Source organism: Gossypium raimondii, chromosome 5 (genome assembly GCF_025698545.1).
Source record: "Gossypium raimondii isolate GPD5lz chromosome 5, ASM2569854v1, whole genome shotgun sequence".
Taxonomy (NCBI): domain Eukaryota; kingdom Viridiplantae; phylum Streptophyta; class Magnoliopsida; order Malvales; family Malvaceae; genus Gossypium; species Gossypium raimondii.
Window position 1 is genome coordinate 45,499,215 of NC_068569.1, and position 72,089 is coordinate 45,571,303.

General features: G+C 31.9%; 3 protein-coding genes across 5 annotated transcripts; all 3 read left to right on the forward strand.

Annotated features, from left to right (window-relative positions):
* The first annotated feature begins 11,610 nt into the window (after nucleotides 1-11,610).
* LOC105766205 (stearoyl-[acyl-carrier-protein] 9-desaturase, chloroplastic) lies at nucleotides 11,611-13,785 on the forward strand. Its single transcript, XM_012585577.2, has 3 exons — nucleotides 11,611-11,819; nucleotides 12,191-12,695; nucleotides 12,874-13,785. Exons 1-3 carry the CDS (start codon nucleotides 11,695-11,697, stop codon nucleotides 13,432-13,434), a joined length of 1,191 nt encoding a protein of 396 aa, XP_012441031.1. The 5' UTR covers nucleotides 11,611-11,694; the 3' UTR covers nucleotides 13,435-13,785.
* A 19,363-nt stretch (nucleotides 13,786-33,148) lies between these two features.
* LOC105766206 (uncharacterized) lies at nucleotides 33,149-36,048 on the forward strand. Of its 2 annotated transcripts, XR_001125099.2 has the most exons (5): nucleotides 33,149-33,466; nucleotides 33,560-33,591; nucleotides 35,080-35,172; nucleotides 35,247-35,348; nucleotides 35,502-36,048. XR_001125099.2 is itself a non-coding variant. In XM_052631829.1 (4 exons), exons 1-4 carry the CDS (start codon nucleotides 34,688-34,690, stop codon nucleotides 35,941-35,943), a joined length of 498 nt encoding a protein of 165 aa, XP_052487789.1. In that variant the 5' UTR covers nucleotides 33,763-34,687; the 3' UTR covers nucleotides 35,944-36,048. The 2 variants fall into 2 exon arrangements, 1 of the variants encoding a protein (XP_052487789.1); XM_052631829.1 differs by lacking the exons at nucleotides 33,149-33,466; nucleotides 33,560-33,591 and adding an exon at nucleotides 33,763-34,729 and having other exon boundaries at nucleotides 35,683-36,048.
* A 236-nt stretch (nucleotides 36,049-36,284) lies between these two features.
* LOC105766207 (BTB/POZ and TAZ domain-containing protein 3) lies at nucleotides 36,285-40,898 on the forward strand. Of its 2 annotated transcripts, XM_012585581.2 has the most exons (7): nucleotides 36,285-36,448; nucleotides 36,684-36,802; nucleotides 37,491-37,848; nucleotides 38,213-38,343; nucleotides 39,064-39,370; nucleotides 40,005-40,318; nucleotides 40,536-40,898. In XM_012585581.2, the coding sequence occupies exons 3-7, from the start codon at nucleotides 37,513-37,515 to the stop codon at nucleotides 40,663-40,665; spliced, it is 1,218 nt and encodes a 405-aa protein (XP_012441035.2). In that variant the 5' UTR covers nucleotides 36,285-36,448; nucleotides 36,684-36,802; nucleotides 37,491-37,512; the 3' UTR covers nucleotides 40,666-40,898. The 2 variants fall into 2 exon arrangements, with proteins under 2 accessions (XP_012441035.2, XP_012441037.1); XM_012585583.2 differs by lacking the exon at nucleotides 36,684-36,802 and having other exon boundaries at nucleotides 36,288-36,448.
* Nucleotides 40,899-72,089: the final 31,191 nt, after the last annotated feature.

Here is a 72,089-nt window from a genome sequence, read left to right on the forward strand (position 1 = left end):
CTGGAAGTGGAGATGGAGTCAGCTCTGTATACATAATACGCCAGACATAGCTTAGTCCTTTAAGTAAATTAAAGTAGGTAATGACGAATACGTTGATATTTCTTTAATATTGTAGAAAGTAAATGTAGTTCAAAAGATAATTCCATTGATAGGAAAGGAGAAACTAGTACTAGCTAGACATGGAGGAATTAATAAAAGAAAAATAAAAATGGGCTTCATTTCTTCTCCACAAGTTGGCTAGGGGCCTTCATTGGGCATTTCTTTGAAAGTATCAGATTCTTCTAAAATTGCATCCTCTAATTCTGACTCTCTGGGTTACGAGGAAGTCGGTTGATTACCTCTATTCTTCTTGAAATTCTTCCAGTCTTCGCCTATAGGTCTGTAAATTTGAAAGTTTATATATTCTGCGTTAACCTTCTGAAGGCAGTTAAACTTCACCTGGCTTAAATCAAGAGGCCCCGTAGCAACTTAAGCTTGAATAACCAGGTTGGAACTCAGAGTGGGTACGGTTGTTGTCAAATTTTTCCTAGTGTCCTCCTGGAATTTCTTTAGAGCTTCCTCATTGGTTTGGCACAGACTCTCTAACATTAATGAATGATGTTAGTCTTAGGATTTAAATATTTCCTCCCAAGAAGACACCTGGGCTTTCAACTGACTATTTTCTTCCTATAATTATTTAGCTCGGCCTTCTGAATCTCCATATTTGGCTTTCCAAGAAGAGACAGTGGAGTCTATCTCTTTAATTTGCTTGAGAGCCACCTTATGTGATTGGATCATTTAAGCTAAAGATTGCTTGCTAGAATGCGCAGCCTCTTCTAAGCCTGCCAATTTGGCTTTGTTTCAATTACAGATTTCTTGAAGAGTCCAACTTATTAGCCCGTACTCAGCTAATAAGACTTAGAAGGACCCTGTCAACATAGAGAACGAGGATGGTCGAGGATACAATGATAAGGAAGAGAGGAAAGTATCTTTCATTTGCTGAGGCAAGTTGTTGATCAGCTCTCACTAGACGGCGCTGAGAAAGAAGGGGTATTGCCCCTACTTGAAAATATCCAGCCACAAGAAAAGCTCACCAGTCTTGCCATATAGAGTAGTGTTAAGTAGGAACCAAAAGAGGTCTCTGGTTGATTTGGGTGAACTTGCTTTGGAGTAGTTTCGACCACATGAGGATTCGTGACATGTAATAAGGAGTCTGCAGAATTGGCAGACCCAACTGATACCGTAGAAGTGAGGGGAAGAACATGTAACACCCCAAAATAGGGCCTAAGAGTTTTAGGGTATTTTAGGAATTTTAGCCTTAGAGTGTTCGAAATTTCGTGACATAGTACATCGATAATGTTCTCGATTATAGTTTTTAAAAAATCAACTCAATTTTCGAAAATGTGCTTTGGATACCTTTAATTTTAGAAAAAGGATTGATTTCTAATAGAGTCAAAGTGATCATTTATGTTGCAGTTTCGCTAATTTTTAAAATTAAACCTATTTCCTCCCCCACCAACATGTTTTCACATCAGTTTTTCCCCATTCATTGTGCTTGTCGTCCTTTGATTTCCCTAGCTCTCCCCACTCATTTTTTACTCCCAAACTATGATTCTTTGATTTCTACTATTATCTAAGCCTTAAACCTCCATAAAATCTCTTCAAAACATCCCAAAACTCCATTGATTCCTTACGAGTTTGCATCAAAAGTTTGATTTTCGTCAATCAAAGGTAATGTTTTGATTCCTTATGAGTTTTTCATGATATCTAGTCCTGAAAACTTAATTATTAACCCTCAAATCGCATGTTTCAAACAAAAATTAAAAATTGAGTCGTTAATGGTGGATTTTGGGATTTTGAGTAGAAACATGGTTTCAAAGGATTTTTCAATTAGTTTTGATATAATTAGAAGGTTACTAAACTTATTTTGAAGTTTCATTAAGAATTTCTAACGTTTTAATAAATTTTTGAAAAATAGCTATAAAACATGTCAAAAAATTCAATACAATGAATTGAATATTTTATTATAGTTTAAAGGTTGGAACTAGACGTAGGTTAATTATATGATGAACGAAACTGGATTTAGGTGAAAAGACTAAGTATATACCAAGATATTCGAATTCAAAATTTGTTATGTTAAAGGTTTTGGTTACATGATAACTTAGCTTAGGCTTGTGTTTTGGTTGGTTTTGGTGAGACCTTGGTTGCTATTTGACTATGTTTATTTTATGATTATTGTGTGTGAAGCCGTGGATTCATTAGAGCCTACTACGAGTTAAGGAAAAGTCAGTTGAGCTTTTGACTTTCCAACAAAAGCATAAAGTGGTGAGTGTTCGAGATCGCTACTCGTAGACACAAGTCATGTGTTATTTGGGAATTTAGTAGTAGCCTAAACCCCTACTCTAAACTATGAGTGTAAGTTTTCTTACATTTATATTCATTTTATGGTTTGGTAGTTATATAATTATGAAATTGTGCAAGGTGATGAGATGCTCAAATATGTGATATGTGGATATGGTAACTGTTGTGAAAAGTGCAAATGTATACATGATATATATGTTATATGGCAATGATAGTGTTTTGCAAAAGATGCTAACATGCAGTGATAGTGCACGGATAATCGGTAAGTGATATGTATTTGTTTTTAGATATTTTGACTTTATGATCTTGAAACCGTTGGATATAGTTGGCATGCCAGAGGATTGTGAGTACACACCGATATGTACAGTGATTTTGGGTGTTGAGGCTTTAGGACATGTTAAAGGGATAAAAGAATGTGACCTTAGCTCTATTTAACGGGACATGTGAAGGGAAATAAAGAGAGTGTTAGCTATATGCTTCATTTTTGGGACATGTTTGACTCTATGAGTCATTGGGTGTGATTGGAGATCTGTGTATCCAATGTGTGATGATAGAGCTCACTATATGTTTTATAACTCAAGTACCAATCTATCTTATTATATGTGACTGTGTGAATCATGTTTTATGCTTAAATGAATATGTGATACGATATTTGTGCTTGAATGAGTATGCAATTGCTATGTAAATAGACTACTAGATAATACATGAATAAGTAAGGTATGACACCAGTTATAAGAACAATCTGTCTGTCCTATATGGATGTTTGTGGATGCATGATGGCATGTTTGCGTTTTGGTTATTCTACTCATTCGCTGAGCTTGTTAAAGCTCAACCACTCTTTTCAATATATGCAGATTAGTGACGTTTCGGTGTGGGCGGTCTGGTTTTCTAAGGGAGTGATCCAAGGAAGACTTGTTAATTCTCATAGGTGTTCATTTATTTATTTGTGTATTGGGGAATAAGGCAATATGGTAGACTTGTTTAATGCCATGATGTGTTAGGACTATTTGCCGATTTTGCTTTTGTTTTTTTAAAGGTTTATGAGTTTATATATTTGCTTAGGTTTATAAATATTGATGATAGCATGATGATACTTGATCGGACACATTTTTGGTATTTTGAACTATTGATTAAGTCGTTTGGATGGTTGTTTGTCTTAGTAGTTGATGCATGATGATTAAAAACATATTTGGAATGGATATATACACTTGTATGTTGTGTTTCTATGTTTAGAGGCAGATGTATCGATATTTGGGTTTTTAAAAATAATACCTCTATGCCTTAAAATGTGCAAGAAGTCAGAATAGAGATTTGGTATCGATACCTTGGCTCGGGTATCAATACTAGGGGTAGATTTATCGATACTTTAAGAAAGTTACCAATAATTTTTGACGTTTTGAATTTTGGTGAGAAACAAAATGCTAGTTTGATATCGATTTTCCATGTGGTATAGATACCATGTTGGGAAAATATCGATACCCTAAGGTTAGTATCAATACCTGCATGATTAAATTTGAAACGTTGCTATGAAAACCTAAAACGCTCGGGTTTGTGCAAGTGTACACAGTCATTATCAAGTAATAAGTAAGTGTTGAGTTATCGTCTCTACAGGGATTATGCTTGTGCTAAGCCACTTAACTTGTAAATTTATATTAACAATTTGAAAAAAAATAAAAACACAATATAGTTGAGAAGTGGTGTCTAAATTAAATTAAATGCAATGATCCCTAATGCAAGTTTTCCTAAGTATGTAGACTATATGAATGAAGTAGATTTTAGCAAAATTAAATACGATTTGCAAAAATTATAACATAAATAAACTAGGACAATTACTTTAATTAAACTCAATTTATTATCATCATGCTTAATAATATTCGAAAAAATATTCCATGACAACTCGATCTTTCATGAGTTTGGAAACCAAATTAGGTCATTTCGGAATCCTTTACTTAGTAAATACGCATTTTACCGATCCTTATTTACTAAGGGTTTCTTAGCATTCGTATAAGGTAACAGGGACGTGTTAGGTTTGAAACAATTTAATCACACAAATCTAAAAACTATGCAGATAACAGAACTGGTTAGGGTTGTTATGCAACCTACAATTTAATTAGGTTAGGATCTAAATTAAGCATGCACATTTCAATTATGCGTCCATTATCCGTCGTCTGGTTAGGATCGCTCAGCTAATTCAGGTGCATTTCAATCATGTATGAAAGAAATACAGACTTGATTTTAATTGAAAACATGATCGATTGAGGCATAAACATTATAAGCATGAATCAAATAAATATTATTTAATTAAAACAATCATTCTAGCTTAAATAAAATTAAGCTATCATTGTTGTAAACAAGAACAAAGAACTCATAGCAAACATCTAAGTTAAATTAAAGAAGAGAAAGATTAAACCTAATTTAGAGTGGCTGTCACCCAAGACTTTGACTGGCGAGGCTCTTTCGCTCATTTGCTTTGCTCTTTTGCTAATGGCTCTCCAAGGTGGCCAACCAAGGGCTCTTTAAGAGGCTAATTTGCTGAAATCCTTTATGCAAGGATGGTGATAGGCGTGAGAGCTAAGAGATTTGAGAGATTTTAGAGAGGAGAGAATGATGAGAAGTGAGGGATAATGGATGAATGAATGAGAGGGTCTTATTTATAGGTGAGGAGAGGGGGATAGTTTACTAAAAATAGGGGTGTTCATCCTTTGAAAAATCTCCCATGGTTGGCCGGCCATAAATCAAGAAAATCAAGCTGATTTTTCCTTGATTTTTTGTCAGTTTGGATGCCACAACAATTCAAGACTAAGACTCGGTCAAGTGCAAATCTTCAGGTAAATCTCTAACTTCTTCAACTCTTCGAGGACCTTGTATATTTAAACCAAAAGTTTGTTTTATAATCAGCCATGTGCAGCCAAAAATTAGGTTGACTTAGTCCCCACTTGGACAATTTTGCAATTAGAAGAAAATCCTTAGACCTGTCAAAAATAGCAGATAGTTTAGAGGACTAATAAATTAATTTAACAACTTTAATTAATCAATTCACTTAATTAACTAAACCCAATTTTTATTAATGAAATATTTAAAATGAGTTATTAAAATATAACATTATATTTTATTATTTAATTTAATCATGCATGGCCCACTTCATAGCTTAAAAATATAATATGCTTAAATTAATATAAAATAAGTCATTTTATGCATGAAAACTATATAATAAAACATAAAATCAAATTTTAATAATTTCTATGCCTTAATTTCATATTTTCACATATTTCATTAATTTAATAAACAATTACTTGGTTTTAACAACAATTTTAAGTAAAAATGTGATAAATTATATAGGAAAAATCCTATATATTTTTCCGTTTACAAAACCCAACGCATGTCTTACTCGTGTTAAGAGATCGAATGTAGTTTGTTTAACATGTTTTAATGACAATTAGTAAATGTATACCTAAAACTTGTGCAAACGCTAATTTCGACACGTTTGATATAATAATGTGACAATTTATACTGTACAAGTAGTGAGACGGTGGTGTGGCATCTTTATACTCGGGCTTGACGACCAGGCCGAGTATAGGGTGCTACAGGACAAGAGTAGGAGGTGTTTTGTTTTTGGAAGGAACATACCCTTTTTTTAAGCCTGCGATGAGTGTTCTTTCAATATTTGTTTCCACTCTTAGCCTTTTTCGAGCTCGGCCAGTCAGTGTTCAATTTGGGGCAGTTGTATTCCCTTCGTTCTTACAGACTTCATCCAGTAAGGCCAAAAGCATCCATGTTGTCTTCTGGATTAGGTGTACTAGATGATTGAGAAAAAGAAGTAGACCCTAAAGTAGCAACACTAGGAAGGTTAGCTTTTTCAAGGGAATGAGCAGATGACGTACCGTGACGAATAATGTTTCAATTGCGTGGACCTATTCCACAAGTGACATAGAAAATGAATGGAGTTTCCTTCCCCCTTCCCACTAAGATTTGTGACATGTCCCCATTGGTATTGTGACACCAAGTAGTTTTAGCTGAAGGAACTCTATGAGAATCCGCCCATTGAAGAAGGACATGTGTCCAACGACCATTAGGACTCAACCCTTGTAGAAAATATTAGAAAAAATTTTGAACATAGACTGACAGTACACCAAATAGGACCTGTAGAATAGATCTCAAATCCGTTTATGGATTTATTTACTTGTAACATTCATAGTGTGTCATACGTTAATCCTAAGTGGATAATGGACTAAGTATACGTGACTCGTGTACTTTGATGAAAGTAAAAGCCTAAGTTCAAATAGATAAGGAATCGAAAGTTGGTGCATTGGGTATACGACTTCTTCAAAATGTAGCATCACTGACAATAGTGGAATTCATAACCCAAGACATGGGTAAATGATATCCTCTCATTGGCATTACATGTTAGATAAAAAATTACGTGTGATGAATATCTAATTGACTTTTCAAGAAGGAATATCTAATGGTTACCACGAGATAAAATATGATCATATTGTGAGAACGAATTTATCCCAAAGAGATTAAGGATATCCTATGAGGGTAACACACTTATAAAAAGGTCATTGGACGAGCACTAATTGAGTAGCTTTTGTAATTGTATGTTATTAGGGAGAGTTTAGTCATTATACTATAGTGGAATGACTTCGTGACTAAATGAGTTTATAATTAATAGGCGAAAAGCTGAAACTTAATTATAAATAATTAAATCCCTAATTACATATGTCCAATTGGTCCCTCCGCTAGCTTATTGAAATAAAAAATGAATTGCATGATGAATCAAATGAACAAAAATGGATACAAATGATAATATTAGATAAATGGATTATATTCAGAAACAAATTACATTCATAAATGAATGTGGTTTCTCACTTAGCATGGAAATGACACGAGAACTAATTTAAGTTTTTGAATTATTATTTAATTAATTGAAGTTCAAAATGGAATTAAATTAATTAATCATTGTGAAGCCGTTGAAGGTAGAAATTAAATATATTTTTTATAGATTCTTTTACGATAAAATTAACATGATTTTAACGTAATTAGAATTCGTTGAGAAAATTATTTAATGGAAAAATTAATTTATTTAAATTAATAAATAATGTCTATTCTGGGTTGGATTAAATTATAAAGTGTTAGGTTAAAAGTCCAAAAAGAACTTATAATTGGACCCGATACAAGAGAGCCTCAAAACCCTTCATAGTAATCACTAGGGATGACAACCTTAGTAAAATAACTAGGGTCAGCCACCCCTGTCTCCTAGTTCAACTAAGAGATTGTTTTTCAATTAAATAGGCATTAAATGCATTCTACTAATTCAACTAGAGTTTCACTTCCTCTCCCTATAAATAGATGACACCGATAGGGCTAAAAATACAATAATTTATATACAACTTTGAGATCTTATTATCTACCCGAAAATAGTGAGAATTTATTTTTAAGTATAAATTTTATTTTCCGATAATAACAATTCTACTGGTTTCTATAAGAGAGATATTTTTACTTTCCAACTGAAAGTAAAGGAACTATTATTGGTTTTGTGTTTGATTCAAAATTATTTGAGCCCATGCTCGAAGTAGTTCATGGTACGAGAATAGCAGAGAAGGTCATTCGGTTGAAAGCTAGGAATGTCTAGGATCCGCTTAGCCCAAAACACAGGTACTATTTTGGGAAAAGAGTTTATTGTTATAAATATCACAAACCGGTTTGGTTTTCAAAATTTTGTTTTTTTGTTGTACAAACCACTTTCGAACCAAATTTTTTCCAATATGAGTAGCATAAGGAGTTGAGCTATAGGTCGGTCAGTGGAAAGGTAAGGAAGACTTTGAGGTTACGACTATGTTCTTGGCTTGAATATCCTTGGCAAGATGAATGCTCTATTGGTTCCTTTTGCTGGTGTCATATGTATCTTGGACACTTGTTAACGACAATGTGTTGTGCTGGTGGGTCATGATGAGAAATGAGGAGCCAAGGTATTGTCGACAATTCAACTAGCTAAATATGTTTATTGTGGATAAAAACATTGACTTGGTAGATCGAAGTGCTACAAAGACCCCCTTAGAAATGCTAGAGGTGAAAAAAACCAATATAAAGCTTGTTGAGTTATCAATGAGGTTACCACCTATGAGAGAGGTGGGTTGTGTATTGGGCTTCGTGGGAAAAGTAGTGATGCAAGTTGGACAGTTAAATCAAGTAAATGTTACAAGCAAGGTACATCTCAAACACTTTCTTAATGTTCTACATTATGACTTACTGTTGTCTTGGAAAAAACACATGAACCCTTTTTTAGTTCTGAAGTGGGTAAACTGAAGGGCTTACAAACCAAAGTTGGCATTAATACTCAAGGTTAACTCAGTGTTCAATATGGGCATGCCTAAGCCTATTTGTGTAAATCAAGGGGATCCGACAAGGTAAGTCACAATTGGGGCAAGTAAGAGCGGTGAGCTCTTTCAATCGAGATGTTCGAAAGAGAGAAATGGTTTGACTTAGATGACGGTAAAGACATAAGCTGAGGCAAAGGTTCCGAAGGAAGGGACTACCTAACATAGACAATAGTAAGGAATAGACCGAGGCATTGAGGTCGTTTCAAGATGAGTCAAACTAGTGTCATTCCGAGACACAACGAGGATTTGTGAGAATGGGTGAAAAAGAATGTCACGTGCTGTGGATCGAAGCCCATGACAAATGCACATAGAACGTCCCATGGAGGTCAATTGATTAAATGAGGCTTATTTAATCCACATGAACTGGTATGGTTTGTGAAATACATGAATAAGCTCATCTACTTGAAACCTTAGTAGCCCTATGGAACACTCCAGTAAAACTAAAGTTACCATGGTTAGTATTTGTAATCTTAAAAGATAAGATTGTATAGAGTTTAAATCCTTCAGAACTTTCATCTTGTAGATTGACTTTAATCTCGACTATCGATGTGATTTAAATTGTACCGTTAGATTTGGGGGTGCTCAACTATAAATAAAGGTCTTCCCCCTCATTTGTAATCACTTAGTTATTTTTCTTCAAAGTAATATAACACTTTTGAGAGCATTTACTCAAACACTTAGTGTGTTTAGTTTTCTTGTGGCTTTTCTGTTCATTTTTTACTTCTTTGCTTGAAAGCTTGTTTCAATTTTATTTCAATGCCTTAGAAAATTTCTATTGTTAATTTTCATCTTTCGAGAGTTAAGCTGACTTAGGCAAATTTAAAGCTAAGTTTCGTGATTTCAAGTTGTTTCTTAAAAAGAAGCTTTCGAATCTACAATGGATAGCTATTACTCTATTGTTTAGGAACTTCTCATTTTTCAATTTCTTTTGATTTTCCTTTCGATTCATGTTCTACTCTAAGTTCCTTACAACATTTCATATGTTTAAAGAGATTTATTTTAGAAAGAATGATTTAGAAATTCTATCATTAGTTTTCGTTTTCCTTTATAGTATGAAACTGAAAGCAAATTAGTAGAAAATAATAAAATTGAAAAAGAAAACTTGATTTTTTGGGAAAATGTAAAATAATTTTTAGAATAAAATATATTAAACCATTTTATATTTTTAAATATTTTATATAATTTTTTATTTTGAAGAAAATTTTAATTTTAGTGAATAATTTTAATTTTTAGTGAATTTATATAAATTTCAAATTTAAAAAATAATTTTGATAAGAGATTATTTCCATGAAAAGTAAAATAAAATGGAAGAATTGCTCATAAGGGATTGAGCTAGCAATCAAAGGTCAATAAATAGACACATGGCATCCCTTGATTGGTCTGTGTGCCATGTCATCAATTTTTTAACGGATTAAGATTAAGTATCTTTACTATTAACAAGATTAAATATCTGAAATTTTATTTATATATTACATACATAAATAATTATTTTATCTAATATAAAAATAAATTGATGTATTTATTTCTTTAAATGTGTATGACTAAATTAAAATTAAAGTTTCAAGTATATATTTGAACCACAATTAGAGTTTCATGTATATAATTACACTAAATTAAAGTTCATATAATTGAACATTAAATCAAAATTCATATGTAATTTTAAAATTCACCTTTCTTTAAATATTACATTTTATTTTTATATTCAAACTTGTCATTATATTCATAATCATCAACCGTACATTTAATTTAAGAGAAAGGATTGTATGAAATAGGGATATTATCACATTCCAATAGTTTTGTGCCATATTAACATTTTCATCCTGAATTTCAAGATTTTCATTTGGATTTAATTTTTTTCAGGACGAAATTGTTGAAATTCAGAATAAAAATAATGATATAATATACAACTATTAAAAAAAAGAATACAGATGACGTCAGTGGTGGATCTAGGGGACTCGCAGGACCCCGACCCCCCTAAAATAGAAAATTATTCATTTAAGGCTTTTAAAAATTTTAAAATTTTAAATTAATAAAAATAAAATTACACTTTAACCTCTTAAAAATAATAAAAATTTAATTTAATACTTTAAAAATTATAAAAATATTAACTATTAAAATTTAAAATTTAATTTTAGCTCCCAACATAAATTTTTGACTTCACCCCTAATCATACGGCAATTCTTTCTTTTATTCAAAAGAAAGGATGGTCCACGTAATTAAACTGCCATTGCATGTTTTCTTGCCACCACTAGTCTAGTCTACTGCATAGTGTGTGTTTAAGCTAGAGGTGATCATGGGTTGGGCTACCCAGGCCGGCCCGACGGTCCGCCCAAAAAATAAGAGGGTTCGGGTAAAAATATATGCTCGAAATATGAGTTTGAGCAAAAAATGAGGCCCATTTAGAAAACAGGCTGGGCCTCGAGTAAAAATTTTTTCTGGGGCCCGGCCCGAATTATGTATTAAATATATATTTTTTATTTTTAATCAAATATACTTTTTTAATTAAATATATATTAAATATATATTTTTTTAGTGTTGTAAATTTTAATATGGGTCAGCCCGGACTGGGCTTGGGCTTAGCAATTTTTTTCGGGTCGGGCTTGGACAAATTTTTAGGCCCATATTTCGGGCCGGGTCGAATCCGACTTAGAAAATAGGCCTAAAATTTTATCTGGATCTGGCCCGAATCTAGCCCGAATCTAGCCCGGCCCATGATCACCTCTAATTTAAGCGATGTCAGCTTCTTCTTTTCTTTTCTTTCTTTTTTTTTTTTTTTTTGAACATTAAAAATATGTAGAGAAAATCAGCAATTAAAACAAAAGTTAGGGCTAATGTGTTAAAGTAGCACCAATAAAGTATCCCTCTCAAGTGAAGTCTTTCACACTTGCAAACAAAAATAATTAAAAGACAGAGGAGTCTATAAAGTTAAAAGCCGTCCAAAACCCAAACCAGGAAAGGCAAACGAAAAGAAAAAATGGCTTTGAATTTTAATGCCATCGCCTCGAAATCTCAGAAGCTCCCTTGCTTTGCTCTTCCACCAAAGGCCACCCTTAGATCTCCCAAGTTTTCCATGATCTCCACCATTCCTTCTGGCTCCAAGTTAGTGTCTTTCTTTCTTTTCTTTTTGGCTGGCGTTTTATTCATTATTGTAATAACTTGATCATTCTCGCCTATAATCATGGATCATAACCTTTTCTTCTTCTTCTTCTTCTTCTTCTTTTACTTAAAGCTGATTTTGAATCTGGGTTTTTGTTGTTTTGTCTAACTGACATGGCTTTCAGGACTTCTCTTTTATGATATGTCACAATCTTAACGTTCTTGTTGTTTCATGGCCTCTAATCATTGTTATGATGAGATTTGAACTTTTACAAATTATGATATTGTTGTCTTTGAATCCTTGGTAATAATGATGATGTATGAGTATGAGAATGAAAGTAATCCCAAAGTTGGTTTATTTTTACTGAACACAGAGAGGTTGGGAATCTGAAAAAGCCTTTCACGCCTCCAAAGGAGGTGCCTGTTCAGATCACCCACTCCATGCCGCCTCACAAGATTGAGATCTTTAAATCTTTGGAGGGCTGGGCTGAGAACAACATTCTGACTCACCTCAAACCAGTTGAGAAATGTTGGCAACCCGCTGACTTTCTTCCAGATCCTAATTCTGATGGATTTCATGAGCAAGTCAAAGAGCTTAGGGAAAGGGCAAAGGAGATCCCAGATGATTACTTTGTAGTTTTGGTTGGTGATATGATCACCGAGGAAGCCCTTTCAACTTATCAAACAATGCTTAATACCTTGGATGGAACTCGTGATGAGACAGGTGCTAGCCTTACCCCTTGGGCCATTTGGACCAGGGCTTGGACTGCTGAAGAAAACAGGCATGGTGATCTGCTTAATAAGTATCTCTACTTGTCTGGGAGAGTGGACATGAGGCAAATTGAGAGGACAATCCAGTACTTGATTGGATCGGGAATGGTAAGAATAACATACTTGCTACACAGTTTAGGAGGATGATTGAGTGATTGACATTTAATTACTCTTTTCAATTTCTAAGAAAGGAAAACAGACAAGCATGCAAGATGTCATTATTTTCTTTTTATACAGTTCCAATCTGTCATTGTTAAACTAAACTCTTTCTTCTGTATAACGATAGGATCCTCATACAGAGAATAGTCCTTACCGAGGATTCATATATACTTCGTTCCAAGAAAGGGCAACTTTTATTTCCCATGGGAATACAGGCAGGTTGGCTAAGGAGTATGGGGATATTAACTTGGCTCAAATTTGTGGTAGCATTGCCTCAGATGAGAAGCGCCACGAGACAGCCTATACCAAAATCGTTGAAAAGCTGTTTGAGATTGATCCTGATGAAACAGTCCTGGCATTTGCTGACATGATGAAGAAGAAAATCGCCATGCCGGCTGAGTTCATCTATGATGGCAGAGATTATAACTTATTTGACCACTACTCAGCTGTTGCCCAAAGAATCGGGGTTTACACTGCTAAGGACTATGTTGATATAGTAGAGCACCTGGTGGATCGATGGAAGGTGAAGGAGCTAGCTGGGCTTTCAGCCGAGGGGCGTAAAGCTCAGGACTACTTGTGTTCACTTCCTTCGAGAATTAGAAGGTTAGAGGAGAGAGCGCAAGAAAAGGCCAAGGAAGCACCCAGTGTCCCATTCAGTTGGATATTTGATAGAGAAGTGAAACTTTAGGTCATGAAATACAGTTAAGACTCCTGCAATGCATTTGAGGAAACAAACACGAAGAAGCTGAATGCCAACTTCTCTTTATATATCCGATGTAATAGTGGTTGTATATGTAACAGGAGGAATTGCGTGGCTTTGGTTAGGGTAGCACATGTTTTCTGGATGTGTTGTGTCCTTAAAAAATAATGCCGATAGCGGCAGCTGTGATAGTTTTAGATGTTTGTTTTCATAATGTCTGTTATATCGTTGTACGAGTAGTATGTGTTGTTTTTGTTGAAACAATCTTCATATCTTAGTGATAAATGATAATGCTGTGTAGTCATAGTTTTTAGTTTGCAATAAAAAATTCCTTCTCGATATTGGGTTAGTTTTGTTTTGAATGGCAAAACCTACTTTATATACCTTCTACATCTAACGTTGTCACTGTAGAAAACGCAAGTGGTAAATTTCAAGCTGTAGATCGTACTTTCTCTTACACGAGTAACATAGTTCAGCTAATAATATACCCACTGATACTATACCATGATTACAGTTTTTATTTTTTTTATACAATATTAGGGTCGCACTGTTTGAACCCGTATCAAACACGTATTTGACAAAAATTTTAATTATGCCTCTATACACATCAAGATACTTTTTTATTTAGTTCATTCATATTATTATTTTAAGTTGAACCATTTATTTGGATTATGGAAATTTTTACTATTGTCCGAATTAAGTTTCTAGAAATGTTAGTTTTAGAAATATGTTTTTTTTTACTACAGATGTCAAGTTTAGTATAAAAGGGAATAAGGAAAGAGAATGTCACCTGATAAGTTAGACTTAAAACTCACTGTTCATGTGTTTAGAGTTTACTTTATTTATTTAAACATACTTCGACATCCAGTGATGTCGACGAGTTTCATTTTATTATTTAAATAGACCTCCACTTCTATTGATGTCGAGTTTAACTTAAAATTTGGAAAATGTTTTTACTTTTTTATTTATTATCTTTCTTTTCCTTATTATATATATCGCACAAAATTTTAATTATAAGTTCTCTTATGATTTTTAGTGAAAGATTCTTCTAAATAAAAACACGAGCATAAATACAACTAAAATGATATGGGATATTATTAGAAATTTTCAAGTTTCATCAACCCAAAACAAAATTAAATTTTCTTCTCCCTCTATTTTGTTTTGGATTGGCAAAATTTAAAAATTTCCAACAATGCAACATAACATTTTAACTGTTCTTTATGTTCATGCTTTCATTTATAAACTGAACCAAGCTCTAAACAATTTTCTCAAGCTTTTAGAGGTTTCTTCCATTGAAGAAACACCACAAGAGAGCCTATAGTAAAGTTTTGTTACAAATATATGGTACATAGCCAAGAAAAATTTTAATACATTGTCCGTGGAGTTTAAAAAAGTCACAAGGAGTGTCGGAATGATGATAAGTGTATATAAGGTAGAATAAAAACAATTAAGCCTTTAAAGAAAAAGTGCACGCAATTGAGCTAAAAAAATCAATGAAGCCCTTCCGCTAATAGAAATTGTTATTAATCGGCTTGACTATTAATGGATGTTGATGTGATTAACAAAAGCAACAAAAAAGTGATACATGACATGCCATGTAGATAATGTTTCATAACATGCCACGTCAGTATACATCTAAGAAAATAAAATCTTAAAATTGTTAAAAAATTAAAAATGCACGCATGAACAAATGTACATTCAAGAGCATTTAATAATGCACATCAACTAGTCCAGATTTATTATGTACGTATTTTAGAATATTATAAAATAATTATTAAAAGTTGTAAAAAATATAAAAGTTATTAAAATAGTAAAAAATTAAAAAGAAGATAATAGTTATTTTAAATATTTTAAGAAATCCTAAAAATAATATATAAATTATAAAATATTAAAAAACTATAAAAATTATAAAAAATTATTAAAATAGTCTATTACAAATATAATAGAATCAAAATATCACATGTATTAGGGACTAAAATGAAATTTAATATATATATCACATACATATACAATACTCTAAACTACCCCACTTCACCTGCGGACAACCCAATCCAATGTATTTAATTGCTCCATGCAAGGCACTTTCAAATCATTTAAAGCAATTTAAAGCACGTTGTGTGTAATACCCTTAAGCACCCATACTTTTAAGCAATTTAAAGCACCCACTTTCAGATATATGATACTAAGGAACCCAGAAACAAATTAAAGCATGGGTCGTAGTCTGGGCCCTGAGGTAATAAAATATCTTTGAAAATATGGGTGGTTTCAGAAGTCTAAACTTAAAGCTATTGATGCTTCACTACACTAGAGCCATGCACAAGCTAAGTCAGAAAATTTTTAAGGGGCTCGAAATTAAATTGTATATTTTTATTATAATTTTTATTTTAATAGTTTATATTTTTATGACTTTTAAAGAATTAAATCAAATTTTTATAATTTTTGGAGGGATCAAAGTATAATTTTACCATTACAAATTTAAAATTCTAAATAGAAAATTTTTATTTTAGGGGGGCTGGGGCCCCTGTCAGCCCCCTTGGATTCGCCACTGGAGCCATGATTAGAAGAAAATTTTTAACAGAATAATGCAGGATAATTAGTCAAAGAGATTAGTCCACTGCCAAATACATTGAAATCATTTTGTATTCTTTTCTAGTGTTATTTTATTTGGTGAATGTAGTGTATTGAAGAAAAGCATATAATGTATGTGCACATTTATTCTTTTTATATGTTTTATACTTGTTTTAACAAAAAACAAAACAAAAACATAAAAATTTCAGTTAATTCAGTTAATCGACCGAATTAACTGAAATAGTTCGGTTCGGTTAATTTTTTTTAAAAAAATTTTGATTCGTTTAACGGTTAAGGGTTTAAAAATTTTGGTTAATGCTAGTTCGGTTCGATTAACCGATTGAACACCCCTAATAAGTAGTATTATTTTCAGAATATGCATATTAGATTTTCTTTTTTGGGTAAATGAAATGTGGTTTCTCAATGATAGTAGAAATTGTATGTAACATCCCAAAAAATTTTATTTGACACGTGACACCATTCCAGTAATGAATATAGTGAATCGGTGAGAAAATATGAAAAATGAACCAGATAAATGAATCGTATGGGAAAAAAGTTGTTAATTGAGAAGGAAATTATGAAGAGAATTTTAGAAGCGAAAAAATGACAAAAGGGCTAAATTGTAAAATTTAAAAATTTTAGGGCCTAAAGTGAAAATACGACCAAATTGAGACAAGTGACTGATTAGTGATGAATTGACTTGAGGTTAAATTTAAATAGGTATTAGTATGGTGAAAATCACTTTTGGGGATTAAAGATTAGAAAGCACAAGGACTAAATTATAAATTTCTTGATTTTATCGAGAGAAAGGGAAAAGATATAATTTTCACAATATATGGGTTGATATTAAATATTATAAGTGAATTATGAGATTTGAGTATGATAATTGCTTATTATTTAGAAGAAATTATATAATGAGTCAAAAGGGGTAAAAAGGTAAGTTTACGCTGAAAGGCTAATGTGGTCATTGCTCAAGGATTAAGAGATGAACATATTATTTAGATGATATATTTGATAATTAATTTTTTTATGAACCATTTGGATTATAAGGAAAATATTATTTATATTATATATTTAGATGTTAACCACCTCAGTGGAAAAACGATTCATGGTACGAGAATAGTGGAGAAGGATCATATTTTCAATAAGTCTTTAGAATGTGGAGATTTCATCGAAATACTCATTGTTAATAGTGAAATTACTCATTGAGCTAGGCCCCATAGATGTAAGGAAACTGAACAAGCTCCTACATGAGCTATCCCTACTTAAAGGCTAGAATGAAATCCTACATAAAGTCTGTTAATAAAAAGGCATGAAGATCTAGTTTCACCGGCTGACAAGCTCCTACTATTGATTCAAATTCTAGAAAGGATCCTAAGCTTGAGGTTGAATGGACTACTAAAGGAGAAAGAGTTGTCAATGCTAACTCTAAGGCATTGTTTGCCATATTTTGTGGTATCGATATGTGAAAGTTTAAATGGATTTCCAGTGCATTGTGGAAAAGGATGTTTGGGAAATTCTCCAAACTGCTTATGAGGGAACTAATATTGTCAACCAGTCCAAGATGCAAATACTAACCACCAAATTCAAGACCTTGAGAATGCAAGATTCTGAAACAATTGGTGAGTTTTATGCTAAATTGTGTGGCATGTCTTGTAACACCTGACCGCCTCCAGACGTACTAATGTCTAGAGTGTGAATACTACAATAAAATATAGAAAGACAAGGCGGTATCTCCAAGTATACGGGTCGAGTTGTAAAATAGTTTTACAATGAAATAGGTGAGTAATCTGAGGATCGTACCCAAAGGAGGTGAGTGTCAGATCAATTCTAACCTAAACCCTAAAAGATCTAATTAATTCTTTTAAATCAGTTATAGTACGAAAAATATGAAATAAAATATTTCTGGGGTTTTATAATAATAGTAATAAAAACAAAATAACATAAAAAGATAAAATTAAAGAGATTAAAAAAGGAGAATAAATCAAATCTGATTATGGGTGATTAGCTCACTTCGGTAATCTCCATCAACTGATATTTCGGATTCCTCATCAATCAACTAGTCGCTACCCTAGCAGGATCTTTCGATCTTCCACTAACATAACGATTCAACAAGAACTACTTATCTTTTGACCTTACAGTTCAGACTGATTTGAGGTTAAGGTTTTCATGGATGGACAATACCAATTTTGGGTTAATTCCCACCTTGATGACTTCCTGGAGTTGTCAGACCTAGGGTTTGTTTCACGTTCTTCCTTTCCCAAATAGCTGATTCGTTGAGTAACCCTACAAAACAGTTAACAAATTATACCTCCACTCGCTAATCCCCCATAGAGGGATTAGTTCCTCATGGCTTCCATAGACAATATATAATCGATGTAAAGAAAAAGTGTCACACCCCTTGTAACAGCACGGTTTTAGCTAAATCGGAACAATGGTTTTAGAACCACAAATCTAAAGTCGTAAAATTATTTTAATATTATTTTATGTGTTTACAGCATGATAGCATGTATGCGTGAAAATTTCGTGATTTAATTTTACCGATTGGTTAGTTAATATGATGAAAGGACTTAATCGCGTAAAATACAAACATTGCATTCTAATTGTTTAAAGTGCTTAATTGCTATGATTAATTAAATTAAAAACCTTATGATGATATTAGACCATTGGTAGTGTTAGTGGACATTAATGGCCTTATACTTGATGATTTAAATGGTTTAATAACTAAGGGTAAAATGGTAAACCATGTATTAATGTATAATAAATAAAACAAAAACAAATTTTAAGGTTATTTTATCATCTTTCTCACCGAAAATAAAAATAAGAAAGACCATTTGAAACATTTTAGGGTTCAGCCCTTTTCATTCTTAATTTAGGTATGTTTTGAGCTCGGTTTTTGATAATTTTTATGTTTTTTAGATCGTTGCTTCGAATTCTAGCTAGCCCATGCTTTAATTTTTGGATTGGTTGATGAATTTGTGAGTTGCCATTGATGATAGTTTGATGTTTTTATTGTTTGATGATGAAAAATAAATATTTAATGTTAGATTATTATGTTTTATAAAGTGATTTTTAATGAAAATGCAAATTAGGGATTAAATTGTGAAATGTGTAAATTTAGTCGTTGTAATGTGAAATAAATTTAATAATTGGGCTGCTAGGGACCCTTAATGAATTCAGGTAAACATGGGTGTGTTGAAATTTTGTATAATTTATGATTTTGTGAAATAGGGACTAAATTGAATAAATGTGAAACTTAAGGGGCTAAAGTGTAAAATGCCCATTTATGTGTTTTTGGATGAAATTGAATGAATATATTTTTAAATAAGTTAAATTTGAATTGATTTAGATCAAGAAAGAAAGAAATTGGAGTTAGATCGGGGAAAGTCGAAAGTTATCGAGTAATCAATCTGATTCACCAATTCCGAATACGAGGTAAGTTCGTAAGTAAATAAATGTTTTTGAAATTAAATATAAATGTTTTATACATTGGAGAATTTGATTAATTATAGAAATATATTACTGAATTTGAATGTTTTATATTTTGCTGAATTCGAATTGTTTATAGTTATATATTGTCGAAGTTGAATTGTATATGGATATATTGATTCGTGTATGGTTATACATAGTTACTGAATTGATTCATATATGGTTGTACATTGCTGGAATTAATTTGTACATGGTTATATATTGACGAAATTGAATTGTTTATGAATATAGGAAGCCGAGTTTGATTTGTATATGATTATACATTGCTGAACTTGATTCGTGTATGGTTATGCATTGCCGAATTGTTTGGTATATGAATATAAGTTGCTTAATTGATTCGTATATGGTTGTACATTGTTGGAATTAATTTGTACATGGTTATATATTGTCAAAGTTGAATTGTTTATGAATATAGGAAGCCGAATTTGATTTGTATATGATTATACATTGCCGAACTTGATTTGTGTATGGTTATACATTGACGAATTGTTTGGTATATTGATATTCATTGCTGAATTGGATTCGTTTATGAATATATATATATATTGTTGAATTGAATTGAGCATTGGATGATTGGTTTTGTGTATGAAATGATTTAATTATGAAGTCGATAGCTCTGAATGAACCTTAGAAAATGTATTTGATATTGATGACATGATAATAGGACTTCTGAGATGTGATTTCGTGTAAGACCACGTTTGGGACATTGACATCGAAGTAAAGAAATGTGTAAGACCATGTTTGGAACATTGGATCGTATATGATTCGTATAAGACCCTGTCTGGGACAGTGGCATCGATATGCGTTAACATGTAAGACCATATCCGGGATATGGCATTGTACGAGCTTTATACGATTTTTGTGTGTACATAACAAATTAGAATGTGAATTTTGGGCTAAATGACTTAGGTACATAAGAAGTTTACATGTTCATTTGAAAATAAGGTAAGTGAAGTGATTTAATATGGTAAGTTGGAATATAGGAGATAAATGATTTTATATTTGAATGTTATTAGCCAAATTTTGGCCTATCTGAATTAAATTAAATGTGTTCTCGTGTTGAAATAATTACTTATGGCTTACTAAGCTTTAAAAAGCTTACTTTGTGTGTCTTTTTATTATTTTATAGATTTTGAAAGCTAGCTCAAGATCAGGGATCATCCAGGAACATCTCACACTATCGATTACTATTTCGGTGCTTTAAAAGTTTGTATTTTCAACTTATGACATGTATAGGCTATTCGCGATAAGGTTCATTTTGACTTGTATATATATGTAGCCATGCGAAAATGGCTTGATAATAATGTAAATGATTGAGTATGTTCGGCCATTGTAACACCCCAAACCCGGCCCAAACGTTATGGCCGAATCTGGCAGTGTCACATGGAAGTGTTTTTCGTAAAGTGAGTTGTCGTTAAAAACCTCCTTTCTTTATCATTTCTTTACACTCTCTTTTGCTTAATACCAAGATGTGTCGATCAATTTCAAACGTGATTCATATTCATAAGTTATTTTCTTTCGAAACGTTATAAATTTTCAAAATGTTATTTATCGCGGAAGCTTTTTAAAATAGTTTGCCAATTTGTGCATATTTTGTTAAAACGTTTGTTTCGTTTTGAAAACTCGATTATCCCTACTACTAGCAGTTGTAAGTCAAAACAATAGAAACCCAAAATTAAACATAAAAATCCAGAGAGGCCATTATTTCAATAAAATACCCCAAAAATAAAACTAAAATTATAATTAAGTACTAAATCAAATTAAATAGGTCGTGTGGCCACCGCTGAGTCCTCCATCGTACTGATCCGCCTATGTCTAGGGATTACCTGTACAGTCAAATTAGAAGGGTGAGTTTACGAAAACTCAGTGTGTAATCTCATATAAAACAAACAGACAGAAAGCAATCACGGTCTGGGCCTAGGCCCTTTTCAGTGTCAGAGACAATATCAGTTTGGGCTTTAGCCCATCTCAGCATAGAAGCAATCAAGTGTTTGAGTCTTGGCCTATTATAGTAACAATAATCAGTATAGTAACAGATTATATAGTATACAGGTCCTACCCAACCAGCCTCTACATTCCACCTCCGTCCAACCCTACACTTCATGTGGGGATATAATCAACCCACCCATCCCTACACTCCAAAAAGTACCGAATGCGGCACTAAACAGTAGTTGCATCTGAGCTACCAGTAAGTTAGGCTCGAGGCCTTTCAATACACTTCCTCCAATCAATATCAATCCCCAACCTAATGCAATGCATCATACAGTCATGTCATGGTATCATGTATAATCAGTACAGTACGAATAACATGCTCAACATACAGACATACATATCTATCTTATATAGGCATATAGCAATCTTACAGTCATTTCAGTCAATAAGGGGTCCAGGTAAACTTACCGACTCTATAGTAGGTCCACAGTCGACTCGGGCAACCCGTGCAACCTTAATAGTCAAACAGTGAAAATGGGCCCACAAGCCCATGTTGTATGCCCATGTAGGCCCACACGCCAATGTGGCCTACACAACCCAAAATGGCCTTGGCCATGTGGATCACACGGCCTAGCCCAATATTCTCACACGCTTGTGTGGTCCACTTGTGTGGGGCCCACGCATTCATGTGGCCCACACGGTCTAATTTGGCCTGGCCCATGTATCGTACATGGCCGGCCTCGTCGATCACATGCCCATGTTCAGTCAAACGGCCTACCACATGGGCGACTGCACTTCAGTGTGGCGTCGACAATCACATTTTTGACTTTTCGTCGATTCCAGTTTTTAAAGTTATTTTTACACACCTGGGTTGTTCTCGATGCTTAAGCACTTCCTAACCTTCTGCAACCTGCAAGCAACGTACCCAATCTCAAATTTAACAACTAAAAGACAATTTAATCAATACCAAAATGAGCTAAATGCACTCACTTACTGCAATCACCCCCGACTACTCGTATTAATCAATTCGTTGGGAAGAAAAACCACTTCACGATCGCCCCTATACACAAACAATAGAATCAAAATCTTTCAAAATCAAAACTAAAAGAACACAACAACACTACTTACCATTATCGCACGAAAATAAAAGCCAAGGAGCCAGATAGACCGAAACAAAAGATAATAGGAAACACTTGAAATTTTGGCAATAAAACAAAACAAAAAAAGAAAGAGAATTGAACGGGGAAAACGACAGCAATTGGGGATTTCAGCTGAAAACAAAAGAAAAAGAAAAGGTTAAAAGGGAAAAATTTGGTAGGTAGAGGGAAAACACTCGAAATCTCGGTAGCAACACAGGAAGATTGAAGTCAAAAGAAAACGAAAAGGGAGTGGGGAAGATAGGGACAAAATTCGACGTAAAGGAGAGTTCTGCAGAGTTTTTCAAAATCAAAGGTTAACTCCCCAAACTCCTTGATTTACTCCACTAAACCACATCCATTCCAACCACTTAGCATCCCAGTCCAACTCAAACGCCTCCACTCTTTACTTTTCTCCCCAAATTCCTCAAGCGACTCCCCAAAAATCATCCATCCCTCCCTCAACCACCTAATTCAAATTCCACTCCAACTCTTCAGTAGTTCGGTTAGACTAAAACACCCACACGACACTAGCAACAAAATAAAACACTCACTGGCGCACACCAGTACTCAAACTCAAGACCACCAGCACTTTGCCACTTTACTTATCCACCAGACCAACAGGCCCATTCTGACATATTTCACTAACATTTATTTATAAGCCTACTGGCTAAAGATAGGGGTTTATTCAATTAAAAACAAAATTGTGCCCAAGCTAAGGCTAGAACTTGAGACCTCTCAAACACTTCCCAGAACACTTAACCACTGAAGCAGACATGTATTTCTGTCACAAACATATGAAAATAGATATATAAGGGATTTTTGGGGCGTTACAGCCATGGTATTTAAATGTATGGTGTTTCGGTTATATGTTTAGGTTAAGCAACGAATTAGTTTATGGATGTGTTATTACTATAATATATAAGATTCCGTAAGTTAAGTTATGAATATGAAATTATTTTGCATATTGGTTGTTTAGGTACAGTTGGTGATAGTAAAAGATGACTATGTTTCATAAAAGTTTAATCAGTCACTTGAGCAAGTAAAAATGTGTTGGGTTTAAAATTGTTGTTAGTTATGAAATTGTACCTAGTTGAGCTTTTGTTCGAAATTGGTATGACCTATAAATGATTAATTGTTTATTTGAATGTTTTGGTTGTTGATCATATGATTCTGCTATTTATATATATTTGTATAAAGCATATATAATATGTTCCAATAGATGTTGGTTGTCTCGAAATTTGAGTAATTTAAATAGTTACGACTTGGTTAGATTTCAGAGCATGAATTGTAATGAAGAACTGTGTTAGATTGTGTGGTGTTAGGTAATACCTCGTAACCCTTTTCAACAACGGATACAGGTTAGGGGTGTTACACCCTTAACCTATCTCCATCACCGATTTAGGGTTATAGAGTATTAAAGTTCAATTTGGAACATTTACTTTCAACTAGAAACAATTATACAAATCATTCCATATCATCCAATAATTCATTTAAATTCAAAGTATAAATATGTTTATGGACCTTAAACCGAGCCTACGGACCCTAAAAATAACTTGAAAACAATCAAGGTTCATTTTAACATGAAACAAAAAAATCTAGGAAAAATTAGAAAATAGGGGTCACACAGCCGTGTGACAGAGCCTAGACCGTGTGGCTAAAAAATATGGCCGTGTGGCTACTACACACGCCCATGTGACTACTTTACAAGCTCGTGTACGCTGACTGTGTAACTAAATATGCTTGTGTAATATACGGTCACATGGCCGTGTGGCCAGACTGTGTAACTCACTGTGACCATGTAATTCAGGGTCACACGACTGTGTCGCCAAGCATGTAACTCTTTGTGCCCATGTGGACCAACCTGCATTGAAATAATTAAGACACATGGTCGCGTGTGGCACACGACCGTGTGACAGCGCGTGTCCTAGGCTGTGTGCTCTAAAATTTACCTTAAAAATCAAATTTACCAAAACATGATTACTTAGACATCAAGCAACCCCATAACCATCAATTAAACTCACTCAAAACACGATTAAACGAGCTCAAAACATGTCAAAACATCCATTCTAAGTGCCTAACCAATGTGCCCTCATTGACACCACAATTCAATAGCTAAATCAATATCACATTTCAAACCAAAATGTGTACACAAAATACTCAAACATCATTAACTTTTCATGCTAAAACACTACTTATTTCAACTCATCAAACACTTAGAAATATTTACACACTTTATAAGGCTTAAACTACATATATAAAAAAAAGTTCCATACACATATACATACCAAACCAAACCATACTCACAAGTACTTAAAAACTATCTAAGGTAAGTACCATCCAAGAAATACAACTTCACATATATTCAACATAATATCAATTCATCTATTACATGTCATATCACCCAATATAAACATTCAAAAACTACCGAAGATTTTTGGATAGTGTGATTCTTTGAGTCGATCCGATCGTCCGTATCTTCAAGAACGTATCTACAAGAAAACAACATAAAAGACACAAGTAAACTTACTTAAGCTTAGTAATTTCCAATGATTAAAAATGGTTAACTTACCTAATAAAATTATCTAATACAGAATACAAAAAAGTCATAAATCATAATCCTGTCATCCATAATCAAATCACGGGTGAGTTTTAAACTTAATTGCAAATGGAACAATCCAAACAATTACATTATACCAAACTTACATATTTATAACCCTATTTACATGCCACTCATAACCGAGCCAAAATAAACAGATAGCTACCAAATAAGTTGTTAAATAGTGTGATCTTCCATGAGGTTCCAGTCAATAGCAAAATTTCGATGATCTGCAAAGAAGGAAACCAAAGAAAGTAAGCTTTAATAAGCTTAGTGAGTTTGTAACCAAAACAATTCATACCTGTTAACTTAATTATAAAACATACAAAACATGAAATTAACAATCCTTGCCATAAATCATCATTCAACTTCTCAAAATACTTAAACTTGGATGATTTATATCATCAAAACATAATGTGTCAAATAACCATAGACTAATATACAAATTATCATAACGTCTCATACCATTTTCCTTTAATAGATAATTGTTTCGCTCAGAGAACCATAGTAAATAAAATTTGAAAAAATGGGAAGAAAATGCTCCTACGAGCTAACATAAGGACATTAACCGATACACGATGTTGCTTACACAAACTTCAGAGAATCCGCAACACATGTATGACCTCAAGTCATTGGTACGGTACCCATCACCGGTACAAAGTACCTACTAAACACACCGGCACATAGCTGCTAAATACATTGGCATGAGGCCTGCTATGCCCTAAATGACATGTCATTTGTATCCTAGCTATGCACTAAATTCACACGGGCTTATCCTGTTTTTCCCTGACATTTCAACTTAACTTTATACTTCAATTTCATAAAACAACCAATTAATCATAACAACTTTCAATTTCATTTAATTAAACATGTAACAAGTATAATAATTATGAACACAGTAAATGCAATACAAACTTACCAACAAACAATAGCTAACGACACGCGACGACGATTACTCGACAGCTTTTCCTTTCCCTAGTTTATCAATCGACTGGTCCGTTTATTGATCTAAATGTACTAGTTTAATTCAATTACCCAAATCAAACTTCTTAAAACACTTAAATTTATGAAATTAACCCTTTAATAACATTTTACACATTTACCCTAAACTTTCACATTTTATTCAATTTAATCCCTAAAACTGAAATTCTCACAATTATCACAAATTAGCCCAAAAACTCTTGTGTTGATTTCTATATGGTCCCTAAATAGTCCAATTTTATCATTTTATCACAAAATTACATGATATTTTACAATATTAACAACCTAGTCCCTAAACTTTAAAATTACCTAAAATCACTTTACAAAATAGTCATATTTAACTATCAAGCTTAATAAACTATCATAAAATTCATAAACATCACAAGTTCATTCATGGTAAAATTCTAAAAATTAAAAATTTTTACAAATTAGTCTTCAGATTAGCTAGATTAAGTTACAACGCTATTAAAACATAAAAAAAAACCTAAAATCGAAATAAAAACCAACTTACATGCAAGGGTCTATATTCAGTCGAACCTCCAAGCTTTCAAAAATGGTCAAACGATTGAAAATGAAAATAAGAAAGAAGATGACAAAGTTTGGTTTATGTTTTAACTAATATTATTATAACATTTTAATTAAAATGGACATATAACTTATTGTTTTCTATTCATTAACCGTCCACCTTAAGGTATTATGGTTTAATTACTAATTAAAACCCTCCATTCATGATTTTATATTCATTTAACACATATAACTTAATAATGGCTTACTTTTACAACTTTTACAATTTAGTTCTTTTTACTTAATTAACTATTTAAACGTTAAAATTTCTTAACCAAATTTTAATAATAAATATTGATTCACTGGTTAGAATTGTGGTCCCGAAACCATTGTTTTTGACACCACTGAAAATGGGTTGTTATAGAAGTCTTGGGGGTCTCGTTATTAAGATACTCATTACTCGGTATCGCGATATGGTTATAGTTGGCCTCAAGTTTCTTCATTTTAGCATTATCAGGGGTATCATGACTTCCATGCCTCAATATCATGATACCCCCATTTTAAGTGATGTTTTCTTCACATTTGGACCGTTATCGACTTCCTACACCACTCAATCTTATTGTTAGGTTCCCTATGACATGATTGGCCAATTTGGGTATAAAAAATGACACAAAACTAATAAAATTTATTAACAACAAAACTAAAAATCAACAAAGGTAAAGAAAAGACACATAATTTGCTTGAGAATAAGCTCTTTAAGTGTAATGGATAACCCAATTTGACGTATCAAATTACGATAGATCATCTTTCAACTGAACAACCTTCTCCGCTATTCTTTTACCCTGAATTGCATTGAGTTTATGTTTGAGCAACACAAACCAAACACATAATAAGAAACGATTTTATTACTTTCAATAGGAAAGTAATTGTCTCAATAAAAATTGGTAGAAATTCTAATTTATAGAAAATAAAAATTATTTTAAGAAAATAAATTTTCACTACTTTCTGGCAAAATAATAATTTATGAAACTTATGTGTAAATAACTCTACCAATGCCATCTATTTAATAGAAACACACTTCTACTCCAAACTGGAGTATGGTGGGTGTGTCACCCTAGATAATAACACTAGAGTTGCCGCCCCTTTATGAAATATAAAGGGATTTGCGCCTTTCCTATATTGGGTCCAATTATACGTGCTTCTTGAACTTTTGACCTAGTACTTTATAATTTAATCTAACCCAATATTTATTTTCTATTTCCCAAAATAAATATTAATTAATTAAATTAACTAAATTAATTTTCCAATTAAATAATTTTCTCAACTCAATTCTAATTCTTTTAAAGTCATGACGACTTTACCGTAAAAGAATCTATGATGAAATATATTTAATTTTCATATTTAATGGATTCATAATGACTAATTAATTTAATTCCATTTTTGAACTTCAATTATTTAATTATAAATAATTAAATAATAACTTGAAAATCTTAAATTAATTCTCAAGTCATTTCTATACTCAGTGAGAAAACACATCATTTGTGAACGCGACCCATTTTTCTAACTTCATCATTTCCATTCATTTATGTTAATTTGGTTCTATATGCAATTCATTCTTGGTTTCAGTGAGCTAATGGAGGGACCAATTGGACATATGTAATTAGCATTCAAATATTTTGTAATTAAGTTTCAGTTTTTTGCCTATTAAACTTATTTAGTCACGAAGTGATTCCACTATATTATTGTGATTGAATCCTCCCTAATTACATACCATTACAAAAGTTAATTAATCAGTGCTCGTGCAATGACCATATCATTAGTGTGTTACCCTCATAGGATATCCTTAATCTTTTTGGGATAAATTCATTCTTCCAATATGATCATATTTTATCTCATGGTAATGAATACATATTCCTTCATGAAAAGTCAATTACTATTAAATAGTAACTAAGTCATTTATTAACAAGACAAATGACCTGTGGTCATGTTTGCCTTTCATCCATCATATAATATCGATGGGAGGATATCATTTACCTATTAGTTGGGCTATGAAATCCACTATTGTGAATGATGCTACGAACTGTAGAAGTCGTATTCCCAGTACACCAGCTTTCGGTTCCTTATCTATTTGAACTTGGGTTTTTACTTACATCATAATATACAAGTCACTCATACGTAGTCTATCATCCACTCAAGGTTAACGTATGTCACGCTATGAACGTCACAAATGAATAAATCCATAAACGAATCTAGGATCTATTCTACTTGGGTCTTATCCGATGTGTTATCAGTCTAATCAATTACATTTATATCTCTATCTTTTGGGAGTCATTCACTTTTATTCTTAAGAGAAAACATCTCTCCAATTGGACTTGATAGACGACTATATTAGTCTTTCAATCAATTTTCTCATTTCTGACTAGACTAAGGACATGGTTAGATTCATTTACTAATACAAGCTGACTTTCCATATTATGATCCGACCACGTAATACCACTTAGTATTAATTAAACATTAGATAACCAATGAGCCAATATTTGCTTTCATTTTGCTTTGCGTGTAAAAACACCGAGGACAATATACTAAGGGTATTAATGTAATTAATAGATGTTATTATTAAACCAATTTGTTAAAAAAAATATAAGTATACAAAATGAATATGCTACACTTAGGGTACTGAATCCAACATATTGAGTATTTGATTGATATCTAGCCCATAAATGAAGATCATTCTATTAGGGAAAACATATTTTGGAATTTTGAAACAAACTGAATCACCCAAGTCAATCCTTTGGGTCATGAACATTTGGATTAGATTGGAACTCTAATTGATTAGCTGTCAAGAGTCCATATTTGTATTACTTACTATTATTTTATTGTAATTAGATTATATTATTATAATTTTAATGGGATTATGATAAGTCTCAGTGATAGCTACTATATGATTATAATTACATGCATTTCCTTATTAATATGACATTTTTTTCTTTCATTCTCAATAAATATCGATATTGAAAATGTTGAAGGTGTGATTTGAATGTCAATATTTTTTACTTATTAATATTTTTAATCGTAAGTTTGTAGATGCATATAAATTTTCTCATCGTTCTCATGTATATTTGTAGGTATTCATTCAAGACCATTGAACCGATTTTAAACATACATGTGAGTATCTTTGTAATTGTAGGCTTACAATTGCATACAAATATTTCATCATTCTTTTGTATATTTTTAAGTATTATTTTTAATTTGTCTATGTATATTTTCTTAGCTATTACTGCTATTATGTATATTCATTTTGCATGCATAATTTTTCCCTGTTTCATGGCACAATGCAGTGAAAAGAAAGTTTTATTGGTACACTCTGCCTATCCGAACTCTTTTACAAGTATACATTTTATTTTTTAAATCTTTTAGTAAATCATGAAAGTGGATAGATCTTTGAGTTAAACACTACATTTAAAAGTGTATTATTACCATTCAAATACTATTGTTTTTATTTGATTTTTTTACTTACATAATGAATAACATTCAAATTTTATTTTAATTTTATCTTTGAATTTTAACAGAACAATATGAATAAAAATAATCAATTTTTATTTAATTTATACATCTCATAAAAATATATAATTGTTGAAGTCTTTGATAAAATGAAAAACATTTTAAGTGATTCGGCTATAGTTTTTTTTTTTTGGAAAAAACCTAACTGCACTACCTAATCAAAAGCTAAGATTCAACTACTCTACTATTCCCATAACTCCCTAAAAACACCTTGACTCTAAATAACTTCCTCTGGATGACTCCATATTGTGTGCCATATTGTACTGTTTCACCCAATTCATTGAGATCTTAATAGTATCCATAAAATGCCAAGATATGCCTTAGAACACAAAAAAGTTCCTATTCTTCCATATACACCATACTAACAAACCAAATAATTTAGACCACGGGACCCCATTTCTCAAAGTCCAGCCAGAGCTGTCCAAGTTGGCCTTTACCCAACCTAAAAGATTACTAGAGAAGAAACGTTCCTAACATCTCTTCGGCACAAAGTACTTCCAAACATCTTTAATAGTTGAACAATCTCTAAGTACATACAAAATATCCTCTATGTCATATTGACAAATTGGGCATCACATATTTTGTCCAATGCCCCTACGTACACGCTCCTAGTTAATAAACAATCTTTTTTTACAAGTGATCCATAAAAAGAAGCGAATGTGATGAGGTCCTTGGTACTTCCATACAGTCTTCCACCTATTATCTTTCTCGTTCCACGTGGCCTTTTTTAACATATGATACGCATTCTTGATTGAAAAATCACCATTAGCGGTTCGTGACCAAATGATTTATCAGGGCCAGCTAGAGGTGTGGTGGTGGAATGCTCACAATCTATTTGACAGTTTCTTCTGGTACTCATTCTTTAAAAGCCTTTAAGTCCCATACACCATTTTCCATTACCATATCTTTGAGTAAACATTTCGTCAGTGGAACATATGCCGTTAATGATCTTACTTTTGGAATCTAAGAATCTTCCCAACAACAAACCGATGCTCCTGTCCCAATGGACCAACACAAGTTCTCTCTCAGCAATGGCCAAACCTTTACAATCGCTCGCCATATAGTTGAACAATTACTCTTCCTAATATCTTCAAGAATCCTTTCTTTTACCCCCATATTTTGACCGCAAAACCTTTACCCATAAATCCTCTTCTTTGGTAACCAGATTATACCCTAATTTTAACAGGAATGAGGTGTTTTGATAATCTAAGTGTTGGTGACCTAGGCCAGGACATAGTCGTGGCTAACATATGGAGTCCCAGTCAACCAGTGCTAGTTTCCGTTTCCTCATACTAGATATCCAGATGAATTGCCTAGCCAACTTCTCAATCCCTCACATACTCCTTTTGGGATTCTCATCAATTGCATAAAATAATTTGGAATAGAGAGGATAACTGATTGCGCCAAAGTGAACCTTTCTACCAAAGGAAGTTGTTTTGCATCCCAATTACATAGTCTCATTCTGACCTTTTCACTTACAAACCCCAAAGTGGCTTTAGTAACTCTTTTGTCAAAGAGTGGAATTCTTAAATATGAACCCAACTCTTTGACTTTTTGGAAACCCAGTAGTCTGCTCAAATTATTGCTTAAGGTGTCGCCTACTCCTTGTGAGAAGAACACATTAGTTTTCCTTGCATTAATCCGATGCCCTAATAAACTGCATAATTGCTCCAGTATACTTTCCAGACGTAATCCAAGCTTTGTGTCGACTATAATTTTGATATGTTGTAAAACATCAAAAATTTTCATTCTTATTTTTTTAGGGTAAACTACAAAAATAATCACTTTTGTTCACCTCAGATTATAGTTTAGTCACTTATGTTTACAATGTTATATTTTAGCCACTTACGTTATCGTTTTGTTACGAAGAGGTCACTCTACTGTTAAGCTCAGTTACCTTCCTAACTGCAGTCCTATGTGGCAGTCCAAATGCCAACTTGGACGTTCAATTGCTGAGATGAAAAATGAAAATAGGTTTTTAATTAAAAAAATTAATTTGGACTGCCACGTAGGACTGCCGTTAGGGAGGTAACGGAGTTTAACGGTAGAGTGACCACTTCGTAACAAAACAATAACGTAAGTGACTAAAACGTAACATTTCAAACAAAAGTGACTAAAATGTAATTTGAGACAAACAAAAGTGACTATTTTTATAGTTTAATCATTTTTTAATATATGTTAATTTATTTTTATAACTCTATTTATATTCAAAAATATTAAATAAACAAATAAAACCATATACATTTAAATGTAGATATTTATGTTAAGTACAAATTTTCATTCTTAATTTCTTTATTTATAAATTTGATCAAATTAATGAAATGAATGTTTAATAAAATTTAAATATTTATTATTTGATAAACATAAGTATCCTTAATATTGTTTGACAATTTGATATAGTATTAAACTAGGAAAGTTTTTTGGTTTAAAATGAAATGCAAATAGTGAAGAATTCAAAATTTAATATATTAAATGAATGGTTGCATTAATTTGTTTATTTCAACTTGTTACATCTAGTTGCTTATTTTTTAACAAACGGAAAATATCCAAAATAAAACTATTTTAACAGTACTGGAAATTAAGCTTTTAGTGGCATTTTTAGTGGCGTTTGGACCAAAAATGCCACGAAAGTTATACATTAGTGGCGCTAATCGGAAAACGCCGCAAAAGATTAGAGCTATAGTGGCATTTTTTCATAAACACTGTAAAATGTTAGAGCTATAGTGACATTTTTTCATAAACACCACAAACGATTAGAGCTATAGCGGCGTTTTTATCATAAACGTTGCAAAAGGAAGCAATAGCGGCATTTTTCATAAACGCTGTGAACATGTATTAAAATTTTGCAAAACGGTGCCGTTTTGTTAGCCCCCAAACCCCTTCATCGTTTTTCCTCAAACCAGTTCCCCCATTCCCATTCCCCTCCCCAAATCCCTACTTGTTTTATTCCTAGAACCCTTTATGTTTTCCCCCAAATAAGTTCCCCATCCCTAAAATCCCTAATTTTTTTCCTAAATCATTTTCTTTTTTTCCCTAATTTTTAAATCTCGAAAACAATTCCCCCTCCTCAAAATCCCTAACTTTTTCACCAAATCCCTTTCTTTTTTCCCCAACTTTTTTCCCTATCTGCTGCACTGCCGTCGCCATCAAAAGTCCTCTGCTGCACTGCCGTCGCCGTCGAAAGCCCTCTACTACATCGCCGTCGAAAGTCCTCTGTTGCATCACCGTCGACAGTCTGCTGCAACGTCGTGTAAGTTTTTATGTTTAGGGTTTAGTTAGTTTGTTAATTTATTCTCATCCTTCAAATCCTAACCCACAACAACACAAAACATCTCTTTTGCAGAAACAGCAACCTAGAGACAGCAACCTCATCTGGTATATTTTCATTTCATTCAATTATTTTTTATATCTATATTTTTTTAAATTTCGAATAATGTTCTTAAATTGGTTAAGTCTCAATAAAGTCTATGCTTTTGTTTCATAACATGGTTTTATCATATTCTTCCTTTTTCTTTTTTCATTTATTTTGCATAATGTCAGATGAATTTTCCACTTGATTTATTATTTTAAAAATAAAATAAAATTTTGATTATTTTGGGCATTTTTTTGGAAATAATCTACATATTCTAAACGGAATTTTGATCATGCTCTTATCTTTGATGGATTCTTTTGGTTCGACTTTATATAGTATACTGTTTTAGCTTACTGTTAGATATCATTTGATGGATTCTTTTGGTTCAAATTTGAGGCCATCCATCCATTGGGTGGTATAGGATTTTGGGGCTGTAGATGTATTGCATGCACTTTATTTAAGAATTTATAAAGGATGAAATTGAAATTTTGGGATGGGAATGAGTAATAGCTAATAATAAAAAAAGAAAAAAATTCAGTATTATAAACTGAAGAAGAGGGACAGAGGGCAGTGAATATTTGGAAGGGAGAGCATCTTGTTATGTGATCATGTTATAAAGGAATTTATAAAGGAATTTATAAAGGATTGTGGACTTTTTCTTTTTATCATAATTATGTAATCATGTTATGTGATAGCATCCTGTCTTTATTTAGTATATAAGTTTTGGAGTTTAGCTGTTGAACTGTGGCAGCACCAGAATATTACATTTGTGTAGCAGATAAATTTTTATACTAATTAACAATTGTGTTGCCTTCGTACATTGAGTGTCTTGAATAAGTTTAATCTAACACTTTTACTTAAATATAAATACCTATTCAGTCAAATAGGTTTTGGTTCAACGAAAACACTATAAGTAAACCATGTTATTATATAAGTAAACCAGGTTATTATATCTTTGTGTATATTCATTTGTTCTTAAAGGTGTTGCTTAAAATTGAATAACATGAGCATAAGAAACTTTTAAGCTTTATATTTTCGTTGACAAGATTATGCTGATACTTTGGCATTATTGCATGAAATGCCAATCTGTTGTCAATCAACTACGAGTCATGGCATCATATGCCTGATAGTAACAAAAATCAAGCTCTCGAAAATATTAAGGTAATAACATGAATGTAATTTATAATACTTTGGTTTAAGTTTCATTTATATTTACTTTCTAAATTTGCAAGAGAGATTTGCTTTAGAGGTCTCGGATAATTATGTGAACAAGGCATTAGGAAAGAAACGGAGAGACCATAAAAGTACTTTTAACAAAGAATATTTTAAGAAAAATATAAGCCTCGAAGAGAATTTGCGAAATGTCCCGCCGAGAATGCTGAGGTACCAATAGGAAGATGCAGTTAGATTTTAGAATTCAAAGAAATGGAGGTATTATGTATTTCCAAACTCTTATAATTATTTTGGCTTATAGTATTTACTATATAAGTATTAATAATTTCATAATGTAGGATTGTGAACGAGTTGGAACTACAAGTAGGCAAAAACAAAAATTCACGCACACAGCTAGGTCAAAAAGTTTTACTTGTGTAGCTGATGACGAGGTATTTTGAATTTATTAATTGTGCCAAATATTAATTACTTTCTACTAAATAATATTTTTCCTACTATATTGTAGGAACTATCGTTTGGTCAAAAACTTGGGCGCCTTCAGCTTTTTGACATTACACATAGAAAGAAAGATGGATCTCCTATGACTACTGAAGTTGTAGAAATTATGGTATATTTACTTAATAAAATTTGAATTATTTTAAATATTTATCATGTTTAATTATAATGGTTTAATTAGTCGTTTGTAATGCAAATAATGTCAAGTCATGTTGCATTTGTTTGATTATATATTTCGTTTCTAACCCCTTAATTGATTTATTAGGAGAAACTAAAGGATAAAAAGGGCGGAGTATGAAGCAATTGCTTTAAGCGATAGTTCTGTTAATCTGAACAAAATTGATAACCGAATTATTACTGAAGTTTTAGGTCCTGAAAGGTATGGTTGGGTTCAATTTCAAAGATCTTTTGTTAACCTAACCCAATATTTTGGATCCTGCTCGTAGCAATACATGTCTTCGGCGAATCAGGCTCAAGCTGAAGTTCAGAGGTTAAGAGACCAGATGACTCAGATGCAAGCGAGCACAGTTGAACAAATTGCTCAACTTAAAGCGGAGGAAGCATTGAGAGAAGCAGAGGCTCAAAGAAAATATGATGAACTCCAGCTACAACTTAAAGCGGAGGCAGTAGCGAGGGAAGTAGAGGCAAGCAAAAAATATGACGAACTCCAGCTACAACTTCAGAATATGATGAAGATGTTTCAGTAGTCACAGAATCCGCTATCTTAGACTTTTGTTTATTTTCTGACAGAAAATTTTAATTATAATTTTCTGTCAAAATTTTAATTATATGACAAAAAATCATATATTCAATTTTCTGTCAAAATTTTAATTATATAAGTAAATTAATTAAATTAGAGAAATTATTTAAAAAATATAATTTTTAAAATGATATTAAATAAATTATTTTTTAAAATAGAATTAATGACGTGATCTGGGTAAGATGTTTAACAGATATGATTATTAATACACGATTCTTTGAAGTCAAATTAAGTATTCACTATTAGTCATAACGAAAAAATAAATAAATTATCAAACCAATAAATAAATCAACTGACTTCTATCGTCTCGTCTAGTCTCATCCCCGTCTCAGTCACATCTTTTTTTTATCGTTCTCTATCCGCTTCGTCTGCTCTGAAACTGCGTCGTTTCTGAAGCTCCAATAGTGCCAGTGCTTTTCTTCTTTCATTTTCTTTAGCCTTATGATCCAAAGGTCAGTTCAATTCTTAGTTATGTTGTTCTTTTTGATTCCACTATTGTTATTTTTTTCACTGTATTGTGCATTTTGCAGTGTATAAATTTTATGTGAAGCAACAATAAGTCAGCGTTGTTTTCAAAAACATTTTTCATCGTAGATTTCTTTTTCATATTTTTGGAGATGAAGGGAATAGAAATATTTGTGTTCCGTATAATTGATTTTATTATATAAATATTTCTTTTTTTTTCAGGGTCTTTAGCTTTGTAGGTCAGACTATCAAAAACTCGGAGGAAGATCGAGCAAATTTCGACTACTCTTTTTATTTCTTTGGGTCGAAGAATATTTGTTTTTATTTTTATTTTTGTAAAGGTATGAACCGTTAATTTGCTGTCCAGAAAAAAGAAAAATTTAAAGAACAAAAAAGTCAAGCTGGAGTCTTTATTTCTTTTTACCAAATTTTCTTGGCCTCCGAAAGGAAATTTGTTCATGTAATATATGGCATCATCGCTAATGTACCATATTATTTTCTCTTTCTTCTATATGCCCTTAAAAAAAAACTCTTACTTTAAGCATATTGGAAATGGGCAGTTGAGGATTTTATTATTCCCCCATTATTATTATTTGATTTTAATCATAAGAGAAAACACTAAAAAGTTATATTTCCTGATTTATCCAATTCTTATCATAGCTATTAAAGTTTTTGTGTGATATATTACCATGGGTTTTGCCTTCATGTCTTTTAGATATCCTTGTTGATTGTTTAGATTCCTAGACTACGGGTAAGGTAAGGTAAGGGTAGTTAGACTTTAACAAGAACATAGTTGATACTTTATCAGAATGTTTCTATTGGGTTTTCTGCTTTGTTTGTTAATTTATGTTAACAATTCCTTCCACGACTAGGATTTGGAATTGGATGAATTTAGTACATATTCATCTCCCGCGTTCAATGTTATATTACTGCATTTGGTCTTGCATACCTCTTTTGCGATTAATTCATGTTTTGGACTTTTGATTGCTCTATTCTCATTTCTTCGTTTTATTTGCAATTTTACCGCAGATATTCTGGGAAGTTTTATTTGATGGCTTCACCAGCTATTGACTCTGCATGGCTATCCTCGCTTAGTGAGCCCTTTTGTAAATCTTTGAATGTAGGGGAAGCACATCCAGCCGATATTTTACCTGTGCTGGAAGCTCCTGTGCCTTTTGCATCCGATAACTCTAATGCTCCACAACCGCCACCTCTCCCTAGTAAAAATTGTACAAGAACTAAGTTTTCCAAGAGGCCTCTTGAGTATATTGTTGTCCCAAAGGAAACAAAGGATGCATGGGACAACCTGTTTAAGGAAGGGTATGGTGCAGATGTTTGTATTCTCACCAATGAAAAATCATGTGTTCTAGCTCATTCTAATGTTTTGGTGAGTTAATTATACACACACATATATATATATATATATATCCTTGCTATCTCTTAATTAAAACAATAAAGGTGGCTTGATTAATATCATAATGTTAAGGAAGTTTTCTTCTAGTTATTAAGAGGATTTGAATTGTTGTTGCTTGCTTTTAAATTTGAGTAGAAATTCAGCCAATGGTCTTGCACTGCTATTCTTCAAAAACGGAAATTTTAAGTAATGTTCAAGCTTGAATTTGTTTCCTTATAAATGGCAGAATACTTATTTTACCATATAGCTGTGGAAAGATAGAAGCTATAAGACTGTAATATCATCAATTCTTCATACTTTGATTTCTGAGCTAAATTTTCTTTCTTCTCCTTTGCAGAGTATTGCATCACCTGTGCTGGCTAATGTTCTCAGGCTATCAAAAGTCAAGAATGGCATGAGATACATCAAAATCCCTGGAGTACCTCATGGAGCTGTCTGCATGTTTATTCGTTTTCTATATTCATCTTGGTATGTTTGAAATATTTTTCTGCATACTTTTGGCATAAAATATTCAGCGGTAGTTTGTGGATATGGTTTTAAATCATTATATGATGATAGTTTCCTGTCTGTTTCTACTATATTTTAAGTGGCAACCAAAACCAGAAAATATGCTAATTTATGTATCATTTGACAGATATGGCATGATACTAAGTACCAAATTTGTAGTCTCTTAAAGTTGCTCTGTTTATTTCCTTTCTTTTCTTTTCTTTTTATCACTGCCTTAAAAGGCCTAAGAACATATATAAAGTTAGGATGCTGGGAACTAAGCTGTTCCACTGTGGCTGTGCAAAGAGTTGCACCACCACCAAGTTCATGCATAGTTATTTATGTCGAGATAATTTGTTTCGTGGTCTTTTAAAGGTGTCTGTACAGTCTGTGGTTGTAATTTCTGAATAATACATGATCAATATGAAAGTACGGTTCTTAGAATCTTCATGCAGGAGAACGGTACTAGTTAAGTTCAAACTGGACATTTCTAGAAAACCATTTCTATCTGTAAAAGGAAAAGGGAAATCAACTTGTTTTTCCATTTGCGAGGACTTCCTTTTTCCCCTGTAGACCAGTATGTTATGTACTAGTTGTGTAAACTTGTAGGCACTGCTAAATTGGCATAGGTTCTTTATGTCTGTCCCTAGTTATCTCTGTTATAATTGGATTCACTTGGTTTTATTCTATACTGAAATACAGCTATGAAGAGGAGGAGCTGCAGAAGTTTGTTCTCCATCTATTAGTCTTGTCACATTTCTACTCAATTCCATCACTGAAAAGAGTTTGTATTTGCTCACTGGAGCAAGGCTGGCTTACAAGAGAAAATGTGATAGATGTTCTTCAGTTAGCAAGGAATTGTGATGCACCTAGGCTTGCCTTCATTTGTGTCCGTATGGTTGTAAAGAATTTCCAATCTATATCTTTAACTGAAGGATGGAGAGCAATGAGACGTGCCAATCCTGCTCTTGAGCAAGAACTTGTAGAGTCTGTTGTTGAAGCAGATACTGTAAGTGTTAACCTTCTTTATGTTTGGAGGAGTTTATATTTGTTTATTGATCTTCCTAAAGAATATAATACACCTTTTATTGTATTTGTTAATCAATTTGTTTTCTTTTTCTCTCTCAGGTAGGTTAGATTTTTGTTATTATTATTTTCTTTTGAGGGGATTCAACATAGTATACTCTTTTGTTTAAAATATCTCTTCCTCTGTCCAAAAGATTCTTCATTTTACGCTTTTTGTTTCTGTTACTTTTTTGGCTCAATGTGTTTCCTCTTACTATTTCTCAGTTTTACTAGAAAGCTTCTTTTGAAAGAATAAAGTGTTTAACCTTCGGTGAGCTGACTATTTGCAGTGCCTGTTGGTGTAGGTTATTACAGTTTGGAACATGATTCTATCTCATGGAAGATTTTGTTTATTAGCCCTTAGGAGAATCACTTTGTCATTATTTGTTATGCAGCCTATGTATACCCTTTCTTCCCTTCCCTCATAAATGCTGCTCTAATTATGATGCCCGAATATCTTAATCGGTTTCTTATTATTATGAATGGAGTTTACTGATAGTTAACCTTATATGGTTATATGTTATAGAATTATTCTGTTTTTACATCATTGGTTTTACTTATTCCTTTCTTTCCCTCAGAGAAAGCAAGAGAGGCAGAGAAAAATGGAAGAGAAAAAAGTCTACTTGCAATTGCACGAAGCAATGGAGGCCCTCCTTCACATTTGCAAGGACGGCTGTAGGACGATTGGACCTCGTGGTAAGGTGTTAAAAGGGAGCCAGGGTGCTTGTAATTTTCCAGCTTGTAAAGGGCTTGAAACTTTAGTGCGTCATTTCTCAAATTGTAAGACTCGGGTCCCTGGTGGATGTGTTCACTGCAAACGCATGTGGCAGCTTCTTGAACTGCATTCCCGCATGTGCAATGAGCCTGATTCATGCAAGGTTCCTCTTTGTAGGTAAGCATTAAATTTGAACAACATATGATATCAATCACTTCAGAGAAACATTGTAAAGAGGGGACAAGGCTGGCTCGGACTTGTTCTCTTGCAATGTGATTGGATTTGATGGAAAGATGTGATCCATCATTTTAGTTGTTGTCAATGATGAGATGTAGTGCATAACTGACACTGGTGATTAATTTGTCTTCTTTTAATTGTATTTTGTATTTCATAGGCATTTCAAGGAGAAAATGCAGCAGCAAAGCAAGAAAGATGAGACAAAGTGGAAGGTGTTAGTGAGCAAAGTTATTGCAACAAAGAATGCAGTTGGGTCATTCTCATCTCGGTCTAAAGGTTTATTCTGACTAACTTATCTTTTAAATGGGAAAATGGCATTACCATGCATCTCTTTTTATTGTTATTGGTTAATGCCCCATATATGCTAACTTATACTTGTTCTACAGTGGGAAAAATAAAGTGAAACGATATTTACTAATAATAAATAGTAGTTTTCTCTTATCTTTTGTTATAGAAAGGTTTGAAGAACAGATGTAGGCAGTGGACATAATGAAAATGACGTCATCGATATTTCTTTCAATTTGATATTTTCCTGCTTCACTTATTTCTTCTGCTGTTAACTCGCTTAGAATATTCCTAAGCTCATTGATTAATAAAATATGTATGCAAAATAAGATCTTAATTCAGGCTGAGATGACTCTAGACTCGCAGATTATTTGCAGCTCAGCCTACTGTTTTTATTTTAAGCTCAGACTTCCAAAAACAGAATAGAAGAGAAAGGATATCCCTTACGACCATATAGATCCTAAATGGATGAGCTTTGTCCTTAGCTGAATATGAAGGGAAATACTCTGCATTCTTCCCCTGAATTTGAGTGCATGGGTCAAATATTAAAAGTATTTGTAAATTAAAATATTTTATGTTTATTTTTAAAAATTTTGTTACAAAATTTACAATGTTTCAAAAATACTATGATAAGATCATAAAAACAAGAGAGTATAAATGTTTAATTTTTAGAATTTTTATGTCAAATATTAACCAACTACTAATATTTTTATATTAATTTAATAGTTTTTACTACAGTTTGTCATCTTTTAATTTTATATATAAATATATAGAGAGTTATAATGTCTAATGATTTATGAAATATATAATTTATTAAAATTTTCTTAAATTAATTAATATGTTTGATATTATTTTTATTAAAATATCTCTTAATTTATTTATTTTATTTTGAAATTACCGAATATGTGAAATTATGTTTGATATTATTGAATATGTTTGCAATTAATTTAACTTTAAGAAATAAGGGAATGATATTCAAATATTACGGGGTTTTTTTAAATAGTTGTATTCAAATAATTTAGTTGTTTTTTTTTTTATGTTAAATGTTTCATTTAATGTGTAACATTCCTAGAACCCTTGAGTCGAGAATAGTGTTAATATAAGATGACATGTGTTAGAATTTTTGAAGGAAATAAAATAAGAATTATTAGAGAAGACAATTGGAAACTGGAAGAAATTGAAATGACTCGTGTATTGAGAGAAATAAAATTGAGGTATTGATTAAATTGTAAAGAAGTGAAAAGTGTGAGAAAATTTGAAAGTTAAGAGGTTAAAGTGTAAATCCAAAAAACTTGAAGGATCAAAAGTGAAAACACTCAAAAGGTCCTTATGACTCAAAATTGATAAATAGGGACCAAATTGAATAAGTGGAGAAATATGAGAGACTAAATCGTAATTTTATAAAAAATAAATAGTGACTCAAGGATGAAATTATAAAGAATTATGAGGGAAAAATAATTATTTCTCAATTAAGATGGTTATCATGTAATATCATAATAATTAGTGAATGTTTGTTGTTTAAACTTTTTGGTTGAAATATTTTATTATTTTATTTTGAGATATTTTAATGTTAATTAATGGTTAAGAAAAGAGAAAAGGTGAAAGAAAATCTTCATCCTTCCATCATTCTCACATCTACCATGAAAAAGATGAGAGAAAATTTTGAAGTTTATTCATTTTAGTCCTTTTAATCAAATTCACTATTTTCACCTATAAATTAAAAGAATTTCTATAGCCACCAAGAAGAAAAAGAGATGAGAAGACTCTGGTGAACATGAATATTTTTTTTGGATTCAAGAAAATGGAAGATGGAGGGGAGAGAAAGTTAAGAGGAGTGTAAGAAAGCAAGTTCTACGGTAAGGATTTGAAGGTGTGATTTTTTATTATGTATTTGATGTGGTCATGAAGTAGAAAAAGAGAAGAAATGATGAAAGTGTTGGAAACAAGGTGAAGGTGGTGACTAAAGTGAGGAAGGAAGGGAATTAAAGCAAAAATAGTGAATTCCTAACAAAAGAGAGGTAAGTACACCAAAAATCTTACCTTACCAAATTAGAATTATGTGTGAATTATATTTTAATTGTTATATGATTTTTCTTAAGATTTAATTAAATATATGTATATGTATAGGAAAATGTTAATATTTATTATGCCATTCTTGTAGAAAGAAGTGAATATATGAAATTAACATCGACAATGAAGTGAATAAACTAAGTGAAGTGAAATTATAGTAAAAGGGTTAAATTGAAAATTGTACAAAAGTTTAAGTGTGAAATTAAATATTATAATAAAGAGCTTAAATGAAGTGTTAAGTTTTAGTGAATTAATTACAAATTCATATTTAAGTGAATTTCTTGTGATACTCAAGTTTTATATTGAAAAGGACTAAATTGTAAAATATCAAAAGCGACTAAGTGTGCTAAGATTTTGAAATAATATATTCAAGTATAGTTATATTTAGTAGTGAAGTGAATATTGAGAGTAGGGTGATTAATGAAAATATATACTAGTAGGAACTAAATCGAAAAGATTATAAAGTAAGTGAAGTGAAAGTTATGCAAAGAAGACTAGATAACACAATGATCCAAATTTGACATATGTAATAGAGTATTAACGAATAAGTTTAATTAAGTTTTATGGCAGTAAGTTTCAATGTTAAGTGAAATTAAACCGACATGTTAATGAATATTGAATTTTAAGAAATTAAGGACTAAATTGCAAATGTGTAAAAGTGACATGTGAAATGTGAAATGTAAAAATCCTCTAAATTTGAAATATTATAAATCAATGTATTATATATTTCATGTGCCAAAGAAATATCACTATAGTGTTTATTGAATTTTTATAATAAGGACTAAATTGAAAATAATTCAAAAGTATGTAAGTTCAATTGTGAAATGTAAAAGTGAAGTTGATTATGTTATATTTTCCCATATAGACAAGATATGAACTAGGATGATATAGATGACATGCCATTAGGAAACATTTAGTGTGCTATTCGTTATGTTAATGCACTTCGGTGCCACTCTATTTTGATAAAGCACTTTGGTGTTGTTCTGTTTCGATATTGCACTCCGATGCCACTCTATTATGTTATTGCACCACAATGCAACTTTGTGTTATTTTTGTATATCCTACATGTTCTGTTAATTCTACATTGAGCATTTGTTAAACAATAAACGACAAAATAAAGTAATGATCAATATGATAGGTTTACGATAAGTGAAAGGAAATGATAGTGAAATAAACTATTTTGAGTAATATAATATAATATTAATGTACATCATTTATACTTATTTAGGGAAAAGGTAAGATTAAATCTTGTTGCACTCACTAAGCTTTCATAAACTTAACCCGTGTTTTCCAACGTGTAGGTAAAGACTTGAAATAAAGTTTTATTAGGGATTGAGTTCTTCACATCTCATCACATCTCAAGGACTTCGAGATAAGTATGAGATTTTTTCAAAACTTTGGTTTAGGTTAATGGCATGTACATAGGTGAGCAATAGCATAAGAAAGGGGATGTTTAGCTATACTTGTGTTATATATATAGTATTTGGATTGAGTAAATACAAGGTATTACATGGTTTAGGAGTCTTGGTTAATGTTTGGATTGATTATGAGCAAATTTGGTATGGGTTAAATGTGTTTGAAAGTAGAAATTTCAGGTCCTCCATATCAGGTTTTGAGACATGTGAAACGTGTCTCAAGACTTAAAAACTTCGAACCTAAATATCTACAATAATGATGCCAAGTCTTCAGACGAATGGCCCATTGTCTCAAAACCTACACCCTATTGTCTCGAGACAGGGTGTAACACCCTAAACCTAATTCGATCATTGGGTTTGAGTTACGGGATGCCACATTCATTGCTGGAACAACTATAAACAATTACAACTCAATTTAACAATTCAATCGTGCTATTAAGGTCATTATGCATTCATAACATGTTTCACAATCATATTCGGACTTTATACGAGCTTACGAAATCTCTTTTGATAACCAAAGACCGAACAAGAACTAAAATGTAAAGTTTCAAAACTATTGGATTGATGTCGCAACTTCGAGGGTTCCAGGTTGCGATACAAGTCACTAACTTGTCCTTATTGCGGCAATAAGGAGTTGGATGTTGCGACGTGACTCACTATTTTCAAAACATCATTAAATACCAAACTACAACAACCTACACAATTGACCATTGTCTAATACCACCATTTAAATCGCATATTGTCTAATACCACCATTTAAACCGCATACATGCTTTCAAAAGTCTTATATAACATTAACATTTCCATCCAAGGTCACCTAGTTAACAATTCAACATGAAACCAATTCAACATATGTTATATTGTAAAATTTCAGCCATTTAAATTATCTAAGTATAAGTGTTACTTCTGCAATAAGAAAGGACACTTCAAAGCCAACTGCAAAGAGTGAAAGGATTGCCTAGCTAGTAAGGGTAAAGGTATGAAACTCTTTATGATTAAAATTTTCTTAGTGGAGGATTCAATAGACCACAGGGTCATTGATTCTAGAGCCACTAACCATATGTGAGTTTCTCTACAAGGGTTCAAGGAAATGAAATATCTTAAAGATAAGAGTCTCTCATTATGAAATAGAGATGGGATAAGCGTGGTAGCTGAAGCAGTGAGAGATGTGCATCTTTATTTTGATAATTTTAAGAAGATTATTTTGAAAGACGTTTTTGATGTACCTAGTTTCAAAAGAAACTTAATTTCTATTGCATGTTTATTTAAAGATGGCTTTACCGTGATTTTTAATAATGGTATTGCAGATTCTAGAAATCATACTCTTATCTGTAATGGATGGATGTCAAATAATCTCTATTTTATTAAACCAAATATGTACACACTACTTGAAATTGAATTAACGAATAAAAGACTTAAGACTTCTCACTCACACGAGTTGTACCTTTGACATTTGGGACTTGGTCATATTAACCAAGAAAGAATCACTAGAATTGTGAAAGATGACCCATTAAGTTCACTTAAGAAAGTTGATATTCCACAATGTGAATCTTGCTTGGAAGTTAAAATGACTAAGTGATCTTTTAATGCAAAAGGAACGAGGATTGTGAAACTCTTAGAACTTGTGTATACTGATGTATGTGACCCCATGAACGTTAGTGTGAGAGATGGTTACGATTATTATGTAACATTTATAGATGTTTATCCATATATGAGTTTGTGTACCTAATGAACCATAATAGTGAAACCTTTGATAAATTTGAAGTGTTTCGGGTGGAAGTGGAGAAACAACTAGGTTTACCCATAGAGGCATTTAGGTTTACCCATATATGAGTTTGTGTACCTAATGAACCATAATAGTGAAACCTTTGATAAATTTGAAGTGTTTCGGGTGGAAGTGGAGAAACAACTAGGTTTACCCATAGAGGCATTTTGGTTTGATTGAGGTGAGGAGTACTTATTGGATGAGTTCTCAGATTACCTTGTACATAATTAGATATTATCCCAAATAACTATGTCGGAAACTCTACAATAGAATGGCGTGATAAAGAGAAGGAATCCCAAATTGAATAAAATGAAAGTTGTTGGAAAATTATGTCATGAATTAGAAGCTTGAGGTCCCTAATCATTATATACGAAGTCGAATTTAGATTCGATCAATTAAATCGAAAGATATATAGTTTTCAAATATTTGGGTATAAAGGGACTAAAGTGAATAAAATTTCATTTCATAATTAATTGATATATTCCTTTGCGCTTCAAGTGAAACTAATAACGTTTTTGTAATCGGATTTATTGTACGCAACTAAAGATGACACTGGAATGTCGAGGGAGAAAGGAAAGGCGAAAGCCTTACTCTAGTAGCCATAATTCGGTTTATTTCATGACTTGATTTTAATTCATAGTTTAACTAAACATTAAATTGAGTAAGGTGATATTTGGAGCTTTGTCTTATTAAAGGTAAGTTGAATCTATGATTGATATTTAGTGAAATTATGATTTAATGAATTTTTATAATTGTATATGACACTGAGTTCATATTTTCATATAATGAAATATTATGTTAAGTATATTGTGTCATGTGGAATTAGTGAAATGTGGTGAAATGTATGAGATTAAATGCTAAGTATGTTTGAGTGCAAGTGACGACAGTAGCACGCTTGGAACAAGATCAGAAAGTTTCCAAGTTGTGGATTTGGCTAGGACTTTTGACAAATCAAAGGAAACTTGGTGTTTTAATAAACCTAAAACACGAACAACCAAGATAGAAACAAATATGAGAGACAACAAATAAACTACAATAATTGACTAAGAAATAATGGATCTTGAAGAACAAGGTTCAGTTTTGAACAAGTCATTTTTGATCTGTTCTCGTCAAAACAAGGTTGTCAAAGATAAAATAATTAATTAGAAGCAAAATTGAAGAATAAGAACAAATAATCGAAAGAAAAACATAAGGAAAGATCAAGGATGGTTTGTTGCAAGAAAAATTGAAGATCTAGTGATTTGGAAGGGTTTTGGATTGTTCTTGATGAATAATGGAGCTACTGAACCAGATCTAAACACAAAGGAATAAAAAAAATTGGCAAACAAATGAAAAGAATGAAAATGAATAAGGGAAAACAAAGAAAAGAAGGGTGGCTAAGAAGAGAGTCTAAGATGGGGTAGAACTAGGGTTTCTTGGATGAAATAAACCAATCTTGTAAATGCCAAATTCAGATATGAAAAGTATCAACAAACACGGAATGTTAGATTGGCTTAAATTAAGCAAAACAAATTTGTTTTATTGAAATTAGAATAGACTCAAAGAATAAAAGAGAGATCTCTTAATTTTGAAGAGTTCTTTATGGATGAACAATAAAGAATGCCCTTTTCTTGATATTCAAGATCTAAAAATAACAAATAAATATTAGAGAATAAACAAGAAGCAAAATTGAACAAACAAGAAAAACAAAGAATGAAAAGATGGTGATGGCGTGAAGATGATGCCTTAAGAAGCCTTGGATTTGATAAACCCACAATCCCCTTCAAGCAGCTCTAATCTCCCCTTTAAGAAAGGATTCTTGGTAAGTTGAAGTTAAAGGTGATTCTCATAATCTTGAAAGAATGCTAAAAACAACTTCTAAAAACTCAAGAAGAATTTTTGAAGAATAAAAACTCAAAGAATATTGTTAAAAAGCAAATGAGAGATAAATGACAAGTGGTGACTGGCCACCTATATTTAGCCCCTAGAGATAAACATGATGCTTAAAATTAGGGTATAGATAAGCATGCCAACTAAGCGCCAACTAATTAACAACTAAGCAAGTAACTAACTAACTTAATGAACATGTGAAAAATGTTTCTAAGTATGGAATGAATGGAAATTCAGACAAGGCATATAATGGGCTACTTGGATGGAATTTTTACACATGATCCACTTATTGAATTAAAATTTGGACAAAAAATTAAAAGAATTACAAATTGTGCACTTTAACAATTTGGCTGAATATTCAACTAAGTCCTTCATGAAACTACAAATTGAGCTTGTAGACGTCCCAATGGGTCGATTTTCAAGAACTTGAACTTGTGACCTGTTTGCCTCCAAAATTTGCTTGTTTAAGCTCGAAAGTGTAATCCATTGCGTATCAGCTTCAAGATTTAGTTTCTTGGACAAAGAATTCCAAGATTTGATGTAACATCCTTAACCCGTCTCCGTCGTCGAGTTAGGGTTATAGAGCATTACCATGCAAATCCGATCAATTACTATCAAAACATTTCAATAATGTCATTTAACAACAATCATTTAAAACTCATCAATACCCTAGTGTACATGTACATTTTGGCCTTAAATCGGGCTTTCGAGGCCCTAAAATTAGATTAGAAACAAATCTGGACTACTTTAAAACAAATTAGAAAGTTTAGGAACAAGTTGCAAAATTTTAAAATAGGGGTCACATTGTCCTGTGACATAGCCCAAGCCATGTAACAATCGAATAAAGGGACACACTGCCATGTCCTAGCCCGTGTCTCAAATCGTGTAACTCACTGAGTAGGGTCACGTGGCCGTGTCGCAGGCCGTGTGCCAGATCGTATAACTCTCTGACTTGTGACACACGGCCGTGTTGCAGGCCGTGTGCTAGGCCGTGTAACACACTGACTTGGTATACCAAAATTAACAAGTGACACAAGGCCGTGTAGCCAGACCGTGTCTGACATATGGCCGTTTGACAACCTGTGTCTCAGGCCGTGTGCTCTATAGTTTGACCCTAAAAACAAGCCATTTCAAGATTAAAACATACCTAACCAAGAATCTAACTTGTGCATGCATTCAAAAGACCTAAACACCTTTCAAACATTTATAAACATACCATTTCGAACATCCTATTTCATCTAACCAATATGCCATTCAAAGGCACCACATTTACGCCAAATCATCATTAACCAAAACAAATCAATGTGTACTCATATTTCAAACACAAAACATAGTCACTTTATCTCCCTAATGACATCAATTATAACCATTCACTTTTCATCACAAACATACCAAAAGTACCATATATTACAAGTACCTAAAGTGACCAAAGAACATCAATTTGCCAAAGCACTAAAAGTCCATCAAAACAAGATATATACTCCAAAAGCATGTTCATACCAAAATGATCATTAACACATTCAAAAACTACCATTACAAAAGGTCCTATACATGCCATTCATAACCTTGGGCCAAAATAGCTCAAAAACTATCGAAATAGTTGATGGATAGTGTGATAGATCTCCAATAAGCTTCCAGCCGATCGAGCTTCCGATAATCTACGAAACAAAGGAAAGTAACTACATAAGCAACTAATGCTTAGTAAGCTCGTATAAACTCAAACATAACTTACCATTTCTTAAGCACATATTATAAAATAAGCATAATAACATTACCAATTCCATAAGCTTAGTAAAATCCTATACAAGCACCATCAAACTCACAAGTTAGTAAGTTTATACATGATATATATGCAATCAACCACATCATAAGTAGATTTCATGTACACATCATTTATCTCATTAACCTTTTCATAGGATCATGAACCATTATCCAATTTTATACATACCTTGCCATTAACCTTTGTATACCCGTTGAACCATCTAGAATTGCATTGGATACTTGGGAATCCTCACACATAGTGTGTCTTTCCATATAATCGTAACCTTTACTTTTCAATAATGCTCACACGAGTTGTGAAATGGGCCTGCTCACACGAGCTGTGGGTCAGAATGTTAGCTATATGATGCTATTCACACGAGCTGTGGAGAATCCGCAACAAATGTAGGACCTCAGCCATCGGTAGGACATTCAAGACCAGCACCCGAAACATGAAATCCCTAATGACATGTCATTCGTATCTTAAGAATTCTTAAAGTTCAAACGGGACTATTCATCCGTCAATTACTTAAAGCATCAATATATGTATATTCATGTTCATTTATAACTAACAGGATATAGCAGATAATCAATTTAACTATCATTAATACGATTATAATCCATATGAACTTACCTCGATAACTATAGTCGTAGAAGTAAAATGGGAGACTAATCCAAAGCTTTCGCCTTTCCTCGGTTTAAATCCGATTATGGTTTATCTTGATCTAAATAGATAATTACATTCAATTAAGTACTTCAATTAACTTCAAGCATTCAATTCAATCCATAATTCACATTATCATAAAATTATGAATTTGCCCCTTCTATTTTAAGTTTTTCATAAATTGGTCCTTAAGCTCTAAACTTGTAAAAATACCATTTTTATCCTCCATACATACTAGCCAGATTTCTTAAGGACCCATACCAGCCCAATTAAATTATCATTTCATAATATTATCATGAAATTTTACCTGTTTCATAAATAAGTCCCTAAACCCTAAATTAACCAAAAATCACTTAACAAAACAAGTTTATTCAACAATCAACCTTAATATTCTATCAACCAACTTCACAAAAACAACAATTTCATTCATGGAAAGTCCCTCAACCTTTAAAATTTTTTGAAATTAACCCCCGAGCTAGCTAGATCAAGCTAATACGAGCTCAAAAACATAAAAATCACTAAAAACGAGACTTGAAAACCAACCATGCACAAGACACAAGTGACCGAATGCTCCAAGCTCCCCTTCTAATGGTGATTTTGACATTAACAAAGTGAAATGAGAAAGATTATAGCTAATTCTCTCATGTTAAAGCATTTATTTTTTAAATTACCATTTTACCCTTAGGTTAATAACTTATAAAATAATAAAATCCTACCCATAATTGTCCACTAACTTAAAAATGATATAATTACTATTTAGATCCAATAGTTTACCTTTCCAAAGCCATTTAACCATTTTAACTAATAGAAACCCACTTTTGCAATCTTTACGATTTAGTTTTTTTTACCTAATTAACTATTTAAACTTTAAAATTTCTTAACGAAACTTTAATACTACCTTAATTTAACCATAAAAAAATAAATTAATAATAAAATATTAACTCACTTGTCGGAGTCGTGGTCTCGAAACCACTATTTTTGACACCGCTAAAAATGGGTTGTTACAACTTTCCCCTTAAAGGAATTTTCATCCTCGAAAATCTTACCAGAAAATAGGTTCTAGTATTGCATTTTCATAGCTTCTTCTAGTTCTCAGATAGCTTCTTCAACCCCGTGACGTTTCCAAAGAACTTTAACCAGAGTTATACGTTTATTCCTTAATTCTTTAACTTCCCGAGCTAAAATTCTAATCGGTTATTCACTGTAAGACATATATGGCTGGATTTCAATATCAACATGCGAAATCACATGTGAAGGGTCAGATCGATACCTCCGTAACATCAACAGATGAAATATGTTGTGTCTTTTCTCCAATTTAGATGGTAAAGCTAAATGGTAAGCTATTGGCCCAATTCTCTCGATGATCTCATACGGTCGATGAATAGTAGACTAAGCTTTCCTTTTTGGCCAAAACAGAGAACTTTTCTCCAAGGCGGTACTTTTAAGAACACTCTGTCACCAACTTGAAATTCAATGCCTTTTCTTCTTAAATTCGCATATGATTTCTAACAATGAAAAGCAGTTTTCAAACAATCACGAATTACTTTGACTTTTCTTCACTTTTTCGAATTAGCTCAACACCAAATAGCTTTTTCTCACTCAATTCAGTCCAGTATAATGGAATTCTACATTTTCAACCATACAGAGCTTCATACGACGCCATTTTAATACTTGATTAATAGCTATTATTATAAGCAAACTCAACCAATGGGAGAAATTTTCCCAGCTACCCTCAAGCTCTAAAATACAACAACGAAGCATATCCTCGAGTACCTGTATCACTTGCTCAGACTGACCATCCGTCTGTGGATGGAATGCTGTACTGAAATGTAGTCGAGTACCTAGAGCTTCCTGTAGTTTACTCTGAAACGGGCTATTACATTTGAGATCTTGATTCTTCAAAGCTTTAAAATAGTGAAATTGGACCAAGATTCAATTTCTTGATTTTCTTGAAAATAAGAAAGTGAATCTTGATTTCTTTTTCCCTCATATACGTATGTAAGGCCTTCGTGACAAAGTTTTGGATAGTCTCGTTCAATTTTGCCTTGATTTACTTCTCCTTTGACCTCATTATTGGGCCTTGAGGTAAAGAAATCCCATCACATCCATGGTCTCCTTTTGGGGCCTTGACTTGCATCAAGTGATATGAGAACTAGTTAAATGCAAGCATGTTAAGTGGATATGTGATACACTAGATGATTGAGATTTGAAAGCATGATAATGTAATGAAAATGATATGAAAATATCATTAATTGTTAATTGATACGTAAAATTATATATATCGAAATGGTAAATACCCACTTAAATGGTTTTAGATAGAGTCAAGTATAGTTGACATCCTATATGATTCATTTATTTTGGTGTGATTTTTATTAGAACTTCGATGTGATTGTTATTGGCATTTTGGTGCGAGTAATACTAGCACTTTAGTACGATTATTATTGTAAAGTGTTAGGGGGTTAGTGCATATTTGCTTGATCATCACTTTGGTGCTTATCATAGAGTGTTCGAGGTTTAAATTCGTGTATCCATCTTAAGTTCGTGTTTGGTTAATAGGGGTTATAAACTGTGTAATATGTGGTTGAGTATGTTAATTGATATCGAATATTGAATAATTCATGTTGATTTGAATAATTTCATATTAATGTTAATGTATTGAAAGATAGCATGTAAAAGATCACGCAATTCGAATTTTATGAGCCTCAAGGGTCGATAGTGTAATGAAATGAATTAATGGATTCGAATGGTAAAAATAAGATATGTTTGTTAATGTGAAATATGCATAAACTATGTTGGTATGAATCCTTAAAGGCATATTGAGATAATGACACATCATATTTAATTCAACGAGAATTTTATAAGAGAGAAAAGTAAACAATCAACTTGAGATAATGATAGATGAATATATATACTCATTTACATTTGTTTACATAACTAGTTTATATGTTTATTTGATAATGTATAGGTGAGATATGAACATAATGTGAAGATGTCATGTGTATCATTAAAATGAAAATTGAGATAGAAATGGAATGAGAAATTATATCTACTTGCGATATTAACTAAGATAAGGTAAAATCTTGAATGATATTGATGTGATGATTTAAAAGATCTAATCTAAGTATAAAGTCCATATGAAAGCAATAATTAATGACTTGAGACGAAGAAATTTATCATACATATGTGTATATATGAATTCATAACATTTTTATATTCTTAATTTGATTATATATTACTTTCAAATTATGTTAGCACCACTGAGCTCTTTTGCTTAGCGTGTGGATTTGTTTGTTTCTATATGCAGTTGACATTTAGGTCTCGAGGATTCGAGAAGGTCCACAACATATAGGACACAATTTTCAGCACATCATAAATTCATTTTAGAGTCACTTTTGATGTTTTGGTGCTTACTATGCTAAAGACTTGATGTGACTTTGGTTATATATGTAAAAATATGAGCAAATATGTTATCCTATGTGCATGTTATTATGCATAATCTTGATGCAATGTTATGACATAACTTAAGTGTTGCTTGCACGCTAAGTTGGTAAATTTGATGTTTTAGGTTGGTAATGTTGAGAGCATGATACTAATCATATATCTGAATGAGTTTATTTAAGCATGCATGAGGTTTAGAACTTGTAATTGATGTCCCATAATGTTTAGAAATGAATTGGTATTATTTGGGTCAAACTAGGTGATTTTTTTATTCGTTTTTTGGTCCTAGCATACTTGTTTCGGTACAAGGGGCTAGATGTATCAGTACAAGTCAGCAGCCAAAAATGAATAGCACTAATGAGATGTGTCGATACAAGTATCTACTTGTACTGATACAATTGGGTCAGATAGGGATACTTACCCTGTTTTGAGTTATTTTTATCCCTAGAGACCTGAACTTGGTCCCGATCACCCCTGAACACCTAAAACTTGTTCTAAAATGTTTCTAAAATGTTCCAAATGACTTGAAAATCATTTTAATCACTTTGAGTGTATTGATGTAAGTTATGAATGCTTGAAGTTTTAATTGAAATTCAATTGAAATTTAGTTTGAGTTGCTCCTGTAATGGATGTGGTATCTCATATTTGGACTTGACGACTAGGTCAGATGTAACACCCCTTACCTGTATTCGACACCAGAATAGGGTACGAGGCATTACCAGAACACAAACGCTTGTAAACGTATTTAACCGTATTATAAAATTTCATCTAAATTAAAACTTTAAAATTTTTTAACATGCTTTTATAATTCTTCACAATATATCCTCAAAATATTATATTCATAATAAATAGGGCCTACGAGACCCGATACATACCCATGCAATTCAATGCTTCATTTCCATTTCATTCAATTCACAATTTCTCATGCTCACAATTCAAATCATATCACTAGCAATTTCCATTTAATTCACGTACAATTCAATATTAGTAAGTTCAATACTAAAACGTATTTACCATTTAACTTAAAATTTTTCGATTATACCATTCATTAACACATTTATGAAATTCTCAATTTTGCAATGAAAATATCACTTTATCTTAAATAACAACATCAATTCAACTCATCATCCTCTTTTTCGTCATGTTTCACTTCAAATATGAACTTACTATTTCATTACCTTTCCACACCCATTTCCTATGCATATCACACAAGACATAAACATATCGTTCAACCATAGTCGCAAGCTAGTGCATTTAAGCATAATTCTTTTTGGAACTAACCACATGATAAACCATTTCACTAGAGATTACATAATTTAAACCTTACCTGTAACAACCCGGTTTTGACCCTAATCGGAATAGTGGTTTCGGGACCACAAATCTGATTTAGAAAAAATATTTTTATATTATTTTCTGTGTTCATTATGTGTGAATTTATTAGTGTGAAAATTTCGTGCTTTAATTTTGCCGTTTGAGTGTCTGATTAAATAAAAATGATTAAATCGCGTAAAATAAAAATTTAGGGGTTAAAGCTAAAAGTATCTATTTGTTGTTGCCTTTTTATTTGGAAGGTTTAAACATACAATTAGACCATTAAATAGTTAGTGGATGGCTAAGGACAAAACTAACCTTATTATATATATAAGTTATATTTATTTAAATAAGGCTAAATTAGTAAATTACAAATATTATAATATATGATTGTTAAAAAAACATAAAAAAACATTAGATGATTATCATCTTTCTTAGCCGAAACCAAGAAGGAAGAAAGCCATTAAAACCTAGTTAAGTTTCGGCCATATTCAAGCTTAAATTCAAGGTTCGTTTTGTTCGGTTTTCGATAATTTTTACGTTTTTGAGATCGTTGCTTTGGGTTCTTCAAAACCCATGTTTTAATTTTGTGAATTGTTGATGATTTTGAAATGTGCCATTGATGAATGCTTGGACTTTGTGATAGTTGATGATGAAAAATGAAAGATATGTGATAGATTAATATGTTTTGTATTGGAATTTTTAGTGAAATTGAGTAAATAGGGCTAAATTGTGAAATTAAATTTTTGGGGGACTAAAATGTGAAATAAATGCAATGTGTGAACTTGTAGGAGAACCATGAATATTCGGCCCTTGTGTGGTGTGGGCAAATTTTGTATAAATTGTGTTTTATGCAATAGGGAGTAAATTGCAAAAAGTGTAAATATTAGGGGCAAAATAGTAATTTGCCAAATTATGTGTTTTTGGATTAAATTGAATGTGTTAATAAATAAATTATCTTATTTTGAAAATATTTAGATCGAGAACCAAAGAAATTGGAGTTAGATCGGAAAAGCCAAATTAGTTGAATAATCGTCCAACTTGATTTTCTATCGTCCGAGGTAAGTCTAATAGGAAATGTATGTCATTAAATTAGAATATATATATGTTCTATAAGCTGAATTTTACGTTCTATAAGCTGAATTTTATGTTCTATAAGCTAAATTTGATTTTATGAATTATATAAATTTGTTAGCCGAATGTATGTTTTAAGTTTAATATGTTGAATTAGCTTTGTTATTTTCATATTGTTAGCGGATATACAAGTAGAAATTGGAATGTTGAAATTTTATTTTACAAATATTGAATATGTTATATCATGCATGCTTGAGTTTAATAAGATGAAGTTAATAGCATATATTAAATAAATATATGATATTGTTCGAATGTGTAATACAAATTCTTTAAGTTGAATTTAATGATATAAATTGTATGTATATATGTGGTTCGAATAAATGATGCAATGTTTTGAATTGAATGAAATGACATGATATATATATATATATATAAATATAAGAGGTTAGAATGTAAGATACAAGTTTCTTTGAGTTGAATCTAATGTTAATAATTATATATAATTGTACATGTGAATCGAAAATAGGATTTGAGTTTCTTGAGTTGAACTTAATGTTGTGAATTATGTATATGTGGTTCGAATGTGAGGTTGCTATGAAGAGTTGAATATAAAACAATTCTTATCGAGATATAGTTTTTGAGAAAGATCTATGTGTGTTATAAAGATTTATATGAAAGATTAACTTTGCATCTCAGTTATTCAGGCTATGTGTCTAGTAGGCTTAATGCCGGTGAAATAATTCAGACCTTACGTCTAGCAGGCTTAATGCCGGTGATACATTTCGGACTATAGGTCCAAAGAGCTAAGAGTCGGTGTCTTGAATCGGTTTTAAAACCTAGCGTGGCTAAGTGCTTATGAATCTGCTCAAATTATGTGAGAATATGCAATTGATATATCTATAATTTTGATTATATGAAATTGATGAATACATAAACATTCGGTTTTATATACTTGGTAAGTGTATACCTACATTCGGGTTTTGCATTGGTTAAATATACTTGTATGCTTTCGGTATATACAATTAATAAAAGCATATGTATATTAGGTAATATGCGATTGTTGAATTTATAAGTACATATGGTGATATACTACTGTTCAATATATATATATATACAAATGATTATATAATGTGATTGGTATATATGTGCATTCGGATGTATGTAGGAAATAAAGATGTATACACATTCGGTTATAAAATTATTAAACATATGATTATATATATATGCAATCGAATATTTACGTAAACGTGTATATACATTCGGTTTAAATTGTTGAATATACTTGTATGAAATCGGCACATGTGAATTAGAAGTATAAATGTGCATTTGATTCATGTAGTTGATAAGTAAAAATATAAGCTTTCGACATATGTATTTAAAAGATCATAGACATGCATTCAATGAAATGCAAATGATAAGTATATTTGGAAATTTCATATGCAATTAGTGATTATGTATGTAACTTGATTTTAAGCATATAATGATTATACATATGTTGTTTATATGTATTTTAAATATGTTATAAACTTACTAAGCTATAAAAGCTTACTTTGATTGTTTTTGTCCATTTGTTTTATAGATTTTGGTGATGCGTTACGAGCTCGGGATCATCAAGATAGTCTATCACACTATCGACTTCTTTTGGTATTTTGTTAAATATTTGAACTCGATCTTATGGCATGTATAGGTTTGAGTATGATGTTGGTTAGATTTTGATTGTAAATTATAAATAGCTATGCGAGAATGATTTAATTTCCATGTTTTGTGATCAGTTTGGTTTTAAAAATGGTTGTGTTTGTTTGGTAATGCCTCGTAACCCTAATACGGCGACGGATACGGGTTAGGGGTGTTACATTTTATTGGTATCAGAGCTACGATTTAGTCGATTCTTGGACTAACGTAGCGTGTATGAGTCTAGCTATACATGCCATAATTTTTATACCTAGATAGTGTGATGACTGCTGACATCTAAAAATGTGTTTTCGTATAGTAATGGATCCCGATCGAGCCGTAGCCGATGATGTTGAGAGTATAGCGCCTGCTCCCGCACAAGGGACAGAGCCGGTAGATTCTCGACCGACCTCAAGTAACCAGGAGGGAGAGGCTAAACAGGCCTTCTACCAAATGATGAATGACTGGTTTACTCAATATGTCCGAACTAATCCGGTTGCACAACAACCTCCACCCCCGACTAATCCATCTTCGGTTCCTGTTATACCTCAAGTAAGTGATTCGATGAGATTACTTAAACCTCCTGTTGATAAAATTCGAAAACACGGGGCCGAAGAGTTCAGAGCTACTGATGATGATGATGATGATGCTGAGCGAGCTGAATTCTGGCTTGATAATACTATTCGAGTATTTGATGAGTTATCTTGCACCCCTGACGAGTGCTTGAAATGTGTCATATCCTTGCTACGGGACACTGCATATCACTGGTGGAATACACTAGTATCGGTGGTTCCGAAAGAGCGAGTGACACAGGAATTCTTCGGATCGTGTTCGTAAGAAATATATTAGCCGAGATTTATTGATCGAAACGTAAGGAATTTCTTGAATTGAAACAGGTCGGATGACAAAGGATGTAATTTGAGCGAAATTTGTGAGACTCAAGAGATATGCTCGAGAGTGTGTTTCAATGAAGCTATTATGTAAAAAAGATTTGAAGATGGGCTGAATGAAGATATTAAACTGTTAGTGGGTATACTTGAGATAAAGGAGTTCGTAGTACTTGTTGAACGAGCTTGTAAAGCTGAGGAGCTCGGGAAAGAGAAGAGAAAAGCTGACTATGAAGCTCTAGATTCCCGTAAAAGATCATTTAGTAAATCGTTCCAGTCGGCCTCAAGGAAATTCAGAGAGGATCATAGCCGATCTAAAGCTACTGCAGGGTTTCCTAAGCATGATCGAGATCGACCCCCTGTGAGTTCACGAGCTACTTCAGTTGCTAGCGTTGGTAGTGCTCGACAAGATAGATCAGAATGCAAGCATTGTGGGAAATGGCATCCTGGAGATTGCAGATTACATGATCGGTCTTGCTTTAAGTGTGGTTCAAATGATCATTTCATTCGAGAGTGTCCGATGGTAGCTGATCAAAACACTGTGCAGAATACCAGACCGAGTAATGTGTCAGCACGGGGTAGACTGCCAAGGCATTTGGGTAATGTAAGTGGTAGTCAGAGAGGGACAAAGGACATAGCAGTTCGATCTGAGCCTCGTGCACCTGCCAGAGCATATGCCATCCGAGCTCGAGAGGAGGCTTCTTCTCCAGATGTTATTACTGGTACTTTCACTCTTTATGATACAAATGTTATTGCGTTGATTGATCCTGGTTCGACTCATTCTTATGTGTGTGAGACCTTAGTATTCAGTAAGACTCTACCTGTTGAGTCTACTGAGTTTGTAATTAAAGTATCAAACCCCCTGGGCCGGTGTGTGTTGGTTGACAAAGTGTGTAAGAATTGTCCGTTGATGATTCGAGATTTGTGTTTTATGGTCGATTTGATGTTGTTGCCATTTGACGAGTTCGATATAATTCTGGGTATGGACTGGTTGACTTTACACGATGCTGTGGTTAACTGCAAAAAGAAGGCTATTGATTTAAGATGCCTGAATGACGAGATTATTCGGATTGAATCTAATGATCTGAATGGGTTATCGGCAGTGATATCCTCTATGTTGGCTCAGAAGTATGTGAGAAAAGGTTGTGAAACTTATCTTGCATATGTTCTTGATAGTAAAGTGATAGAAAAGAAGATTGAGTCAGTACCTGTTGTATGTGAGTATCCAGATGTGTTCTCTGAAGAATTACCGGGTTTACCACCTATTCGAGAAGTAGAGTTTGGTATTGAGTTAGTACCGGGGATGACTCCAATTTCGATAGCTCTGTACAGCATGGCACCAACCGAATTAAAAGAATTGAAAGCACAGTTGCAAGAGTTGACTGATAAAGGTTTTGCACGACTGAGTTTCTCTCCTTGGGGGGCACCAGTTCTATTTGTGAGAAAGAAAGATGGAACAATGAGAATGTGCATTGATTATCGACAGCTCAATAAGGTGACTATAAAAAATAAGTATCCGTTACCACGGATTGATGATTTGTTCGATCAGTTGAAAGGGGCTACTGTGTTCTCGAAGATAGATTTGAGATCAGGCTACTATCAATTACGAGTTAAAGACTCTGATGTGCCAAAGACTGCTTTTCGAATGAGGTACAGACATTATGAGTTTCTTGTTATGCCTTTTGGACTTACAAATGCACCTGCTGTTTTCATGGATTTGATGAATCGGATCTTTAGACAGTATTTAGATCAGTTTGTAGTAGTATTCATAGATGATATTCTGATCTACTCCCGTGATGAGGCAGAGCATGTTGAACATTTGAGGCTTGTGTTACAGATTTTACGAGATAAACAGTTGTATGCAAAATTCAGTAAATGTGAGTTTTGGTTGCGTGAAGTCAGTTTCTTAGGCCATGTTATATCGGCATCAGGCATTCGGGTTGATTCGAGCAAGATTTCGGCTATACTTGATTGGAAACCTCCGAGAAATGTTTCAGAAGTTCGAAGTTTTCTGGGACTTGCTGGTTATTATAGACGATTCGTAAAAGGATTCTCTATGATTGCAACCCTGATGACAAAGCTACTACAGAAAGACGTTAAGTTTGAATGGTCAGAAAAGTGCCAGAAAAGTTTCGATCAGTTGAAAGCTCTTTTGACCGAAGCCCCAGTATTAGTTCAGCCAGAATCGGGTAAAGAGTTTGTTATCTATAGTGATGCATCTTTAAATGGTTTGGGCTGTGTTTTGATGCAGGAAGGCAAAGTTGTAGCCTATTCCTCGAGACAGTTAAAGTCGCATGAAAAGAACTATCCGACGCACGATTTGGAATTGGCAGCTATTGTATTTGCGTTGAAAATATGGCGCCATTATTTGTTTGGCAAAAAATGTCATGTTTATTCCGATCACAAAAGCCTGAAGTATTTGATGACTCAGAAAGATCTGAATTTGAGATAGCGCCGATGGTTAGAATTGCTAAAAGATTACGAGCTTGTGATTGACTATCATCCGGGAAAGGCTAATGTTGTTGCTGATGCCTTAAGTCGAAAATCACTATTTTCTTTGCGTGCAATGAACGCACACATGGCTATATCTGATGATGGTGCGATAGTAGCTGAATTGAAAGCAAAACCGTTACTTGTTCAACAGATTTGTGAAGCTCAGAAAGCTGATGATGATTTAATTGCAAAACGAGCTCAGTGTGACTTAAATGTTGATCCAGAATTTCTAGTTGATGCTGAGGATTGTTTGAGATTCAGAAACCGATTATGTGTTCCGAGAAATTCAAAGTTAGTACAGGCGATTTTGAATGAAGCTCATAATAGCTGATTTTCTGTTCATCCGGGAAGTACGAAAATGTATAACGATCTGAAACAGCACTATTGGTGGCATGGTATGAAACGAGACATTTCTGACTTTGTTTCGAAATGTTCAATTTGTCAGCAAGTTAAAGCCGAGCATCAGGTACCATCTGGGTTGCTTCAGCCGATCATGATACCTGAATGGAAATGGGAAAGAGTCATGATGGATTTTGTATCCGGTTTACCGTTGACACCGAGCAAGAAAGATACAATCTGGGTTATTGTTGATAGGTTAACAAAATCGACACACTTTATTCCGATTCGCACAGATTTTTCGCTCGATAAACTTGCGGAATTGTATGTTTCAAAAATTGTGAGGTTGCATGGTGTACCTATTTCTATTGTTTCAGACAGAGATCCGAGATTCACATCACGATTTTGGAAGAAACTACAAGATGCTTTAGGTACGAAACTACATTTTAGCACAGCTTTCCATCCGCAGATGGATGGTCAATCCGAACGAATCATTCAGATACTTGAGGATATGTTGAGATGTTGCATTCTCGAGTTTGAAGGTATGTGGGAACGATACTTACCTTCGATTGAATTTGCTTATAATAATAGCTTTCAATCTAGTATCAAAATGACACCTTACGAGGCTTTGTACGGTCGTAAATGTCGTACACCATTGTATTGGACCGAGCTCAGTGAAAATAAGATACACGGGGTTGATTTGATTAAAGAGACTGAACAGAAAGTGAAAGTGATACGGGATAGTCTGAAACCAGCATCGGATCGTCAGAAATCTTATGCGGATTTGAAAAGAAAGGATATCGAATTTAGATTGGGGATAAAGTGTTTTTGAAAGTCTCACCGTGGAAGAAAATACTCAGATTCAGTCATAAAGGCAAATTGAGTCCGAGATTCATTGGACCGTATGAGATTATAGAGCGTGTTGGACCGGTTGCTTATAGATTAATGTTACCGCCTGAGTTAGAAAAGATTCATAACGTATTCCATGTTTCGATGCTCCGTAGATACCGATCTGATCCTTCACATGTGATTAGTCCGACGGAGATTGAAATTAACTCTGATATGTCATATGAAGAAGAACCGATTAGCATTCTGGCTCGTGAGATCAAAGAATTACGAAATAAGAAAATTCCGTTAGTTAAAGTATTGTGGCATAAACACGGAGTTGAAGAAGCAACTTGGGAGTCAGAAGATACGATGAAAGAGCGTTATCCAAACCTATTCACCGGTAAGAATTTTCGGGGACGAAAATCCCTAAAGGGGGAGAGTTGTAACAACCCGGTTTTGACCCTAATTGGAATAGTGGTTTCGAGACCACAAATTCGATTTAGAAAAAATATTTTTATATTATTTTCTGTGTTCATTATGTGTGAATTTATTAGTGTGAAAATTTCGTGCTTTAATTTTGCCGTTTGAGTGTCTGATTAAATAAAAAGGATTAAATCGCGTAAAATAAAAATTTAGGGGTTAAAGCTAAAAGTATCTATTTGTTGTTGCCTTTTTATTTGGAAGGTTTAAACATGCAATTAGACCATTAAATAGTTAGTGGATGGCTAAGGACAAAACTAACCTTATTTTATATATAAGTTATATTTATTTAAATAAGGCTAAATTAGTAAATTACAAATATTATAATATATGATTGTTAAAAAAACATAAAAAAAAACATTTGATGATTATCATCTTTCTTAGCAGAAACCAAGAAGGAAGAAAGCCATTAAAACCTAGTTAAGTTTCGGCCATATTCAAGCTTAAATTCAAGGTTCGTTTTGTTCGGTTTTCGATAATTTTTACGTTTTTGAGATCGTTACTTTGTGTTCTTCAAAACCCATGTTTTAATTTTGTGAATTGTTGATGATTTTGAAATGTGCCATTGATGAATGCTTGGACTTTGTGATAGTTGATGATGAAAAATGAAAGATATGTGATAGATTAATATGTTTTGTATTGGAATTTTTAGTGAAATTGAGTAAATAGGGCTAAATTGTGAAATTAAATTTTTGGGGGACTAAAATGTGAAATAAATGCAATGTGTGAACTTGTATGAGAACCATGAATATTCGGCCCTTGTGTGGTATGGGCAAATTTTGTATAAATTGTGTTTTATGCAATAGGGAGTAAATTGCAAAAAGTGTAAATATTAGGGGCAAAATAGTAATTTGCCAAATTATGTGTTTTTGGATTAAATTGAATGTGTTAATAAATAAATTATCTTATTTTGAAAATATTTAGATCGAGAACCAAAGAAATTGGAGTTAGATCGGGAAAAGCCAAATTATTTGAATAATCGTCCGACTTCGATTTTCTATCGTTCGAGGTAAGTCTAATAGGAAATGTATGTCATTAAATTAGAATATATATATGTTCTATAAGCTGAATTTTACGTTCTATAAGCTGAATTTTATGTTCTATAAGCTAAATTTGATTTAATGAATTATATAAATTTGTTAGCCGAATGTATGTTTTAAGTTTAATAAGTTGAATTAGCTTTGTTATTTTCATATTGTTAGCCGGATATACAAGTAGAAATTGGAATGTTGAAATTTTATTTTACAAATATTGAATATGTTATATCATTCATGCTTGAGTTTAATAAGATGAAGTTAATAGCATATATTAAATAAATATATTTTTTGTTCGAATGTGTAATACAAATTCTTTAAGTTGAATTTAATGATATAAATTGTATGTATATATGTGGTTCAATAAATGATGCAATGTTTTGAATTGAATGAAATATATATATATATATATATATATATAAATATAAGAGGTTAGAATGTAAGATACAAGTTTCTTTGAGTTGAATCTAATGTTAATAATTATATATAATTGTACATGTGAATCGAAAATAGGATTTGAGTTTCTTGAGTTGAACTTAATGTTGTGAATTATGTATATGTGGTTCGAATGTGAGGTTGCTATGAAGAGTTGAATATAAAACAATTCTTATCGAGATATAGTTTTTGAGAAAGATCTATGTGTGTTATAAAGATTTATATGAAAGATTAACTTTGCATCTCAGTTATTCAGGCTATGTGCCTAGCAGTGCTTAATGCCTATGAAATAATTCAGACCTTACGTCTAGCGTGCTTAATGCCTGGTGATACATTTCGGACTATAGGTCCAAGAAGCTAAGAGTCGGTGTCTTGAATCGTTTTTAAAACCTAGCGAGGCTAAGTCTTGGGAATCTGCTCAAATTATGTGAGAATATGCAATTGATATATCTATAATTTTGATTATATGAAATTGATGAATACATAAACATTCAGTTTTATATACTTGGTAAGTGTATACCTACATTCGGTTTTGCATTAGTTAAATATAATTGTATGCTTTGGTATATACAATTAATAAAAGCATATGTATATTAGGTAATATGCGATTGTTGAATTTATAATTACATATGGTGATATACGGTTGTTCAATATATATATATACAAATGATTATATAATGTGATTGGTATATATGTGCATTCGGATGTATGCAGAAATAAAGATGTATACACATTCGGTTATAAAAATTATTAAACATATGATTATATATTATGCAATCGAATATTTACGTAAACGTGTATATACATTCGGTTTAAATTGTTGAATATACATGTATGAAATCGGCACATGTGAATTAGAAGTATAAATGTGCATTTGATTCATGTACTTGATAAGTAAAAATATAAGCTTTCGACATATGTATTTAAAAGATCATAGACATGCATTCAATGAAATGCAAATGATAAGTATATTTGGAAATTTCATATGCAATTAGTGATTATGTATGTAACTTGATTTTAAGCATATAATGATTATACATATGTTGTTTATATGTATTTTAAATATGTTATAAACTTACTAAGCTATAAAAGCTTACTTTGATTGTTTTTGTCCATTTGTTTTATAGATTTTGGTGACGCGTTACGAGCTCGGGGATCATCAGCATAGTCTATCACACTATCGACTTCTTTTGGTATTTTGTTAAATATTTGAACTCGATCTTATGGCATGTATAGGTTTGAGTATGATGTTGGTTAGATTTTGATTGTAAATTATAAATAGCTATGCGAAAATGATTTAATTTCCATGTTTTGTGATCAGTTTGGTTTTAAAAATGGTTGTGTTTGTTTGGTAATGCCTCGTAACCCTAATACGGCGATGGATACGGGTTAGGGGTGTTACATTACCACCCCTGTCATGATCACAAGCATATTTCCATTTAGGCACTTACCATTTCAATGCATAACTTATAAGTTTAATGTGGCATAATCCAGCCACAACTTGGTCAAAGCCTAAACATGTATATCAAATATGTTAACCAAATAGACATATAGCATAAGCATTATGAGCATGGACGAGCACAACATTTATTAATGTATCAAACTTACAAACAGGTGTTAATTCATAAACCATTCATGACATTACTTCAAGCTAAATCATATTCCAAATATACCATACACACATACTATGAAACTTTATTTTCCCACATGAGCTTAAATCATGACCAATAATGCGCAAATATAAGCATCATTTCTATTTCATTGTTTATCAATTATAATCGAGCATATTACCAATTATACACAAATCATTCATATATTTCCTAATTTTCCTCCTCCTCTCCATTCCACATCCTTAATGTGTATAACACACTTAAACAACATTATACATACTTTCACTATTTTCCCATATGTAAATTCAAGCTGACTGTCTGATTCAAAGTCAATGATTCATTTATATCTCGAGCTACAGAGCTCAAAATTAAGATTCGTTAATTTTTCCTGAAACTAGACTCATATATATTATTACCATAAAATTTTCAGAATTTTTGGATTAGCCAATAATTAAAATTTATTCTTTAAAATTTCCCCTGTTTCACTGCTTGATAGTTCTGACCTTTCTTTACTAAAAATTAATTATTTCATAGTACAGAATTTAGATAATGTTCTCATTTGTTTCTTTTGAAAATAGACTCATTCAATATTCTAAACATATAAATTTTATCCCATAATTATTTTTTTACAATTTTTAATGATTTTCCAAAGTCAGAACAGGGGATTCCGAAATCATTCTAGCTCTGTCTCACTAAAATTCAAATATCTCATAATATAAAACTCGTTTGCTTGCTTTGTCTCTTTTATGTGAAAATAGACTAATTAAGATTTAATTTCATGCCTTATTCACTCTCTAATTCAATTTCCACCATTTTTGGTGATTTTAAAAAATCACACAACTGCTGCTGTCCAAAACTATTTTGTTGCTAAATTTACTCTTTCATAATTTCACTTACTCCATTGCATCTTACCGATGGTGTGATCAAATATTGAGCACATTGTTCATAAATTTTCACACTTATACCTGCACTCATTCATCACATAGTCATATTCAATTACACTTAGTTGTTACATGATCTAATGTATTTTCACTTAGTCAATTTCTCGATGAACACTTCAGAATAATAACAGAGACACGGTGGATCAGCACATAGCACCACCCTTATAGTCAATGATACTCGGTGAAATTAGCACATAGAAACCACCTTCATAATCAATAGTACCTAGTGGAATCAGCACACAGCAACCACCTTTATAATCAATGATACCCGGTGGAATCAGCACACAGCAACCACCTTTATAATCAATGGTACCCGGTACACGTAGTAGCCTGCACATAGTACTACACACGTGACCATTACTATCTCTTTCACATAGTGGCCTGCACACAGCTCGTGCCACACATGTGATCATTATTGTCACTTCATTCGTATCTTTTCTATTCCGGAGGTTTAATCGGGAAATTTCTCACTTTTCTTTTTCACTGATCAAAGTCAATTTCTCGTCTTTCTTGATTTATAATAACACATTTAACTTACTTAACACTCACATTATTCAATTTAGTCCAAAAATCACAATTTTGAAAAATTACATTTTTGCCCCTAAAGTTTCACAAAATTACAATTTTGCCCCTAGGCTCGTAAAATAATTTTTATTCAATTTCCTTGCATTTCAGGCCTAGCCGAACCATTTTCATAACTATAGTAGTCCACAATACTCACTTATTCACACACTTGTGACATATTTTATAACTTTTACAAATTAATCCTTTTAGGCGTTTTCATCGAAAATCACTTAGTAAAAAACGTTCATCACACTCCAAACATTCATATTCTTCCATAAAACATCAAAATACATGCATATCATTCATGGTTAAATTTTTAAACACAAACCCTAGTTCACAATAATGGTAAAAATAGGTAAATCTTTTTACGAGGATTTCAAAAATGTAAAAATCATTAAAAACGGGGCTAGAACGGACTTACAATCGAGCTTGGAAGCTTGAAAAACCCTAGCCATGGTTTCTCCATGCAATTTTCGGCCTAGGGGTTGAAGATGGACAAAAATTGGCTTTTAATTTTGTTTTTAATTCATTTTAATAACTAAATGACCAAAATGCCCTTATTGAAAAACTTTGGAAACTTGCCTAACCATGTCCATTTTTGTCGACCAACTTAACCAATGGTCTAATTACCATATAATGACCTCCAATTTAAAATTTCATAACAATTGGACACCTCTAACATGTAGATCTCAACTTTTACACTTTTTACAATTTAGTCCTTTTGACTAAATTGAGTGCCCAAACGTCGAAATTTTCGAACGAAATTTTCACAAAATTATTTTGTGAAATTTTAGACCATAAAAATATAATAAAAATAAATTTTATTCTCGTTGGATTTGTGGTCCCGAAACTATTGTTCCGATTAGGCCCAAAATCGAGTTGTTACATCAGATGTGGGGTGTCACAAATTTATTGACACATGGCATACCTACTATGATGACGCGTGGAAATTGTGTTATTTACCTCTATTATTTTAAAAATAAAATAAAATATTAAAATTATATTACATTATTTGAATAATATCAATAATTTAAATATTTAAATATTTAAAATACTTATATTACATAGTTTATGCATTGGTTTTATGAAATTGATAAAATTTTAAAAATTAAAAATAAGGATCAAAATATTATTTTATAAAACTATTAAAATTTTGAATTAATATTATTTCAAATATATATATTATTTATAAATTTGAAATAATTAATTTAATTATTAATTAAAATTATGTAGGTGAAGATATCAATAAAGATTGTTATTTTAAGTATAAAATTAAAACCAAATTTAAATAATAATAATTGATTTTAATTAATAAATTATGCAGGGGTTAATTTTAAATAATAATAGTATTTTAATTAAATAAATAAATTTTAAAATTGTCGTTTATTGTTTTAATTTTTATTAGCGATGGAAGTATTGAGGATTAAAAAACTAATGTTTTGAGATGTTTTAGATTTAATTATTTATTTGTTTTCTATTCCAATCTAGTTCTAGCTTTGAATTAAAATGGTAAACTTTCATAAATTATTTAGGATAATTTCCGGTTTTATCCCATTAGTACTATTACCTAATTATTTTCATATTCTGTTTTATTTTATTATAATTAAATTAAAATTTAATTTATAATTTAATATTTTTTATTTTAAAAATGACCGTTTTCCTTCTTACATCATGAAAGGTCAATAATTAACCTACTTGCTAATTTTTAATTCACTTACCTATTAGCTGAACACTGCTCAGGTCTCAAAATATAATATTACCAAATTAAGCCTTTCATATGTATATAGTGTCATGACAAATCATATCATATATATATATATATATATATATATATATATATATATATATATATATATATCTTATAGTTATTTTATGTAAAATTATATAATTTTACATAATCATATATTAATTAATATATATTGTATTATTTTCTAAATTAATGGTTACATATAAATTGTTTATTTTAACCAATAGCAATATTCACTCCTTTAAATGCATAAAATTGCTTTTAACTTTTTGTTAATTTAAAATAATAATTTTAAAATATTTGTAACTTTTTGTGAATGGGTGAATTCCTTTTAGAACCATTCATATTTTGTTAAATTATTTAAGGGTGCTCACGGAAAATATGACCATAGATATTTTTTAAATTTTTTATTATAATTTAGCAAAAAGTTTTAGGGAAATTATTTGGTATGGAGTTTTACGCTTCATAAGTTGGGTTAGGAGGTTGACAATTATTCTATAGGGGTATAGTAAAATATTTTAAAATAAATATTTTAAAAAAGAAACACATGCCAATTTTTCAATGTTGCTCAAAACAAAAAAAATATACTACCAATATATCCAAAATTTTATACACGATAAACTAAAAATATCCAAAAGAATTTAATCCAAAATTTTATATATATTATATTTTAAAAAATTAAATAATATACACGATAAATTGTGGATAAAAAAACTAGTATTTATATAATACAACAAAGTTTTTGAGTATTTTGGAAAGCTTCAGTTTTGAAGGACTTCTCCTCTTAACAAGTGTCACTTTAATGGATGACACATCATCAATTTAAAAATAATTCAAAACTTATATATCTCATATGAATATCTTATTAACTAGATGTCCATAATGATCAAGATAAAGTTTTGGTGTACTTTAAATTCTAATAGTTATTAGAATCAAATCTCTACTTCTTTTATACTTCTTATGCCTATAAATAGAGACTCGATGAAGCATTGTAAATTATCCCTTTGATCAATAATGTACATTCTTTATTGCTTTCATATTTTCTTTGTTCTTTATTCTCTCCGTCTCTTTATTTTATAACACATTATCAGCACGATGATTCTCTATTTTTTTCAAAATCTTTCGAAGTTATCCCCCAAATCCAATTCCTCTTTCATCTTAAACTTTCACCCTTACAACTTCATATTCAGGATGTTGAAAGATTCAATCTCATAATGAATCATGGTGATGACGATGATATTAAAGATCTTCAAGTATATTTTATTTATTATATCATGTTTATTATAATCAGAGACTAATCATGACAATATTAATAGATATATTTTGATTTGAAATCTCACGCATGTTTGTGATGGTGATTATGAAATAAATAATCTATTGGGGTGTTTATAAGTCCGTCCTACTAGATTTGTTGCATTCCCCGAAGTGAATGTAAACATAAAGAAAATAAAAGATATACTCATGGACCACTAAAAGTGGGAACATAGTAATAAATAAGAGAACAATGAGAGTTCTCAAGATAACTTTTCAAACGGTAAAGATAACTTATGATATCAATGTAATATGAAAGATTATTGGCCACATATATAGCGTATGCCCAAATATTTTATTTTTGTAATTATTCTTTGAGGAATGATATGAGAATGTAGTAATGAATTCTATCATTATAGATAGAAAATATTTATCTTATTTGGTACTAAAATAAAAAATATATTATTCCAATATTTGATAGTACAAAATTAGTTGAAAGTTCCGAAGAGCTAATATATTAATATCTAAAAGCACAAAATTTGCTATTCCACAAGCGAATATTGCATATAATTATTTAGAAATTATATTTATTGACTTAGTGGTATTATAGACTTCACATTGATATAGACATTTCTAAAAGTAAGTGTCACAATATTGCTTATATGTGAGTACAAAATAAAAAGAATGACGATAAAATTATCAATTGTCAAAATTTATATTTACATTATTAGTACAATTGAAAAACATGATTAAGTAAACCAAAAGTTTACTAATACAAATACATTTACTACTTGGCGTGACCAATTAGACCATCCTGGATCATATATGATGCAAAAATTAATTAATAATTAATATGAACATTCATTAAAGAACCGAAAGATTCTTTAATTTAAAAGAATTCTCATATGTTGCTTATTCTATATGATTTTGGTATATGCATCTACAAAATAATCACATATGTGTTATCAATTTGCAACTTGTTGTTTGCAAGATTGCTTGTTTAAATGATTAATTTTAGATTATGCAATTAAAACAATTCATCTTGCTAATGTTGGTGAGTTTACATCCCAAGTTTTCAATGATTATTGCATGTCAATTGGGATAAAAGTTGAACATCCTATAGCTCATATTCATACACAAAATGATTTAGCTAAATTATTTATCAAATGTCTCCAACTAATAGCTAAATCATTACTTATGAGAACTAAACTTTCTATTTCAACATGAGATTATGTTGATTTATATGTTGTATGCATCAAGCCAATAAGTTATAAATACTCTCATTACAATTGGTTTTTGATCAAGAGATAAATATTTCTCATCTTTGAATTTTTGTAAGTACGTATATGTTCCAATTGCTCCACCACGACGCACAAAGATGAGTGAATCCTCAAAGAAAGTTGGGAATATATATTAATTATAAGTTTCTTTATATTATTAGATGTTTTGAATGTATTCGAGATTCAATTATGTCATGATTTGTGATTATAATTTTGATTCGATAGTTTTCCCGACATTAGAGGGAGAGAAATAATAACTTGTAATGAATTAGGGGGAGAATAATTTGAACCAGAAGTTCAATAAGGATAACTCATTACAAGTTAACTGTTAGATGTATTTACAAACTTAATGAGAATAACCAATTGTTATATATTATCTAATATTTTAATTTGAATCAAAGTTCCAGTAGGACAATTAGTTAGAATAAATAATAGATTGATAGGTCTAAAGATGAAATTCTTCTAGGTGGTCATATAATGGAGGCGGGTCTCTAGAAGAGACCCA

Bases quoted from the DNA above. Each gene is read 5' to 3' on its own strand.
- LOC105766205 (XM_012585577.2), top strand. From the start codon at position 11,695: ATGGCTTTGAATTTTAATGCCATCGCCTCGAAATCTCAGAAGCTCCCT. The intron at 11,820-12,190 runs GTTAGTGTCTTT...TACTGAACACAG, and splicing joins ACCATTCCTTCTGGCTCCAA to AGAGGTTGGGAATCTGAAAA. The intron at 12,696-12,873 runs GTAAGAATAACA...GTATAACGATAG, and splicing joins ACTTGATTGGATCGGGAATG to GATCCTCATACAGAGAATAG.
- LOC105766206 (XM_052631829.1), top strand. From the start codon at position 34,688: ATGCCTGATAGTAACAAAAATCAAGCTCTCGAAAATATTAAG. The intron at 34,730-35,079 runs GTAATAACATGA...TTCATAATGTAG, and splicing joins AAGCTCTCGAAAATATTAAG to GATTGTGAACGAGTTGGAAC. The intron at 35,173-35,246 runs GTATTTTGAATT...ACTATATTGTAG, and splicing joins CTTGTGTAGCTGATGACGAG to GAACTATCGTTTGGTCAAAA.
- LOC105766207 (XM_012585583.2), top strand. The intron at 38,344-39,063 runs GTATGTTTGAAA...ACTGAAATACAG, and splicing joins CGTTTTCTATATTCATCTTG to CTATGAAGAGGAGGAGCTGC. The intron at 39,371-40,004 runs GTAAGTGTTAAC...TCTTTCCCTCAG, and splicing joins CTGTTGTTGAAGCAGATACT to AGAAAGCAAGAGAGGCAGAG.